This window comes from Anguilla anguilla, chromosome 16 (genome assembly GCF_013347855.1).
Source record: "Anguilla anguilla isolate fAngAng1 chromosome 16, fAngAng1.pri, whole genome shotgun sequence".
NCBI classification, from domain to species: Eukaryota; Metazoa; Chordata; class Actinopteri; order Anguilliformes; family Anguillidae; genus Anguilla; species Anguilla anguilla.
In genome coordinates this window covers 25,452,207-25,524,295 of record NC_049216.1, presented here as the reverse complement: position 1 = coordinate 25,524,295, position 72,089 = coordinate 25,452,207, and the positions used below count along the sequence as shown (strand labels likewise).

At 41.7% G+C, this 72,089-nt stretch overlaps 3 protein-coding genes across 6 annotated transcripts in view; 2 read left to right on the top strand and 1 right to left on the bottom strand.

Moving 5' to 3' along the window:
* The window catches only part of LOC118215667 (SH2 domain-containing adapter protein D-like), a 70,135-nt gene extending 49,033 nt beyond the window's left edge, over positions 1-21,102 (top strand). Inside the window, exons 4-8 of one of the 4 annotated variants that reach the window (XM_035396605.1) lie at positions 451-552; positions 7,145-7,291; positions 13,169-13,343; positions 13,568-13,687; positions 19,122-21,102. In XM_035396605.1, coding sequence (XP_035252496.1) covers positions 451-552; positions 7,145-7,291; positions 13,169-13,343; positions 13,568-13,687; positions 19,122-19,308 — 731 coding nt within the window. In that variant the 3' untranslated portion in view covers positions 19,309-21,102. The remainder of the gene's footprint in view (positions 1-450; positions 553-7,144; positions 7,292-13,168; positions 13,344-13,567; positions 13,688-19,121) is intronic. The other 3 variants (XM_035396607.1, XM_035396606.1, XM_035396608.1) reach the window with 3 other exon arrangements.
* A 9,091-nt stretch (positions 21,103-30,193) lies between these two features.
* On the top strand, positions 30,194-44,474 carry scamp5a (secretory carrier membrane protein 5a). Its single transcript, XM_035395675.1, has 7 exons — positions 30,194-30,420; positions 31,421-31,488; positions 32,092-32,211; positions 34,186-34,342; positions 38,570-38,671; positions 39,293-39,410; positions 39,952-44,474. The coding sequence occupies exons 2-7, from the start codon at positions 31,482-31,484 to the stop codon at positions 40,138-40,140; spliced, it is 693 nt and encodes a 230-aa protein (XP_035251566.1). The 5' UTR covers positions 30,194-30,420; positions 31,421-31,481; the 3' UTR covers positions 40,141-44,474.
* Positions 44,475-52,921: 8,447 nt separating this feature from the next.
* LOC118215191 (lysyl oxidase homolog 1-like) lies at positions 52,922-69,487 on the bottom strand. Its single transcript, XM_035395674.1, has 7 exons — positions 67,847-69,487; positions 64,182-64,290; positions 62,345-62,482; positions 56,720-56,876; positions 55,935-56,030; positions 55,697-55,812; positions 52,922-55,335 (listed from the first exon to the last, which is right to left on the bottom strand). Exons 1-7 carry the CDS (start codon positions 69,051-69,053, stop codon positions 55,329-55,331), a joined length of 1,830 nt encoding a protein of 609 aa, XP_035251565.1. The 5' UTR covers positions 69,054-69,487; the 3' UTR covers positions 52,922-55,328.
* Between the last annotated feature and the right edge of the window lie 2,602 nt (positions 69,488-72,089).

Here is a 72,089-nt window from a genome sequence, read left to right as displayed (position 1 = left end):
CTCTGTGTTTGTTTGTCTTCAGACATATTTGTGTTTTTCGTTTGCATTCCCGTATATTATGCGCTGTTCACCTGTTGAGTGGAGGCTTGTCTTGCCTTGCTGTCTGTGGGTGATTCCAGCTCAGAGAGAAGCCATTATGTGCCTTAAACTCTTGGGTTAAGGGAGGACTGCCCGTGTGTGTCTCTTTACAGTCGCTGTCTGGGGAAAAAAAAAAAAACAGTGTTTTTTCTGTGTTGGAGAGAGTGCCAGAGTGGCTAACACAGCTATAACTGAACAGGGCTTTTCTAAATGGAAAAGGTGATAAAAGAAGAAAATGGGGCAAAGTGAGGGAATACAAAATCAGGCCTTTCATCGATTTGCACATTTTGCCATTTAAATCCTTGAAAGGTTTTTTTTTTCTTTTTTCTTTCCTTTTCCCTGCTTTTCTTTCCTCTGTTTTTCCTTGAATAGCCCTGCTTTGTTATGACTGCATTAGCTACGAGGGCACTGTACCCGCCATTGGATCAGACTCCCAGAAGAGAAAGGAAGACAGCGTCACTAAACCCCCCAAAGGTACCGGAGCAAACAGGCCAAGGGAGGCCTGGGACGCCTGTCTGTCTGTCTGTCTGTCTGTCTGTCTGTCTGTGTGTCTGTGTGTCTGTCTGTCCGTCTGTCCATTTGTCTACATGTCTGTATGGCTGAGTTGGTCTGCCTTATGGCAGATCTTAATGTAATGAAACCAGAATACTACTGTGATGTGCAGTGCTTATTGCCATTTTGTGCTGTCTGTTTTTTCCCCTTTGATCAGTTACTATTTATCTTAAATGCATTAAGGGTCTTTTTCACTGGCACATGTATGATGCAAATTGATAGGCTTCTTGCTTATTGCTCCTAGTTGTTGTTTTTATTTACTATTTTTTAAATAAGCACAGGATTTTTAAACTGTGTCATCTGCAAAATGGTATATTTTATGCTTTATGAGAATGAATTTTGTTTCAAGTGGGACATGGGGATTACTGCTGTACATTTGATGATTCAGGGAAACGTCAGGTCTTAACCCTTTTAAATAAAGTAAGTCCAACAGATGCATGTCCAGCAAACTTCACTCTGATGCCCTGTCACATGTAATTGTGAATACAGTATTAAGGACAGATTTATTCAGAAAAAATGTGTCTACAAGGTGCATAAATAGTGAATATGGTAGTATGTATTTTAGAAAGTTAACTACACCATAATATTATTTTGCATTTAAGCATCCATTTGCTCCTAAATAAATTTAATCAATTAGTGAAATGCACTGTTGGACTTAACTTACAGCTAATGAACATGAACACCTGAATACTTCCCAGCATCTGCTCTGCCCTGTACTCTCACCTTTGGCCAGGATTACCAAGTATCTTCTGAAAGAAGCAAATCACATCCATTCAGGGGACCTGCATATTGCTTGTTGTCATTAGCCGCGTTTCCACCGCAGGAACTATACCCCGGAACTAGGAACCTTTTGAGGAACTCAGTGCGTTTCCACCGCAGGAACTAGGGTCTAAATGTAGTTCTGGGGGCTTTGTTTTACCCCCCAAAACGTTCCTGCTCGGGGGGTAGTACTTTCCGAAAGTACAGGAACCTTTTGGGTGGAGCTTGCAGCGCTGAACATTTCTGATTGGTCGAGTACTCGTAGCATTTGTGTTGTATTTATTTTCCGCCATTACCCGCCATGTTTGAAAATATGCAGCGGCAAACCAATTTATTTTCATAATAACTTCAAATCAAACTTGTATGTTATGCGGCGCAGTAGCCTACTTTTGGTTATAGCCTGTCAACGTCTTGGAATTATAACGTGTGCTCTTCTGTTCTTTTCTTGCTTTAGTATTCGTTTTATAAAATGCTAAGCATTCGTGCTGGGACAGCATATTACGTAGGCTACCAAAACATTCAAACGGATTAATTCGGTTGCTGAATATTTTCTTCCGGATTTTCTTTGTTAGCCCGTTGTAATTGACTCAAAACGTTTGATACAGTTATGTGAGGTATGCGGTAGTTCTGCATAATTAACATTGGTGATACAGTACAAGCAAACTGGAAATCACCTTCCGCACTTTTTATCCGGGTAAAATAACAGGTTAATTCTAGTAATCTTCCCTTTAGCTTTTTCAGACTGCCGTAATTTTACTCAATTTTACTGCCATTTTTCAATTCCACGAAAAGACCAGGAAGACTATGGACTCATTTATGGTGCATGGTTCGCATTTGGAGGGCACACTTCGTTGCTCGGCTAGCAGTAACTTCGAAGGAAAGCAAACGGTGGCTGTACCACTACTAATTTACATTTTCACGCAAGTCCGAGTTTTCGTTGTATTCTTGTCATTTTGCGATTAGCCTATATGGAATTGACGACGAGAAAGTAATAAAACAGCAAATTGTTTACAACGTGTGCATGTTTTCTGCTGTTAATGAATGTGTTTGAGAGGATATATGAAAATCAATAAATACAAAAGTAACCATATATAGTCATTGTTGGTAACCCGTTGTATATAAGTGGAATAAACCCCTCCGGGCTGTCCCGGTTATTAGAAAATAATGTAGGCTACTTCGGTGGTAGTATGGGGTTACAGAAGAAATCATATGACAGATGGACCAGCGACAAGGTCAGTGGGCTAATTTGCCTAATCTTCGCGGTACTTTAGACCCCGGTGGAAACGCAGACAACCATTGGCTGAAGGAACCTTTTAGTTCCTGGTAAAGTAGTTCCTGGGACTGAAAGTTCCGGGTAATTTTGGTGGAAACGCGGCTTGAAGGAACCTTTTAGTTCCTGGTAAAGTAGTTCCTGGGACTGAAAGTTCCGGGTAATTTTGGTGGAAACGCGGCTATTCATTCCAGGGTTTTTAGCTCAACAGATATTTGCTGTTATAGAGAATTAATTAATTCTTCTTGTATTGCAGTACTGTTTGTTTTTGATGCACTCCTGATACATGCTCCAACTGCAGCTAACCCCTCCCTGGAGCTCTGCTATTTTGAGTCTGTGATTGAGGAGATTGTGGACAAGGGCAAGGAATATCTGATGGGAATACTGTATCTGATAGTCATCTTATGAACAATGCCTCTATATGGATGTGGAGGAGGGGTGTGTGTGTGTGTGTGTGCGTTTCCACCATAAATAACTAATACATAGACATGGTCATGTGGGCAGTGGGAATCTGAGACGTTTTTCAGACAATGTTACTTAATCTTACCCCCCACCCCACCCCACCCCCAATCCGTTTGCTAACTGCTTGCTCCATTAACTTGGAGCAAGGCCAATGTAGTCCTTCCACTTAATGCAGACTGGATATGAGAACATACTTCTTAGCCTTCAGCGTCAGGCCTGGACATTATGCCTCACAGCCTTATGGGTTTTTAATGAATCCTCATGGGCTTAATGACCAGGATCACAACTCATAACTCCAGCAAATAGCTTTATGTGGTTAAATCGTCCTGTGATTATTTTACTGCAGTCAAATGCAGGGAATTGGCGGATTGGCACATGCTAAAAAGGTGAAGCGGGTGACGGGGCATTGTGATCGCTGTGCATCCTCAAGTTTCTGCACCCCCCCCCCCCTCCAGCCCACCCAGCCCCTGGGAAAAAAACCTGACCTGTTCCCCCACTGTCACTCTGAACTAGTATTTAATTTCCCCCCCGTGCACCCTGTGCTGATAAGCGCGGTGACAGGCTTCTGTCATGGCTTTTCTGTGAAGCTCCCTGTGCCTTTAAAGGCCCGCGCACGTCCTGCTTATCTCCACTCGGGCACATTGCCTTCTCCCGCTCCAGGGCTTTCCTCTCGTCTCCGTGAGGGATGGACTGACCACGGCTCTGTCCCCCACAGGCTGCTGTCTCTCTGCAGCTCTCTTTTTTTGAGCACTTGAACCATACAAAAAAAAATGGGTGCAATCCTCTTTCTTCCATCGGTTTCACTCTGTTGATCATTTATTTATGTTCAATTCACTTATCTACAAAAAGGACAAACCACTACTGTGAGTCTGTGTTTCTTTTGAAGAGATTTTGTTTTGTTTTTTCAGTGAAGAGCTTCACTGCGGTGTATATCATTGAATTGCATCAGGGCATCTCTGTACACAATCTAGGTAGGACGCGGTCTTTGTGCCCTTGAGCAAGGTTCATAACCCGCAGTGCTTCAGTATATATCCGGCATTATAAATGGATACCACGTAAAAAATGCAAAAAAACTGATCTGGGTAAGAGTGTCTGCTAAATGCCTGTAATGTAATGTAACTCTACCAGGCCACAGTTTATCCATCTATAGAAGCATCGTTTTGCATCAAAATGGCACAGGCTGTGTCACGTGACAAGGCCCCGCAGCTCTGTCGCCATGAGAGACAGGCTCCCTATCCCTGTCCCCCTCCTGAGAGTACAGCAGTCTCATCGAGTCTCACAGATGTGACATCAGGAGAGATGAGCCACGGGTGAAAAAAACACGGGCACCCATGCAGTTTGGAGAAATCAACGTTGAGGACTATTTTTAGAAGAAACTAAGTTTGCACATTGCTACTCCCATCGATTCGATTGAATTTGAGCTCATGCAAAACATTTCTTTACAGAATGATTTTAATGATGGCAAGTATAGTTTTTTTGAAAAGCCACATACTAGCTTGCATACTGACCTGACACGCTTAATGGTGAGTCATTTGTTGAAATCCGTAGAACCTTCGGATTTTTTGAAAAATTGCTTGGGTTTGTTACCTGCAGCACATTGCTAAGGATATTCCTGCACAGGTGAAACTGTTTTTTTTTTCCAGTGGTGCCAGTAGTCAGTGTGGAGAGACCAAGCGGACTGTGCATACTACAGAGGATAAGTTATTCTAGACCCTGGTAGAGAACAGCAGAAGAGACTGTGTCCTGAGGTGAAAACAAGGTTGTGCCATTTCCCCCTGGAGATGCACGTTTGGGGCATAATAATTATTTGTATATATTAGTACAAGTATAAAGAGAAATCTCCCTGCATAAATCTCCCCACTCCTCACATTACATTACTCCTAAGAAATAACTTCAGCTAGAATCTGTGCCAGCTGTAGTGAGCACATCTGGATACACAGTCAAAGCTGTGTGCACTTCAGTTCAATGTAGTATTTGTTTCTCCTGTTTGAGTTTCTTGAAGCACATTGGAACTTTCAGATATGGTCTTTGTGTGACTCCATTCTCTTCACTTCTACCAGAAGTTCAGTAAGAAATAGTATGCTACATTTGGTCTACCAAGTTTTGTATTCATTGGAAAACGTGTCGGTGGACTGTGTCATGGCCTTTGGAAGCACTCATCCATGCCGAAGCACAAGGTGAAGCTGAATTGCATTCAGAAATGCCCTTCTACTGACAGCAGATTTAAACAGGTTATTGGGGTAAGAAGAAAATGCAGTTGCTTTTAGGTATAAAGACAGCAACGTGGATCAGGTTTAGTCTGTCAAAGTCTATTGTGACAGTTCATGCTATTATTGTATGGTGTGTGTGAATGACTGGCTTGTGAGAATCTACTCTTTGTATTAGGATCCACAGTGCATATTAATATGCTGTGGAAGCTGTGAATTGTGTTTCTTAATCATGGCGCTGAAAGACCTTGGTGTTGCCCCCTCAGAAGCCCAACTAATTGCTGTAATTTAGCATTCAGTAGTCTGACCTCTCTGTGACCTTGTCTCACCATGCCATTGATTGTCATTGTGAGGAGTCTGAAAATGTCACCGTTCTCAGATGCTGACACCCTGACTGTCTCTTAAATGACTCGTCTTCCTTAATCTCTCTTTCTCTCTCTGTAGAATAAGCCGACATCTTTATTCATTAAAATAATCCGCAGCCTCTCCCAGAAAAATCTAGGACACATTTTATATTGTGTATTTCACCCACATCCACGATAAATATGCATTTGAGAAGCCTGCAATATCCAGATACACAGGCTGCTGTCATTGTTCAATCAGCGCTATTTCAATGATGCAGAAATGAAGATTAAGCTGTTCTCTGGGAAATCTGACAAGTTTATGATGCCAAAAATCACCGTTAAAAAATCTTCCTTTTTTGGTTAGCTTTGGTCCACTTCTGCATTTAATCTCACAGTTCATTGTGTGTTGCCACACCACAGGTTTGGCGCGGGTTTGTTTTTCCTGTCAGCCAGACTGAAGTGATGTTATCACCTGATGGTGTTTTACTGCCCTTTTCGATTAAAAGAGAGGGAAAAAACTGGGGGGAGAAATAGGAGCAGTCCTTGACATCCACCCACATTTCATTAAAACTGAGGACACTGCCTCTGACTCACATGATGGAAAATGTGTTATTAGAGTTGTAGAGCTTCCAGTAGTTTTATTAGTGGCCACAGCATACACAAGCTCAACAATATATTATCTCCCCTCCCCACCTCCATATTGAGTGTCTGCTACACAGAGTGCATCTGCTGTACATTCAAAATGTGCACCTGGAATCAGAAGTAGAACTCCCTTTCCGAACTTCAGTTCAGTGGCTGTGATGTCACATCGTGCTTGATTTACCCTGTTAATATCCCTACTTTGGGTCTGAGAGAAATGTTTAACCAGTTTGCTTGAATCCTGGTTCAACTGCAGTTCTGATGGATGAGAGGGAAGAGTGGGTGTACTGCATTTGTATTGAAATTTCTGCCCGCCTCATTTCAGTGGCGGATGTTGCTCATAGCATTGCATGTTGTGCATGATAATGTGACTGGGAATGCATATTTTCTTAAAAGGAGTCAACCTCAGTATAACTAGGTGTCTTGGAGTGCTTCAAGCTAATTGGCCGCTCTGCATCTGTACAATAAATTCACGGTTCAAATGCCATGGTTGCTGAATTCAAAAAAGTAGTAAAAATGTACCTTAATAATGAATCCCTTGGGCATTTACCCTTGTTAAATGAAGTCGAAAGAGCATGAAGGGTTGTTATTGAAGTAAGATTAACTCAACTTATTTTCTGTGCTGTGAAGTCTTCTCCTGCCCTCCTCTATGGTGACCTCTGCTGCTCACTGTAATGCGCCTCCCTGGGCTGGTATGTGCTGCACTGTCCTTCTTTTCATTCTGCTTTTCTAATGTTTCTCTCTATCTTTCTCTGTCTTTCTCTTTCCCTTTCCCTTTCTCTCTCTCTCTCTGTCTCCCTCCTCTGCTCTGTCAAACCCCACGCTCTTCACAGTAGAGATTAAAGTCATCAAGGACCTGCCCTGGCCTCCCCCGGTCGGGCAGCTCAACAGCAACAGACCATTAGTCGAGGGTGTGGAGGCTCCACCCCCACCGGTACAGCCCGCCCTCAGACAGGCTATCTGCGACCAGCATCATCACGGTGGGTGTGTCCCTGATGCCACGCTTTTCGGTCACTAAAGTCCATGGTGATCCACCCATGTAATTCATAAGTCCCTCCCTCATGCCCACCCTAACCTCATTTTCTCTCTCATCCTATACATTCCATTTCTCTATCATTTCCATTCAGTTCTTTCCATCTTGATCTTTTTCTGTAAATGTGTTATTTGTCTTTTTATTTCTGAAGAAAAACATGAAAAAACTGGAGTGGATTGAGCTGTTAAAAGTAGCTAAAGGTCAGCGCAGTAGCACTTCATCACAAAAAACAAGGAAACTAACACAACACTGCTGCTGTACTTGTGTTTTATATTAAAAAGAGAAGCCTAAAAGCAGACATAAATAAGATTATGAAGATTTATTTCACCAGATAAATTGAATTATACATGAAATGTAAGTAGCATTGTCCCATAACCGAAGGGTCTGGAGGTGGTGACTGTGAGCGTGTTGCCAAAGAGGCTTTTACGGGCACATGAAAATTACATTTGTCTGCACACCTGTGTTCTGAATGCATCGCTAATGGTGTTTTCAGCTAAGTTGTGTACAATTACACATCTGCTTTGTATGAAGCAGGAAATGGCTTGCTCTGATGCAGGCGAGCACAACAGGGCTGCTTATCTGTGTTGAAGGCTTAACAGCCTTCAACACAGATAATTGCAAGTGTAGTATACCCATATTCCCAGAGTTTATACATGCTCATTAATCCTATCAATCTCTTCTCTTTCCAAACACTAGACAGACAGAATCTAAATCATTGGTAGAGGAATAACCAATAATAATACGACCATCTGTACTTACTTTATTATCTCATTTCGAGCTTACTGGAGTAAAAAACTTTCATATGCTTCTAACATTATTATCTTCTAATGTGTCTTTAATAAAGGATTAACTGATTGTAATCTAATTTTACATAAAGGAATGGCTTTGATTTTATTTTTATTTTATTACAATGTATTATATTTGTCTTAAATGTAAAATGGCAGGAGAACCTAAGTCCAAATGTAATATAGAAGACTATGCTAAATAGAATCGGTTTACTTGAGTTTATGCGTTTCCACGCGCCACACGGTAGGTCCGATCTTTAAGGTGAGAACTCAGCACTGGTTTTTCTGTGGTCCTCAGCCCCTCCATCGTTCCATGTTTCTCATCCACAGCTGGCTGACACATTGAGCCAAAGCAATTGTATGATCAGAGACCGGAGTCCCTCTGTCCTCAGGTCTGTCTCACACAGTGGTTCACAACCATGCTCCTAGGGATCACTGTATATGCTGATTTTCACAATTACAATCGCAGAATTTTAACGAGCTGTTAATATTTCTTCATTAGGTGCTTTTCAAGTAGCTGAATTATTTAACTGATTGAATTAAAGACTGAGGTGAATCAATTGGAATATCAATAACTGGTTGAAGTGTGGATATCTACCATTATCTACCATTTGCAAGGTATTGAAGAATTCAAAGACAAAGCGAACGATAATGAGCCAAACCAGCATTGTGTTAAGATGTTTAAGGAAATAAAATGTGAAAGAACTTAAACATATGTTCAAATTAGGGGCCTCTTGATTCACCTCAGGCTTTAATTTGATTAATAATAATAATAATAATAATAATAATAATAATAATAATAATAATAATAATTTTTGACATTTGTTACCTCTTTATGTTATATTACTTGCAATATAGCACAATAAGCACAATGCGAACATGGGATTTTATTCTTCACGGCATGCACAGCTGTTTTTGACATAATGTGGCTTAAGAGGGTAAATAATCGATCAAAGTGTGAAAAGCACCTAATTAAGAAAAAGGAACAGCTTATTAAAATGTTTGGATTGCAACTGCGGTTGGAATGGAAACCAGCAGTCCCCATGAGGTTGAGATCCGCTGGTATAGCAGGAACACAACCTGAAGGGTAAGGTGTGAGATCTAAGCTGGGGAATGTGGGTCCTCTGCCTGGGAAATCCAGTGAAGATGGCTGGTGTAATGTCCAGCTTGTGCTTTTCCCTCTCACTGCATCCTCTCCCTCTTCAGCTTGTGCAGTATATACACTCAGGAACCAAATTGTCATCGCTGTGTGTTTGTCCAGCAGCCAGCAGGCTCTCAGCTCACTGCTGAAAATGCTGAGAATGTGATCTGTGAATCCTTCATTCCCCTACTAGTTGGTCAGATTTGGGGGAGTTGTTGGGGATTTTATTTAGGGTGAATCTCAACAGGAAATCTGATCTGCAATTGGTGTGTCATTATACTTTCCCAAGGCCATACTTATCTCGTTCCTACCAGAACTTTATTCCAACAAAAGCTGATGAGCACTGCACTTTGCTGTATCTGTGCAGATTGATAGGTCACTATAAACTATCTGTACAGCCTCCACAAACTCCCCTGAACCATATAGACATACACTGTAATCTCCGTACCTTTAATGCATTTTTTTATTTTAGAACTCGTAAAAGTGCCCCAGGCGGGATTGAGCATAGTGTGTGGGTCACTTTAAAACCTGTGCGTTTTCATTACTGTCTCTCAGTGGTGAAAATCTGTGTGTAGTTTCAGAGTGGAACTGTGCTTCTCTCATCCAGCATCATTAGCATATTTGAAAATGTTGTTCGGGGAAAAAGATTTCATCTGCATATAAATTGAATGACAGTCCTTTGTCTGGGCTGGATGAAGAGCTTGTGCCTTTGTTTTCTGATGTGAATTAATTATCTTCCAGTAGGGCAGTCTCTTCCTTCTGCTGATGTTATGAAAGGAATCCAGATCTGATCTCCATAAAAGTTGGTTTCTTCTGTGTCCTAGTAGCATTTTTACTTGAATATTCCTGATTTGTTTTCCTCAGTCTCATTACTGAGGAAAATGTATTGATGTTTAAATCTTTTTTGTTGTCGTTGTTTTTATTGTTATTTATTTACAGCACAGGCATCAATCAAGGCACCAAGTGTAATAATTTTTAACAAAACAGGGTCAGGCCTGCACACTTCATTCTCTATGCCCCTAGCTGCACTCATTAATCATTTCAAACTTCAAACTGGAGAAGGGGGTGGGGGGGGGGGATTGTAAGTTGCTAAGCTGCTCGGTGGAGCAGTGTGCAGATATGTTTGACCTGCCATTTGTAAATGATGTAAATGAGAATTAATTAACTGGCTTAATTAGTGAGTCAGTTTTTAATGCTTGAGTCACCTCTCTGTGTTACTGTGGGACTGAAGTGGCTTCTCTGCAATAGGCAGCTCCCCATCCCATCATGTCTCCTGTGGCAGATGAGGTTAGGCGGCATCATGACTGACATGCAGTAAGCACAGCCCACTCTGCACCTTTGGCCCCCTCCAGGCCCCCATCCGCGTGGATCACTTTCTGCTTATTACTTACAGAACCTGACTTAGGGGGAGGCGGGCAGATCTGAGGATAGAAGAGAGGCAGGTTTTTTTGGCCATCACTGTCTGGTTGAGAAGTGTTTGTGATGCAGGGATTCCAGTCACTCTCTGCTAGTACAGACATTCTTAACGTGTGGTTAAGGCATGACACTGTGTAATGAAGAGAGGTTAGCACTGTTGGGGCAGAAATGCTTCCGATGCACCCCCCACATAGTCAGTGTGGTTCTCCACTGCAGTGTTGGGAGAGGGGGTGTTCCGACCAGCTCTAAAGGCAGGTGACAGAAGAACAAATATCAAATTCTATTCAGCTATGAGTGGTAGCTCCATCCTGAGTAACTGATGGGAGAAATTTACCTGTATTTTCTAATGAATTCGCTTATCGGTAATTTGGTCAAGTAGCTTACTCTGGGTGAGTGGGCAGGGTTGAAGACGGAGGAGGAGAGTGATTGCAAACAGGACCACAGCAAAGCTAAAAAAAAAATCCTGCATAGTATGCCTTTAATGTGCCGGCATTGGTTATCTCAGGGAAATGTGAGTTTTTAAAAAAACGGCTGTGATTCTGTGTGACACATACCTGTAACTACCAGAGTAACCAGCAGAAAGGGGGAATAGAAAGCAAGACCGAAGACCACAGTGGAGTTCACAGCTTGGCCCTCTCTTTATTTTGTGATCTGTCACAAATGACAGGTGTGTGTGAATTCGCCTCCCCTCACTCAAGATGTTTCCATGGAAACTGACCCCTTAACTTACACACTCTTACTGTATGAACAGGAGCATGAACATGACTAGCAGAGGAAAAAGTGGCTTTCCTTGATCTGAACTCCCTTCAATAGCCACTCACTGTTTTTTGTGCTGGACTATCACAGTTTTTAATATTGTAAAATGTGCAATTATTTTCAATTGCCCATGACGCCTGGCATAGACCACAGTACCTTTTAACAGTTATGGTACTTTTTGGATCAGATCTGCACTTAAACAAGCTTTTTGTCATTGAGTTCTGAATTGGTTTGACAGTTCTCAGGAGGTGGTGGGGGAGCCCCTAGTGTTCAGTGTGGAAATAAGCTATATCTAAATTTGAGCCATGAACGCTGCTGCATGGAACATTTTTACTTTCTTTAGCAACTTTGACTGCACTGTTTTGTATGTTTATTGGTGATGCAGTGAAGCTCATGCTTTGTATCGGCCATCACGCTGACATCAGTCGATATACCTGCTGTTTTTTTTGACTGGGCGGAATCCTCTGAGAACTGTGTGAGGAAACCTGACGTCTCGCTGGCCATCAATAATCAGTAGAGCCATCCTCTGGCTCCAGATCTGGTCTAGACAGCAGAATTCTCCCCCAACATTGACACATTGTGATTCATGGGTCTCCTCATCTGCGATTGTTTTGTTGAGTCAGTGTAATTATAGCCGTCCAGCAAGATTCTCCATTAAAGTGTGGCAGAAAGCTTGGAGGAATGTGGTCTACCACTGTTTTACATTCTCTCCTTCCATCAGAGTGATATTTTGAAATGTTGGCCTTAAATCTTAAGCCTGGCAGGCTTGGGAAGAAACTGAGAGTGTTTGTGCTGTAGCAGAGTGACTCCCTGTTATGGCTGAATGGCAGTTTCACCCTGCGCACTAACTAAACGAAGCTGGCCAGCCATTTTGGAGGTCCCTTTCAGAGGTGGGGTCCACTTCCCACCCCCTGCCCTGACATGGCCTCGGGCGAGGAAGTTTCTGCCTTTGTGACTGCTGGGTCTGATCACACTTCCTGTGCCACTGCCTGACCTCACGTCAGTGGAGGAAAGAGGGGGGGAGGTGACTGCAACGCTCCATGGGGCCACACGCATGCCAAACCCTCCCCCACTGCTGCGGTCCCAGATGCTCATTCTGAAACGAGTACCTTCAGCACCCAAAACACCACGGCCCCAGGAAGAGACAGGAGGTCCTATTGCTTTAATGGCGTCTGTGGCTTTGTCTCCAGGGCCAGCTCCATGGTTATCTCATACTTATTTTTTTCTCACTGGAATTTGAGTACAGGCCACTGTGTAACAGCATACATTGCTTTATGGATTTATTGTATTTTTGCCCGTTGGTTGCCATTTCAAAGAGATCCAGTTTTTAAAAATGTTTCAGGAGCATACAAAGACTCTGTTCCTCTTCTAGCAAACCTTTTTTCCAAGTTTTCCAAGTACAAACGGAATGAAAATATATTGAGCGTGAGAAGGTATTGCACAGCGCTTTCCATAAAAGCCCAATGGTGTATAATATGTGAAACCTTCTCTTGTTCTACCTGTTAAAATTTTAATGCTCCTCACATACTAAACAAGGAAATGGCTACTGTAAAATCCACTTTATCCCTATTAATAAAGCTGTGGTAGACGGTGCTGTAAAGGTTTTGAGCGATGGTCCCCACTCACACGACAGCCACCATACTGCTTTAACTGCGGTGAGCTGAGAGGGAGTTCTCTGGCAGGACGTCTCCATGAACCCCTCCTGTTCCTCTGTCCTCCCCTATAGTTCAGTTTGACAACGTGGAGAAGCCCCAAATCTCGCCCACCAAGGAGAGCAAGGCACGTTTGTCCCAGAGGCACTCCAGCGGCTGCCTGGTGAACACCAAACTGGGCTCACTGGACCACTGTGCCCCTGCCCTAGGAGAGCGAATCGACCCCTCCATGCCCCTTGAGAGCCAGTTGTGAGTAAAGTCTGTCTCTTGTCACTCCGTCATGTTTTCTATTAGGTCTGATTGCTGAGGAAAGGGGTTCAGTACACTGCCGTCCCACACTGACAGGCTTCATTTAATATACACAAGCCAGACGTGAAGCGGGATAACATTTGACCTTGTGTGTGAATATAAAAATATTATGATTGCTCTTTTTTTTTTAGGGTTAAACGCTTTCCTCTCCCTGTTCTTCCCAGCTGGTACCATGGAGCAATCAGCCGGATCGACGCGGAGTCCCTGCTGAGACTGTGCAAAGAGGCCAGCTACCTGGTCAGGAACAGCGAGACCAGCAAGAACGACTTCTCCCTGTCGCTCAAGTAAGGCCGACTCAGCGTGACTCTCATTCCCACTGTGTGTGAGAAACGGCCCCTCTGCAAGCTGCCTCGCACGTCACATCGCGCTTTATCTCAGACAGACCGAGCACCACCTCTTTCACTCCCGTTTGCACAGCAAGCGTACAACACCCTCTCTGACGTGTTTCCTCTGGTATTTTCTTATGTAAGCAAACGGCATACAAGCATACTCTCAATGCCACTAACACAACTTGCGCAACACCGTCCTGTACACTACCTGCATGTACAATGTTAATGGAGAGTGGGGTCTACCATCTTACATCTTTTATTGTGTGCAGCTGACTCAGGCTCTCCAGTATCCAATCCTGTCTCTCGCTGCCCTGACCTCGGTGACCCCACTGTGCACCCCATCCATAACGCGGCTTTCTAATGCAATCGGAGCTGAGAACGTCATTCCTCCACACTCGCCCACACACAGTCATTTGATTTGTTTGGGCTTGCTGTGACATTGTGGGCAGGTCACCTGGCCATGACCCCACCGCGCTCTTACCTGACTGCAGTCATTTCCATTGCCTCAGAATAACTGGAGGGTGGAGGTTGATGCCTGTCACTCTCATGTCATTTGGGCACGACGCTGACAAAAAAAACAAACCCCGAAGATTCACCGTTTATCAAAATGATTTAAAAATAATTAGGAAGAATTTCAGGAGACTCATGTCAGTGTGGGGGTTTTGTCCACCATACTAAATGTCAAATAATCATTTAATGAAGTTCTATTCTTCAACTTAATATAATTTATATATGTTATCATCTGACAAAGTAATTGTAGAATAAAACCTTTAGTTAGAAGATTTCACAGACATTTTACGAGGTCGGGGCTTTGTTCTGGAGTCCCTGTCAGCTCAAGGTGTGCTGATGACCGCGGGCTGGGGAGAATGACGCTCTCCAGTGACTGACTGCCAGCTCCATTAACTTCAGCTGTCCGCTGCCCCCTCCGCCTGGCCTTGAGGTTGAGGCAATTACTGTTCAATGCTTGATTGGGCCGACAGGGGACCGCCGGTGCTGCAGTCGGGGGGGTGGGGGGTGGGGGGGCTGGGTCTGGGGCTGGGGCTGGGCTGGGCGGGCGGGCAGTGGGGGCAGTGGCAGCCTCCTTGCCGGTGGCACTTCAGTGATAAATGATGCTCCATAACCCTGTTAATGAAGCTATAGTAGTTCTGCAAGGCTTAGGTACTATAGAGGCTTTAAGTGCTGTTCCTCACTCACACTACTGTCTGCTTACTTCTTTAACATGGGTGACCTGAGGAGGGGTTATCTGGCTGGACGCTTCCACAAAACCTTGTAACGTCTGCCGTCCCCTATAGTGCAGTATGGTGGTGCGGCCAAGCCCAGAATGTTGCCCACCATGGAGGGCAAGGGCAGGCTTGAGGAGGCGGGACGGGCCTTTGGGCTGCTGTGAGGACTGGATGTCCTGCACTGGAAACAGTGACATGCTGTAACGTGTTGTGACCACTCATCTTTCTCCTTTTATTTTTCGCTTTATTTGGCTGCGTGGTCTTTGTTTGGTATCTGCACTCATTACAGAATTCATTGTCATTTGGTCTCCTCAGAGCTACATGGCTTATATTGTTGTGAGTGTAAGGCCATATATTCATGTTGGAGCTACCTCACCTCCTGCCTGTATCAGAACCACTTCAAGCATTCCAATGAGAAATCAGAAAAAGAACAGGAGGTAACTGTCAAAGAGTTGTGTGCATGTAGCTTCAAATCCTATGCAAGCAGTATATCTGTCTGAAAGGTGTAACAGAGCTTTCTCACTGATATGTCCCTTATGATGTCTAGTTTTCAATTTTATGTCTGAGGGAAGGTATTCCACGTTTGCACATGACTCTTGTCAGTTCCTGTCCTCCAGACAGCTGTGGAAATGCTACTCTGGGAATATGGGTTAGCAGGGTGTTTCAAAGACATGTCACTTAGCCCATCTCAGGGATGTTTTGCATGCGTCTGGAATCTGAGCATACGTTATGTTGTGCTGGTAGCTGGTGCTACACTGTTGGGTTTGGGGTTGGAAAGGAAAGCCACCAGGCCGAGATAACAAAGACAAACACGGGTTCTATGTGCATGAACCATGGGCACATGGGATGTATGTATGCATGCTGTTTTACTTCTGATCTTAATTGCTTATATCAGCCCATTGCTTGACCTCTGTAGCATGTTTAAAATTGTAATCACATCTAAATGTGTTTTGGGAAAGAGGTGTTTCGATATGATGGATTAATTAATCAAGTAAAAGATGCTTAGTAAAAGATGCTTGGGATAGAAACCCAAACTCACGCAGCTGGATTAGTTTTCCTCCTCACTATAAGGGCACCGACAGCACACTACCCACTTTACTCAGGCTTTTTGAGACACTGAGCTCACAGTGCCTCTGTACACGGAGGGTAATGGTCCAGTTCAGTGTGCTAATGTTAAACATTTTCTCCCCCCTTGGAAGTCTTTACACTGGGGACCCTGCACGTAGACGCTTCACGTCTCACGCCCGCTGAAAAATTCATGATGCCATTAAGCTGCGCTTTGGCGCTTTCCGTGGCTGACGAGGGTGCCGTTCGCAGTGTGCCCTGGGTCCGGTCCTCACCTTCCTGGAGCAGGAGAGTCTTTTCATGTCCTGTCCGAGGCGAGTGCCCTTTTTAGAGTTTTGACATGCCCCAGGCTTTCACGGCCCTGTTTAAACCGCCCGCGCCTTTGTAGTCTCGGGAGGGGCCCCGCAGGAGGCCGGGTGACAGGGCGAGCTAGGAAGAGCGATCGCGGATGAAAGACAACACACACCGGGTCAGGCTTTGAGGCCGGCTGATGTTTGACCACATGGGGAAGTTGAAAGGTTCAGAGTGAGTTTTTTTTTTTTTTGAGAATTTTTTTAAAAAGAGCAACCAGGGCTCTTAAATCGATAATTCGAGCCAATGTGTCAGAAGAGTAGATAGAATTTCCTTTTCCAGTACAAAAAGGCTTCTCTCTGGAAGCCTGCCTCGAGAAGCATTACAATTTTTTTTTATTTTATTTTATTTATTAATTTATTTTTTTGTCAGCCTCATTTACAGTATGAACCAGTACCCTGATAACAAAAATATAACTGATATTTCTTGCATTCCTGAGTTTATCTATATGCAGCATTACATTTTAAAACCCACTTGCTTTTTTTGAAAACTCATACAAACATTTGATATTTTGGAGAATGAGTTTATGGTCTATGATTAATATAATATGGATCTCAAGAAAAGACGTCATTTTGAATAGACTGCACTTCACGGATATGCAGAGCTGAATTATTTGTCAGGATATTTATACAAGGTCCCATCCCATCAAACAATACTTCCCTCAAAACGGGAAGTTAGTTCATTGTTTCATGTATTTTGTTAGGTTGTCTTTAATCTTTGTCATTGATTGGCTCAATAATTCTTATTGTGATTATTTATGGAGGAAACTCCATATTTTTGTAGTTCAGTTGTTAACCGGCCACCCTCGACTGCACATCCTTGTTAGTATGCAATCTGGGTAAGGGGTATCATGTCCGTATGGTGGATAACTAAGCCCAAAGGGGGAAAATGCTGAAATAAATCGTAAGGATAGCTCTTGACAGAAGGGTCTCCAATATAGCCACTGTTTCCTTGCCAGCTGTTCTGTTTCTATTGCGTCATAGCTTCTCAATTCACCCGAAACATGAGAAGCGTGAGGTTGAAAGATAAGTAATTTGGGAATTTAAAATGCATATATTGATGCCTGTGCCTTCTAAATGTAACCCTAGTAATCACTGAATATATATTGACCTCAAAATTGTAGCTAATTTTAAAAATTAAAAAAAGAAAAACTTATTCAAAATAATTCCCCCAGAAAACTGATTACATTATATATTTTATAATGGTTTGATTCCATCTGGAGGGTATTATTATTATTATTATTATTATTATTATTATTATTATAAGGGGACCAAGCACCAATATTATTATTATCATTTTAAAATAGAATTTTCTGGCCTCTTTATCCCTCTGTACCCTGAAGCCTGTTTCCTGATTCTTGGAGCAGGATCGAAAATGGTATGCTAGCTGCTAAGCTTAGATGGCAGGAGATTTCAATCAACAGTATGTTTGCGGATTTGATGCTGACCATACTTTCTGTTAGGACTTCTGTATCTTCCTGCTCCATGGTCAGTGTGCATGTTCCCAGGTCTCCTGTAGCCTCTGCTTGGGATTCTAGTTATTTTAATATCTAACTGGTCAGACCTCCAAGAGCACTGACCTCCATCCACTCCAGACAGTCACACCTCCAGCCACTTTAATCTACAACTACTCTGTGCTACAACTACTCTATGCTACAACTACTCTATTCTACAGCTACTCTATGCTACAGCTGCTCTATGCTACAGCTGCTCTGGGCTCCATTTGCTCTGAACCGCAGTACAGGCGGTGCTCACGTGAAGAACAGTGGAGAAAAGTTGTGGGGCAGCTTGAGGTCTCCTGGTCTCACGGATGTGATTTGGTGGCTGAGATGACCTGTACGGCAACTCTATGCGGTGGGGTTCGTCATTAGTCTTCTAACCATCCAAATGTGTTTCCCTGTTCTTTGTGGGTAACGGACTGTGAGTTTAAATGCAGGGCCGGGTTAGCGCTAATATAACATAGCGATGCTATTAAACAGCTGTGTGCTTGAGTGGAGTGGCCAAAATTGAGAGCACTGTCAATTTAAAGGAGAATAAATGAAAGCGACAATCATCTAGAGTAGACCATGCATGCTTTCACTGAAAGCAAAAAGCTTTTTGCTCATTTCGTTTTCTGCAGTGGACTTGCTTCTTGAGACACTCAGCTCCTTTTTGTGTATACACACATGGATAGCACAGGCATGGCATGAGAAGCAGTAAGAGTGTGATTAGTTCCCTTGGTTGGAGCTTAGCAGGCTTATCTTGCCTTTTTGATGTGCGGATAGAAGCCAAAATCTGCAGCGGACCGACCCCCACTGCAGATGGCTCCACGTTTTTGAAATTCTTAAAGAGCAAATGGTCTTCTTCACCAGCAAGCAGACATTTTAATCTGTCAGTGCTGGCTGTGCCAATACAGCATTTCTCTTGATAGACGTTATTACATGTATCCCCTTGAGGGTCTTTTACGGGGCATTGAAACGGACTCTATTTCACAATACTGGGCTGGTACGGCGGTGTCTTAAATATTTGCTGTTCTCAGAGATATTTGCTGGGCCGTTCTCCCAATGGTCGCAATTTGAACTGGAGTATGTGGTAGAATTTGCATATTTCTCATTTCGACAAGGCTATAGAGTCCAATCACACAGCCTGCCTCTCTCTCTCTCTCTCTCTCTCTCCCTCCCTCCCTCTCTCGCACTCTCGCTTGTTCTCCCACTCTCTCGCTCTCTCACTCTCTCACACGCACACTCTCTCTCTCTATCTTTGTGATTTCAGGAGCAGCCAAGGCTTCATGCACATGAAACTGTCCCGGACCAAAGACAACAAGTACGTCCTGGGCCAGAACGGCTGCCCCTTCGACAGCGTGCCCGAGATCATCCACTTCTACTCCAGCCGCAAGCTGCCAATCAAAGGGGCCGAGCACATGTCCCTGCTGTACCCCGTGGCTATCAGGACACTGTAGTGCAGCTGCGCGGCACGCCCGCAGAGCCCGCAGGACACGGAAAAGAGGGGTCACCCCAGGGGCATGAACGACTTCCCCTCTGGGCTCCACTCCACTTCCCCTCACCAGAGTCCTGGCCCTAACTGGTCAGAGGGAGTGGTGAGGAGCATATAGGTCAAAGGTCAGAGGGAAATGGGCGGGGGATGGTTACACTGCTGCGGCGGCTTCTCTCGTTAACCCTCCACCCTGGTCTCAGAGCGGAGTCTTTTTCTCCATCTCTCACCGCATTCCTAAGACCTCTCCACCGGAATGTATGTGAGGAGCCAAAGAGCTCAGCCAGTGCCAGCTCCCCACACCTCCTCTTCTTCAAGTTGGCCCTCTCATTATTTTGAAGCAAGGAAGTAGAACATTTTTTTAAAACGAGTTATATTGTGAAAGTTACTACTGTTTTTTTTCCCTTTACATTTTGTTCAATCAAATGTGATGCTTGTATTTTGTAGTACTTGTGTGTTTCTCTGCCACCATTTGTTGCTTACAGTGCAGTCTTTACACACTGACCATCTTTTCGGGGGAAGGAACCTTCCAGAAATCATGTAGCCTGTATCTGACTAAAGGGGTGGGGCAGGAGTGGCCAATGAGAATCCATGAGCATGTTTCAAGCCTATCCCCTTTTACATGTTTTGTTTCCCCCGTTCATCTTTCGTTAATGTAATTGCTCTTATTTCGGTTTGGTTGTGCACATGTGACAATAAATTATTAAAAAATAAGATAATAAAATAATAAACAATATGATGAAATGACCTGTGTGTCACTACTGTATATTTGTAACAGTTCCATTGATCAGAAGCAGTTGATATAAGAAGGAGCTGCAAGGGGAAGCATGGCCTCCGTCAGCAAGACACCGAGAGTCCTGTCTCACAGTAAAAGCATGTGCTTGTGTAAACATTCACTGTCATTTCTGGGCGACTTCCTTCAAACCCTGATTGTCAAAAAAAATTATCTTCTGTAGTGTATAAAAAAAACACATGCAGGGAAAAAAAATTATACTTCCGTATACTTTAGCTGTAATCACAAAAACTTTAATTTTGCTTCAAGTATGCCAAACATCAGTGATAAAGTATAGTTTTCATATGGGAACTCAGTAGTTTGTGCAGTGTCAAAGATCTTAATTTATGCCGGTCACTCGATTGGCCCGATGTACGTCCGAGCCTGCGTCCACACCGGGGGTTTTCATTCACCGCGTGTACAAAGCTGACGGTCTGGAGGGCAGCGCTGATGGAGCGCCATGCGTGTGTCTCCTCCATTGATCAGAGAAAGAAAGGGACCTCTGTAATGAGTGAAATTACCTTCAAAATCCTCACGCTGGGATGGCACTGAATGGGAAGAATGAAATATACAGTACCTGTGTTGTCTACCTCAGAAAATCAATTTCATTCGCCCATCTACAGATCAATAGGTACAATGGGATTGCAAATATTGATTTTTTTAAAAACCCCCTGCCCTCCCTTCCATCTCCTGTTTCCAGAAAATTGCATCTTTCATTTAAAAATACTTCTGCATTAAGATAAGTTAATCTGAAGAGGCTTCGTTTTCTTTCGCCTAAATTTCATGGACCCTTGTTAGTATGTCAAGTCTGTTGTATTGTGAATGTCAGTAATACATGTTTGGTCAATGCCTTAAAATGCATGGGTAAAATAAGTACTATATCTCATCTGATTCCCACTGGTATGCCTTCAAAGATTTTTCTGCAGTTGTCATTTATTATAGGGGAATTACTACTGATGTTTTTAATAAAGGTTACTGTGAGATATTGCAGTCAAGCTTGCAGGCAGTATGTTTGTGTGGCATAGCTTTAAAACTGCAGTATGACACTGTAGTTCTTTGCATTTGTGTTTGATATTTTATAAGCTTCTGTGGCCTGTTAATACACCTCGAGGTGTCCAATAACAATAGAATTGTTGAACTTCAAGTAATTATGTAAAGCCTCTGGATTAGAGCAAGTCTTATTCCCCGATGGGGCTATGTCAACAGATAAGATTGCCTCAATACAATTGTGGGTATTTGCATTTCTGAAATTTTTTTGGAGATATCTTATCTATGGAATTTTAAAGAGCTATAAGAATTTTGGATATTCAATACATTCCACCAGGCACTAAGTGGTGTTCTTCATTCTTTAAGGACAGCATACAGAATAAAGTAATTCCTCATGGTCATCCTTTTTCTCCCTCTTTTTTACTCTATCATTTCCATTGTGGTTTTTTGAGCCTACGCTGAAAGTGACAGATTCTTTCATTTGCCGTGTGCACAGGAGCGCTGTTATTCCTGATGTAACCACCGGAGGGCACTAATGCTAGCTTTGCGGACAGAAAAAATCGCTTTTGTGGTCCAAGAGATTTTCAGGCTTAAAAACAAGACTAGTTTGTAACCAAAATACCTAAAGAGATACTGTAGACTGAGATAATCTATAATTATACCTTGTCACTGACCTCTGCTTATATAGACTTGCATAATCTTCAATTATCCTTTGTTGCTTCTCATCCTAACCTTTAACTTTCATAAAATGTATGTGTATTACTACAAAGTATCAAGTACTTGCATGAACAATCATGTCCTGAATATCTAGACCTTTACCCTGCTGTCCAGACAATTGCAAACATTTAGGGTGGAAATATTTTACAAAACCCTGTCGGGAAAACTTGCCTATTTTGGAATGTAACGCTCATCACAATAAGAATCCTTTGGAAGACATATTGTTTGTGTTATTGTGTGGGTTGTGCATGGTGAGTGTGAAGTTTTTGTTATTTTATTAACCCCAGTTGATCTTAACAGATAACAACATTGACTGAAACCTTCCTCCTCTGGTTATGCTGCTACCTATTACAGTATGCATGTGCTGTGCTGTAGGGCTGTCTGATATGGTCAGGATGTGATACCAGATCACTGGCATCGCTACTACTCTGAATCTTGCTTTAGCGGTACGATCATCCGAAAAGCTCTGTTCCTCTTCACTGAAAAAGGCAGCCCTTCTCTTCCAGCTGCTCACCCTCCAGTGAAAGGATTCACCCACCATCTCTAATTTTGTTTTAGCTGTCACACTTTTCAAACCATTTGTAAGCAGCACATTTGTCACCATGCTCAAAGTGCACCGCTATGGTTTCATGGTGAGTCTGTTGTCCGTTGGCAGCAGAATGCGATGAAGAGAAGCAAGGGAGCAGCATACAGGCTAAACTCAATGTGACTTTGAGCATGGTTCTAATTTAGCAGTCTGCCGCATAATAACTAGGGTATCTGATCCTAAATGTATTGTGTCAAATGGTATACCTCAAGATGGCAGAAGTAGCAGAACATTGCAGCCCTATCTGTTTTGTGTGATACCTTCCATCTATCACTTTTCACTTAAAAACTCAGTCTAAAATCACTGCAGAAAAATACCTGACACCCACTGAACAGTGCATTGTAGGGTCAGAAAATGCAATATAGGGGCGACATAGCTCAGGAGGTAAGACCGATTGTCTGGCAGTCGGAGGGTTGCCGGTTCAAACCCCGCCCTGGGCGTGTCGAAGTGTCCTTGAGCAAGACACCTAACCCCTAACCCCTAACTGCTCTGGCGAATGAGAGGCATCAATTGTAAAGCGCTTTGGATAAAAGCGCTATATAAATGCAGTCCATTTACCAATATATAAATGTATATATGTATATAAATGTATTTATGGACCATTGTGCTCTGCATTATTATAGTTCTCTTCACATTTTTTTCTCTGTTCCTACCAACAACCTTTTTTTGTGTGCGAACTGCTGTGGCGTAGAGCCTGTGATGGGCGGGGCCAAAGTCTGGTGTGTGATGTAGCGACTGTCCTAGGGTAACCTCGGCGGTCAGGACCGCGGTGGCCCGGTGCCAACGGTTCGAGAGGCAAGACCTGCTTTCCCCCGCCAGACACTTGAGTCCTCAGGCTTCTCTGACTGGAGCCTGCAATCATCCCATTTACCACTCTCAGACCGTCGTCCTGTATCTGACCTCTGGGTGCTCGTGTCTTTCTTGAGGGCAAAAGCACGTACTGCTGTACATGAGTGGTTTGAGTGAGTGCACTCGCCTTCTCCCACGTGGCCAAATGTATATACCGAATGTATTGTTTGGGGGGATGGAGATCTCGATATGCAGTGGAAACTGGAAATAAAATGCAATTTAAGAGTGCAGATCCTCTGTTCTCTTCTCTCTGTGGTTGGATCTCATACTTGATTTTAAACCACTCAGGCTCTAGGTTTGAAAACTAATATTTTCTGGCATGTTAATTCAATTCATTGTGTGTTGGCATGTTATGCAACTGAACCGAGGCTAGCTATCATGTTCTTTATTTCTCTGGCCCCTCAGATTTTCTGTAAAAGGCTGTTGTTCGTTCGTACTGATCTCATTTTAGTTGGGATTTAAAAGCTATGCTCAGAAGCTAATTGCCGAGAATGGAACACTGGAAGCGGATTTCATTCAGAGCTGTCAAGAACCTCATATAATGCTCACATTTGTGCTATTAAGCTATGAAGCCTCGTTTCGTTCACAGGGATGTGTTAATCCGTGTTATAATGAGAAGCAGTGGCCATCAGTTTTTATTCCAGATGCTGCTAAAACACAGGAGTTGTGGATTGTGTGTCCTTCCAGAGCACTAGCTCCTCATGCTGTAATGCTTGCTGTGCTCTGAAATCGAACCCTGATCACCCCAGTGCATGGATAGCCATAGCGCCACCCAGCACAGCAGGGTTTCAATCGACAAAGTATAAAAATCACCTTGTCGAATGATAGCAATTCCTCTGGTCTGCTGGGGGCAAACTGTGCAAGATGGAGTCCTCCGCAACAATGGCTGTGCTGGCCAGCTGGGAGACTGCAGAGTTAAAGGAAGTGGCAGCTGGCTTCATGTATAAGGGAGCAGAGCTGTCCTGTGCCGAGCTGTTGCAGTGAGGCGCAAGGTTTGCCATGTCAATTGCAATGGTAAGTCTATCATTAAGCAATACTGAAATATTATTCTCAAACCTTGGATCCCTTTTCATTAAAAGTTGGACTGGCATACTCGTTCCCTGCAAGCTTTGGATATGTGGAGTCCTCACAGTCTACTCTGCTTTGTGATTGACAGAGGTATACAACCTAAGTTTCACTGCAATCTTCTAATACCGTGATCTGTGGAGTTACCATTGCCCTCAAACCCTCACTAGTCCCCGCCTTTGAGATGGTGCATGACTTTAATTAGTCAACAGGAAAGGACACTTTGTGCTAGCTGCAATCAGCTGGGCTTTGGTTGATGCCCCTGTGATTTGTTTAAAAACTGCACAGTTAATTATACAAATGGAAAGGCAGGCTGAGAGGTGGAAAACCGCGAGCCAATTAAAACGAGAACAATCCCCTTGCTCTGGTAATGTTATCCCTGCTCAACTGCAGCTCCAGCTGAGTGGCCTGCCTGTAATCAGGAGCCAGGAACAGGGGACTGTGATGGCTCAGCTTGAATTCTCTGATGTACTGCTTTAGTACGGACCCGTCTATTTCTGAATGAGAGCATAAATATTGGGATGCCGGGACAGGCCGTTCTTCCTAGCGGAGAGCTGTGCAGTGGCTTGCCGAGGTTGATAAAGGGGATGGTCACAGCCAGGAAGCCTGGGTGTTTCTGCATCAAACACAATCTCTTTCCCAGTGAGTGGAGTGAGGTCTCATTACTGACCGGTGTACAGTATCTCTCCACCTCAGCGGGTGAGTTGTTGGTCAGACAGGGAGGTATGGAAGCTTGGACAGCGGGGCCAGCTTGAATGCTATGGAAAGGTCATCTGTGCCACTTCATCCTTTGTGTTTTCGTTCTCCCTGGTCACAAAAATCAGAAGAGGATGAGGGCTCAGTTGTTTGTTTAGATTATTTTGTGGGGGAATGTAGATGTATGTTTTTGGTGAAGTGTTTGTGTGAAGTCTGCTTATGTCCCAGTTAAAACAAAGAAAAATCAATTGAATCGATTTTGAATCGGCATGAAGTATGTTTAACAAAGCCTTGAAGATTATGTGGATAGAATATCAATGAGTGAGACTAGGTGTCAACTTACACTGTCACCTTGAGTTTTGGCTTCCTAGGAGACAAAAAAACTCAAGCAGAGTATCCCACCAGAGCCAAGACTGTTTTATAGAGAAATTCAATTATTTCCCTCCTTGGCTGCTCTCGTTTTCTGTTCCGAGGAGATTGCAGGTTTCTAACCTCCCACACCCCCACCCCCTCCCACCCCTCCCCCTGCTGTCTGCTCCACAAAGGGTATTATTCACTGAGGGTTACCCCACACCCAAGGAAACGGATAACGGAATCCTCTGAGGACAAAAGACAAGTAAGAGGAGATGGGGGAGATGAAGGCATGGCCTGAAAGCCCTGTGCGGGTCTGCCGAAGGGGGAGAAATGGCTCCTGCCAATCACAGGTTGATTTCACATTCTCCTCAGTCACCTCCAGCTGAAAGCAATTTCAGGTAATGGACCTGGTGCTGGGAACCCGGGGATTCCTGCATTAAAATGCCAAAAAGAAGCAGGAGAGAAAAGGTCTCTTTTGAACACATAATTACAGATGTGACCAAGCATCACCCTTGTCTGATGCACCCATGGCATCAGTCTGATCAGCTGGGAGTTTGTACTGTTTAAGCAGCCTATTGTGACGTAAGGACGTGAACCTGCCGTAGATTTCCAATGATCACTCCCAGGGAATGGAGTGACAGTGGCGTTCCTGTGTTAGAATGCCTCTCATGAGCAAGAGGGTGGAGCTGGTGATAACAACAGCTGTTAAAGAGGTGGAGCAGGATGCAATGAAAATAAATTAATTTTTATTATTTTTATTCTCCCCTCCTCCTCCTCTTCTAATTTCACTCTCATCTCATCAGCTCTTCTGCTATTCTGACCCTATTCTGAGACAGTGTCCAGACTGACCTATGCAATTGAACCTGGAGAGAGAGCTGCAGCAGGACACGTAGGTCCAAAACATGCATGACCGGGGATTTTCAGAGGTAGATCATCCATCATTAGGAGCTGAGCTGAGTCTGCGGTGTAATTGCAACAGAAAATGTTGTGATTCTACAGAATCCTGCCTGAATGTATTAATTCCATAGAATCCTGTGTGAATGTTGTGATTCAGCAGAAACCGGTCTGAACGTTGTAATCCCACAAAATCCTCTTGGAATGTTATAATTCCACAGAATCCTCTTTGAATGTTGTGATTCCAAGAATCCTGTCTAACTGTTGTGATTTCACAGAATCCTATCTGAATGTTGTAATTCCACAGAATCCTCTTTGAATGTTGTGATTCCAAGAATCCTGTCTAACTGTTGTGATTTCACAGAATCCTATCTGAATGTTGTAATTCCACAGAATGGAACGATGTGATTCTACAGAATGATGCCCGAATGTTGTCATTCCTCAGAATACTGTTTGAAATGTTCTACACAAAATCATTGAAGCTACACTGATGAAGGCTGTGGGGGTCTTTTGTTGGGTCAGGGATGCATAGCAGGCAAAAGCATGATGGTGTGGAACACCCCACCTGTATCCTGCATCACCATGGCTGTGGAGTGCGAGAGGTGGACACTTTGTGATTGTAGCAGCTTCGTTCGTGTGATTCTCATATCTCTTCCTCTTCTCTACCTGTTTCAGCCACATCAGGTAAATTCTTACAGCATTGTATAATTCCATACTGAATTTGCACCAGATTCAATATTGTGCCATTGACTGAATTTACAGCAAAGCAGTCAGGCATTGCTACACCTACATAAAATGAATAACCAATATAAAGCAGGCAGTATTGCTTTTTTGTCATAATTGAAATAACATATCTAGTTTTGAAACAGGAAAAAACAATTTGTAAGATGTGAAAAGTATTGCTTTCTTAAACTTGTAGCGCACTGATGTATAATGGTAGTAGACAACTGAGTCAGTCCTTTAAAGTGTGCTCTTCTTTCAGCTCTTTTGTTTAAAAAAAACAAAACAAAAAACATTAGTATATAGACCTAAATAATTCAGAAACTGTAGAAAGACCCACACTCACAGTTTTTAGTGAAGATGAGACTAAGATTCAAATGTTTTGGCACATTTCCTAAAATGGTTTTGTGAAAACAGTACATTTTTAGGAATTAGTAATATATCAGGTGACTACAGTGGACACATATTCATTATGTCATGAACCATCAGTTGTCTGTTGCCAAACAATTGTGTTTTCTGGAAAATACACTTATCTACCTCCGAAAATTTGTCCAACAAATTTTTTTAAATCAATTTCAACATAGTTTCAGTGTATTTACCAATGTATACTCCTAACCGTATCATTAATCACAGGGCATAAGGCATGACATAAGAAGGGACACATTTCAACCATCAGGGAATCTAAAATTTATTTTTTCAGTATATGTCGCCACCTAGAGTATAATTATAGACATAGCATCAGAAGTTGGACATAAACCAAGAAAAGCCACTGTGAAATCTCGTTTTTCTGTTCTTCAGTGTTTATTAAGTCACGGGATATATTTTTTCTCCACATAACAGGAAAATAATAAAACATTCCCTTTGATTTTGAAGTTTGATTTGATGATGAGGCATGGTGGAAGCCTCAGTTAAGCAAGGTAGAAGACCGTAGGATACAGTCAATTTGTGCCCTGATCCCCTATATGCTGGCACCAACTGTCATGAGTTAGTGGGATAACGGGAGTATTCTCTATCAACTCTCATGTTGTTATTTCACTCACAAACCTGCTTCTTAAGCAAAAGCAAAAATAGGTTATCGCTTGACTGTTTTAATATATTGTATATACATTACAGTGAATGTCTGTGCGTGTGGTTATTTGTGATTAAGCAGGGAATACCCATGCCCATAAGCAACACTGTTGGTGCTCATATTATCAGTTTGTGTTACGTAGCGTAGTAGCCGCAACATTAAGCCGGGCACCCACCGCACGCGTATCGGCCGCGAGCGCACTACGCGCGTAACTGAAGCGTAGTTGAAGTACTGTTATTACAATGGCAGCGGGCGACGTCGTCTCCACCAGATGCGAACGCGTCGCGTACCGGCTGCGAAGCTCGCGCGACACAAGCGAACTGAAGCGTAGTTTTTCGCTTCAGTTCTATTTTTTCGGCTTGTCGCGCGTCACGATGGCCTGTTTATACACAGAAATATGCTCTAAAATGCTAGGTATACATGCTCTGATTTATATTTCATCCTTATATTACTGGGGGTGTGTCCCTAGTTACCTCCCAGATATTTTATAAGCACCAAAAAAAAAAATACAAGCCGTTTCGTTTTGTAAAAATAAATAAATAAATAAATAAATAACTGGAACCTGGGGAAAAGGCAAACTTAGTTTCGCTGTCTTATTTTGCGGAGGGGGTGGGGTAAATTTGAAAATACACCACAGAAAGACGGAGCCTATTGAATGACGTAGAAGTGAATGCACCGAGCAGCCGTTTGTTAGCTCGAGTTTTGGAAGGTAGTTTTTAACCAACCATTGCTCAGCCTATTTGACTTCTCCGATGTCTTCGTTCGCCGTGCTTTCAAAAAGGGCTTGTTAATAAAAATCAGATAATCCACAGATCTTTTAAAAAAATCAGATTATTTAGTGGTCTTGCCGATGAAAATGCACCTATTTTATAAATGAAGTTGTAAGCAAGCCTTTATTGCACTTGTACTTCAAAGCTTCCGGTGTTCATGGCGTTGTGGTGTTCATATCCCTTCAAGATTAAAACTGTTACTGACTTTTTCATGATTAGCTGATTTTACTAAATCTGATCCTATAAATGTTTTGACGTGAATGGCAAGACAACACGGGAATTCCCAATGGTTGATTACGGATTATTTATTATTATTATGATCATTACATATTCTTCATGAAATTGGCACGCTTGTTAACCAAGCAAATAAATTAATACAGTTTGAGATTGATTGTTATGCAGGCTACGTTGCGATTTAAGTTCATGGTACTTCTTGAAAGCGTTTACTTTCTCACGTATTTACGAGTTAACGAAATATTACCAAATTAACAAACTGAAAAAGGTCTCTCACCAAAGTATTCACTTAACCCATAATCAACAGTCGTGAACAAACGTGAAATACACGATGTAATCCCACTGCAGACTGCGAGAGCTACTCGCTTTTACGCAAGCCTTTGCGCGACACAAACGGAACCAGTGGAGACACCCTACGCGTCGCGCCGTGCTGCTTCGCCCTGCTGTTACGCGACGCTTACGCGACGCGTGCGGTGGGTGCCCGGCTTTATTGTAACAGCAGAGTAGACGCGACACAGTAGTATTGCGTTAGCAAAACATGCTGTTCTGAATATGAGATTTCAGTACCGCGGAGAGCAGCAAGGTAAAAGGGGGAAGATGCTAAGTGGAAAACGAGAGGGGAGAGATATCGCGAGTGTGGAGCGACTTTCCTGTTGGTCAGAAAAATCAATGACAACCATAGACAACCATATTTAACTAGATTGACCGCCACGCTTTCAGCGGACTTGTGAAGTACAGGAAGTGAGCTGTACTGCGCATATTGAGGGCAAAATATTGACGCGCCCGTTAAAGTCAATGGGGAATATCAAACTCTTAAAGACTAAATTAAACGTCCCTGGTCGCAAAAAAAAGTGTATTTTGTAATACAATATGCGCATTTCTTTAAATATGTTCCTAAGACGTCTGGACCAAAACAACCATTGTTTCAGAAACTGCTGCACATAATGAAATTCATAATCACAAAAAACGGACAGATTAGGTTTTCTTTGGTTGTTAAATCACCTTGGTTTTCTACATTTAATTCAATGGGCAGCAAACGCTTTTACTCTCAAGCATGCGCAGAAGAGGCTGTTTCCTGTTACTTCCTAGGCTTCACCGCCTGGCCTGTCCTACTCTCCGGCTCCTATGACCGCTCTATGATGACAGCACAGTTACGAAGATAGGATAGGAGGAGCTAGACGTCCCAGTGTTTTTCATACACCCACGTCCTCGGTGAAAAATTAAATAGCAGATAAGGAAGATATATCCGTTTCCTGCATTTGTTAGTTGGATCTTCATTGTTTATTGTATTTAATAGAAAATAATTCATAGAATGCAACCACAGGACATTGCATTGTAGTCAGTTGTATCATTGCCCTGAGAAGGAGGTAAGATGATTTTGTGCTATCCCATTGAAGCCTATCTGTGCAGTAATTCCAGGCCCCAGTGATTCAAGGAAATCTGGATTTATTTGGAATTGATTTGTATTTTATGTAAGAAGAAACGGGTGTTGTATGATCTGGCACGAAAACCCTTAGCGTGTAACGTTAGGCTTGTAATATTTGTCCTAAATTATCGTGTAGCTCGTGCACATTTATCTACAATTACCGGTCTCAAGCTCGGACTACAGTCGTTTCAGTACGGTCAAAGCGAACGCTATCCAAGGTATTGGTGTCGGTCCATTTGCTGAAACATCACACGACAGTCAGTTGAGCAGTTGTTCGCGTTGGAATGTATTGCTGTACTCGAGCGTTTTCAGTTTTAACGATTAGGATAATTTATACTGAGTCCATGTAGCTGATGAACTCGTAGATATAGGCTATGGGTGATACCATGGCCTTCGTCTTTTTTTTCTCCTTGAGCACCATATCATAGCCACTGAACAGGCTATGGTATATAATATATGCTATATATAGACACAATTGTTCTGCATAATCAGGTTAGAATTTAAAAAAATAAATAAATAAATAAAAAATCCTTAAAAACCTACGCTTGTCAATCATAGGAGGCCCTGTAGTATCTCGACAACGGACTTTCCGTTTGAGAATAGCTACATGAAATGCAACACTGTTACAAATAGTATACATTAACATCATTTCTATCAGGTGTGAAACATATTGGCAATAATACATTGAGCTCTTTTTGGAAGTCAGCTAGTTACCTTTATTGTAGTTTATCATGGACAATCTGAGTTATACCTACAGTATGTTTTGAGTGTGTATTTTGAAGTTGTGCATTGGAATTACAAACGTTTTGAATGCATTTTTTATTGTATTCATTGGTGTCATGAGTGGCACAAATAGTAAAAATGTTGTGCTGAAATTGAATGACTTATTAGCATTTCCTCGATATATGGGAAACTTTTTATTTTTAACTATTTATTTTTAGAATTCAGAAAGAGAAGAGAAAATTCACTTTAAATACATACGGTGGAAAAAATCTTGTCTTCATGGCAGGTAAGGATGTTTTCACAGTTTGATGTTTTCACAATAAATACATGTTTATGGCATATTACTTTTGACCTATTACTTATGGCCTTGCTTTTCTGTTCAGTGTTGCTTGAAATTAGTTTACATTCATGTTGTCATACATAGGATAAGTACATAAGAGTCAAGTGTATTGTGATGTATTACAGTAAATGTGTAACTTTTCTTATTGTTGAGTGTTAAATTCCTGAAATAGTCTTAAATTCAGCATTAGTCTTGGACATAGAGTTTTTTTTTAAAACCTTAAAATTTAATTCATGCCTCTCACTGAGAAAGTTGTGTTGTATGTATTTTCTCATTTTTAAGAAGTGCTAGCCTACTTGTTACTTACACAACATTTTATCTTTAATTCCAAGCTGAGATTAGAGATATATATTGGGAATTTGCCAAAATAAAATAAGCTCAATTTATGCTTTATTCAGTTAAAGGCTAGCCGTACACTGAATTATATCTCTGAGTGCATATATTGGCTAATATAAGAAAAAAAAATGCTCACGTGCAAGATAGATAGATACTGTAGATGTCTGCATGATAGAATGTGAGTGGAATGATTTTATTTGCTTTGGATTGCAGAAAACAATTTTCCTCCCCTGCCGCGGTTCATTCCCCTGAAGCCGTGTTTCTACCAGGACTTCAATGAGATCCCTGACCAGCACCGCACCATGTGCAAGAGGCTGTACCACCTGTGGATCTGTGAGTACAAACAGATCTGTGTGCGCTTAGATCATGATGAGACTGCGTTACCTTTCCTGCTTTTTTTCTGTCCAAAAGAGCTGCATCAAATGCGTTAGTGGTAGATATTTTTTCATGTATGCATTTATTATGCACATTTTTATTTCCCAATTAAGAGGGCCCAACTGCAACTGTTTGCTTTTCCAATCATTTCAGCATCCTCTGACAATCGGGGAGCGCAGGGACTAGATGCCCATCCTAATGCATGTAACTAGCTGCCACTTCTTTTCAGTGGGTAGTGTCAGTAGAGCTGTGCAGTCAGTGTGCCAGAGAACAGGCTCAGGTACCCTACTGACAAGAGGAGTCCCTACTGCATGATAAGGTTGGGGTATACCCTGCTAATGGACCACCCCCCTCCCCCATGGAGACTTCTGTGGTAAAAATCTGGTGTGATGCCATCCAAGTGTTCATCTGAAAACTTGGCTACGTATGGTTGAAAAGTGAACGTTTTCTAGCCGGCTAGGACATAGCCAGGCTATATCCAGTTAAACCTGAGCTAGTATATTGAGGTTAACCTAGTTTGTTAATGTCAAAACGATATTGAGGTTAACCTAGCGAGATTCTGGCTTTTGCTCGCTGATTCTTGTCTCCCTGGGAAATGCTAAAGCAAGTTACGCATCACCCCAAAGGACTCCACAGTTGGTCCTGGCATGGTCTGGATTTAGCACTGATGTGTGGGGTGCACCATTGCATATGGACCTTTTCCACCCGAGAGCCCTATACTGTTGTAGACTTGTGGTGGTATAGCTCCTCCTTATCTGCCCAAGGGGTTTACTGTTACAGTGTTTAAGATCCAAATAGCGTGACACCTGGGAAGGGAACGCGGTCATCAAACAAGATGAGCAACTTTCCCTATCCTGAGGCCTCTTCCCGCCAGCTGTCCTTCTGCTGTGATAACTAATGACTAACCTTTACTTCTTTCGCAGATCCTCCCCTTATAATGATAAAGATATGAAAGGTATTCTGTACCTCTGCTTGTTTAGCCTAATGAGGTTTGTCTGGTTTTACTCTGAATGCCACAGTGTGAAGTTGCTCTGGATCTGTTTCCCTGCATTTGGCTTTGGAGTGCTGACACGGGAGGTGCTGCTATTTTTGGTGTTTGTGCTTTTGTTTTGGGCTAACAAAGGCGCAAAGGCGCACTCCTTATTTCTTACTTTCTGGGACTAACTCACTTTTATAACTAGATTCACAGGACCCTTTTGAATATGCAAAAGCCAGCACATGAGCAAAGAGAACACATGATTTCATATGTCTGTTTTCCTTCATTCAGGTCCTTTATTACCAGAAACTGAAATAAACAGCTTATGCCAGGTAACCTGAGACATACTGCAGGACTGTAGTGCTTCAGGACTAGTATGACTAGATTGCAGTGTATCCTTTAACTTTCAGAATAAGAGCTTAAGACTAGGATGTGATGTGATTATAAAGGATGGGAAAAATGGCATGTCTGTTTTCCCACAATCCACACTGGCTCTAATATTTCCTTTCTAAAATGGAGAGCTTTTAGACACCTCTAATCTCACTGTCTGGTCCTGGTAACTTCAGTGCAATAGATCTAACTCCGAGTGCAAAATATCCTGTTATTTAGCTGAACCATTGAACACTGAGCAGTAAACATGAATACTTGCTTCCAAAAACATGAATAGTCAGTTAAAAAGTTGAAGAAATATTTGAGATATACATGTCATGCTAATCAGGCCAATAATGGGTTTAATATATTGTCTGGTTAAAGTGCTTGACACACAAGTCTAACAGAGTAGACAAAGGGTTCATGAACTCCCGGACCAGAGAGTGAAAGCAGTGCTCTCATTGTTTGCTGTTCTGTGAGTGATGTAGGTCACCATCTCTCTACTGGACAGATGGCTCAGTGTCACCCTGTGGCTGAATGTAAACTTCAGTGTACATGCAACAATGTCCTGTTTGTTATCCCTACAGTGAATAGTGCTACACTGGCTTTTAATCTGATTGGCTGCCTGGCATGGATGTGTGGTGGGGGCGGAGCCACTAACTTTGGCATGGCCATTCTTTGGCTCATTCTCTTCACACCCTGCTCCTATGTGTGCTGGTTCAGGCCCATCTACAAGGCCTTCAAGTAAGTGAACTAACAACAAGCTCTCTTGACTATTCCCAACATGGCTGATGGTCCTACACATTAGCCTAATGGGATCCAGTACTTTAGATGTATTTCCTAATGCAAGTAATTCTCCATCAAAACACTTGAATAAGTTACCTTTTTTATTTAAGTCCAAATATCTGCAAAAGAAAAAAAAAGTGTTTCTACAAAACTGGTCTTTGGACTTTTTGTTAGTAATGTGATTGTAGACTGACAGAAAAGCAATGAATTCACTTGGAAGTCATTAAAAATTGTATTCGGCTTGTTTGTGTTATAAAGTAAATTGCTCAATAGTGAGTATAGATCTTGAAACAGTTTTGAATGGCTGTGGGCAGTATGAGCAGAAATCGTTCCATTAGAGACTGTATTAAAATATCAAATTGGTGTATTAAAATTGTCACACGCCAGCATGACACCCCTGGGAGGGAGATGTGGCAGTGCTGGGAAACACCATTGGTTGCCGCATGGAGAGTGCACCCACACAAACAGAAATTAAATAAACGCAATCTTAACCCTTCCCCCTCACAGGTTCCAGGCAAAAACAACAAACTAAAATAACAAAGACTAAATAAATTTCAATTTTCACCTGGCCAGCTTCTCTCACTTTTCAGCAGGGGTTCACTTTTCCCCGTCTTATTAAAAGAAATAAAACTGAAATTAAACGCAGCTCAAATAAAGAAACTCGCTCTCAATGTAAGCTCCCAGCCTCAGCCCCAAACTGTGCAGAGCAGCACAGCTTTAAGCACCTGGGCTGATTAGCTAACGCAACCCAGGTGCGTGTGCTCTCTCCACCAGCCAGCTCAGCTGAGACCAATTCGCCTGTCCGGCGGACGGAATGCCACAAATACATTTTAACTTCAAGTGCTTTATCATCTGTTGCTTTTAATATAGAAAACAATCACCAAATCTTATGTATCTATGTATGTTATGCTATGAATCTTATGTATGTATCTAAAATAATAATGAACTAAAACATGAATACAAAAGGTGGCAGTGTAGTGTAATGGGTAAGGACCTGGTCTTGTAGCCTAAAGGTCACAGGTTCAATTCCCAGGTAGGACACAGCCGTTGTATCCTTGAGCAAGGTACTTAACCTGCATTGCTTCGGTATACATCCAGCTGTATAAATGGATGCAATGTAAATGCTATGTAAAAAAAAAATGAACAAAATATAAAAATATGGAAAAATATGTGGATAAGGGCATCTGCTAAATGGCTATAATGTAATGTAACAAGACACAAAATTACATTTGTGTCTCATATGAGAAACCTGTTTCTCCAAAGTGGCTGAAAGCTGTTCAGAATTTCTGTTCAGAACCTGTTCTGTTCAGAACCTAGAGGGAAGCTCTGAAGCGCAGTCCCATTTGTCTGTGATTGCTGTGTCCTGGGTGACACAGGATTTGTCAGCAAAATGAAAGCCAGGTGGTCTTGAAGTGTGGGGATTTTTCAGCAGTGGCTGTTTCAATGTTTCAAATGTTAATAAAACCTCTGTAGCAGTCACCTATCCCACGACACTCACTAGTTTTCTTTAGTGCATGTTTTAGGTTTTGTTTCGATTATTTCGATTACTTTCTTTCGGTTTTTTAATCTTGATATCATAACTCAGTCAATTTGAGATTCAGTTGACTCAGCACTATGTGGATCAGCTGTTAATCAGTGTCTTGGAGACTGGCAGTTAATTGGGCATTGAGAGCAGCTGTGGTGCATTTTCTCTTGTCCAATGAGAGTGTGATGACACCCGTCCTGTTGGTATTTAAAAAAGGCAGGAAATGGCATGTTTGGGTTGATTTATGATTCTACTCTCTTTTACTATGCATCTCATGTTAACAGCTTTAGCGGTAAACTCTGCTTGTCTTTAAGAAGTTTCTACTTCAGATGTACTTTGTTTTGGTTGTCAGGCCTATAGAGGATAGGTGGTAAGAGTGTGGTGAAGCTTAGCTATTTTCATGGTGTTCTATTAAAAAAAAAAAAACACACCTATGCTGGGTCAGCTGCGCTAGGGTGATTAGCAGAGCTAGCTTTGGCTAATCATTGAAAGAAAATATTTGTTTCCGAAATGATTGTCTAGCCCTACAGGATTTGTTTTATTTTATTAAATTTAAGTTCTTAAAAACCCTACTCCCATCTGCACAATTTCTGTTTATTTGGTGCTTTGTAGAAAATATTGTAAATTGTAGTGGGAAAGGGAGGAAAAACTCCCTAGTTTTCTTTAGCGGCATATATTTATTGGTATCGAAAAGGTATAGTATTTGTTTATTGACCCCGCTGAATATTCAAGTTAAGTGCTGCTGGGATTCTAAGCTGGTCATAGCTGGTCAGCTGCTGGGATTCTAAGATGGTCATAGCTGGTCAGCTGCTGATCTTAGCTGGTCAGCTGCTGATCTTGGCTGGTCTCTGTGTGGTTAAAGCTGATTAAGCTGGTAAAGTAAGTTTGTGACTAAACTGGTGGACTAGCTGACTATAGGCTGGTGAACAGCTGATTAAGATGGTCATCCAGCTAAAATTAGCTAGAAGTGTCGAGCACAGCTTAGCTAGTTTAGGCTGGTTTAAGCTGGGATTTTCAGCTAGGAAGGCATTTGTTCATCGAGGCTTTTGTTTAATGCAATTTTATTATAAGGTTTTGTGTATTTCATGTGGTTGGAACCAGTATTCCAACTCCTTCCTGATCAGCTGGAGTTTGGCGACAATGGTACTGCCAGACCTTTCCTTTAAAACCAAATGCAGGCCGTCTGACACAAATGTGATGCAACCCTTATATTTATAAACCATGTTCTAATGAGTATACTAGTATAAGAAATGGTTTATTATACACACAGTATACATGCTGGAGCAAAATTGTTGCTTCACATTTTGTGTAATTTTCAAATTTTAATGTCCTTAGTATTTAAAGACACACATTCAAACAATATCATGAATTTTATTAATAATTATAGTGTGACATGCGCAAAATAAAAATTATGATGCCGTGAGAAAACAGGGTGAATGTGTGCACTCACTCAACAGCACACTTCCGTGTCAATCTCATGATCAAACGGAACCATGAAAGAAGCCACGTGCAGCTGTCCACCCCCAGCCCCTGCAGTTTACGGCCAGGGACGTAAAGTTGATGGACGCAGACACATTGACAGCACAGGTGGCAGGAGCAGCACCGAAAGCGGCAATAAAATGAATACAATTGAAAGATAATTAGTAAAGCAGACTTAATGGGTACACAGGTGGCGAGGCACAGGACAATATACAAGCTGGCATTTGTATCAGAGTATGCCAGGCTGGACTCTCAGGGCACAGAGGGGGACGGGTCAGATCAGATGAATCTAACGAACTGACTGATGATTTGGTTGAGGGCACACCTGGGGAACCGGGTGAGATGTCCTGCTTTTGCCACATTGTTTTCCTTCTGTGTAATGAGATCACACCAGCATGCAAAAATGATGTCATACTTCAAAATGAACACAAAGCCTGTTTGACATGTAGAACCACAGACAGACAATGATTGTTCCAATTGTGAGACCAGGCGTTCCACATGATTGTGACCTCAAATCACCTGGAAATAAAATTTTGCCTATTTGGCTGAAAGCCTTTGCTAAGCCACTGTGGATTCACTTTCCTTTTTCATATATATATTTTTTTTTTTGGGTGAAATTAGTCCATGCCAGTCAAACAGATCCATAATGACACTTGCAGCTGTTACCCCTAAATAAAAAAAGAAAAACATGACAAATTGTCATTTTGTGGATGAATGTAATTGTTTCTGAAGCCTCTTGTGTTTCTGTCAGCTGTTTTGTGTGATTGAATCTACTCTAATTGTGATGCATGGGTTGTTTTCAAAGGGGTCTTCATATGCACTGCTTCCTCCTAGGTGTATTGAAAAGAGATTTTTATCTCAGTCAGCCTCTCCTAGTGAAATGAAAAATCCTTCCAGCAAAGCATAGGTTATGGCCCCCCCTAAGCATATGGGATCATATTGTCCCAACATTTCCTATGAAGTCAAATGCTATATTTCAATTGGGTGTGTGTGTGTCATCAAACCTTAGAATTCATTATTATTATTATTATTATTATTATTGTTGTTATTATTATTATTATTATTATTTTGGCTTTAAGCTTACATTATTTTTACTATAATGGTTCTGCAAGTGTTTGAACCCTCAATATCTATTATGTTTATGCATCCTCTCACTTAGTTTGTTTAACCTCTCTTCACAGAACTGACAGCTCCTTCAACTTCATGGCCTTCTTCTTTGTCTTTATGGCACAAGTGGTGATCAGTATTATCCAGACAGTGGGGATCCCAGGCTGGGGAGTGTGGTAAGGGTTCCAGGCCCATTGCATTACAGTAGGTAGCAGCTGCTCTTAGCCAGTACAGTGAAAGAGGACATATGCACACCCCAGAGTTATGTGGGTGAAATCATTCCTAGGCCAGAGTGTAAGTGCAGCATCCTTGTCATCACATTGTTCCAGTTCATCTCAACAGTGTGTCACGCTCCACAGGTGACCAGTTGTCATCAGTGAAATCTATGGGTGTTCTCAAATTGGCCCCATTATTAGTTAGTGGCCTGTAGAGTGAAATGGATGCAGCCATGCCAGCAACTGCAGTGCTTATTCTGTGGGTAAGGGCGGCACAGTGGCGTTTAGAGATGCCTAAAAAAAGGCTGGTTACATTATAAAGTGGTATTTAGTACATTATCAAACAGTATAGCATTCATAGTCTGGATGGAAATAAGTAATTGCTTAAATCTCCCTCTTAGCTGCAGGGCAGGAGGTTGGTGACGATGATGATAATGATGATAATGATGATGATAATGATGAAAATGATCCTGATGATTATAGTAATGGTGGAGATGATGGTGATCTTAGGGTGCAGTGTGTCCTTTTTGTGTGTTTCTGGTCTAAACCCTGTCCTTGTGTCGCCTGCTCTCTCTGTCACAGTGGCTGGCTGGCAACCATCACCTTCTTCAGCACCAACATCGGCTCGGCTGTGGTCATGCTGATCCCCACCATTATGTTCACTGCAGTGGCCGTCCTCTCTTTCGTCGCCCTCACCAGGGTAGGACGTCCCGTCAGCCCACAACATTCACCTGGACAGAGGCCTTACGGATGCCCCGCTACAGAACACTGTTAACACCCTAAAAAGCTTTCCCTTCCAATGAGTTGTTAACTGAGGCCCTGGCCCTCTCTGATCACTGAAGAGTCTGTGAAACTTTTCACAAGCGTAGAGGGTACTACTTAAATCACCTCGAGAAACTGGCTCTCTACATCTGATGCAGCTGGGTTGATTATCCTTTTCCAGGCTTCTCACTGTGAATGAGAATACGTTTCTCACTTCTTAGCTGCCATGCATGGTTAAGTAAAAGTACGATTAAGCAACTGCATTCATATTTAAATAATCTGATAACCCTTTAAGTGTATCAGTGGTTCTTTTTCTCTTGGTTTAATTCAATTTGTTTCTATTCAAAACGGCTTTATTGGCATGACAACAAAGTGGATTGTGTGGCAGAGCACTAAATCTCTCTGCTTGCTTCATCAGCTCCTTATCCTCCCTAGGTTCTAAACTTGCAGTTTTCCTTTCTGTCCGTGTCTCGCTCCAGGTCCATAACCTGTACCGGGGCAGTGGAGGCAGCATGAGCAAAGCCCAGCAAGAGTGGACCTCAGGGGCCTGGAAGAACCCGCATGTCCAGCAGGCCGCCCAGCAGGCAGCCGTGGGGGCGGCCCAGGGGGCCGTCAATCAGAACGAGTACTCCTCCACGCCCAACTACAACTACGACAACCAGATGTAGGGCGCGAGGAGGGAGGAGGGAGGGGGGAGAGGAGGTAGAGGTGAGCATGTCAAAGCGCGAGCTGGCACTCCGCGCCAGTCGGCTGAAAGGCCAGAGATGAACATCCTGTCATTTCCCACGGTCTGCTTAATGAAAAGAAGTGTTTTTTTTTTTTTTTGGATGCAGTATTTTTATCTGCTTGCCAGACTCCAAATAAATAAAGGTGTCCCAGTTTTCCTTGCATGTTCCCCTTAGCATTTCCATTTTTTGGCCATTTTATATGTCTGACAGGTACTAGTTATAAACAGGGCTGTTCTGAAGCATCGTAGCACTCCTGTTCCCCTGTCCTCGGGCTGTCCGTAGCCACTCTTCCCAAACAGTTTCACTGGAAAGGGACAGCTTTCTACCCCATGTGTCTGTATCAGCTGTGTCTTGCATCAAATGCACACAGTTCAAACACTCCTAGCCTGCGCCAATTCAGACAGTTCCTCCATCTTTATGTCCCCTAACATTGTACATTTACCAAATCAGACACTAGGTGGCAGCAATATATCAATTTTCCCAAGAAACATTCCACGAACAGGTGAAGTATCTGATACTACAGGATATTTTAAATGAATACGTAAGGAAAACAGTCTGCTTATGCACAGACTTTGAATCTCTGTTCTCTTCCAGCTGCATCAATTTTCTGTAGTTCAATTAATCATTTATTTGTCGTCTTAGGCCTTAGGCTGTGGTTTACCAGTGCCTGCTCGCGATTTGTCATGTCTTGGCAAATATTCTAGTGTTTCGCAAGTTTCAATTTTTTTTATTTGATCATTTATTTTACAGAAAAATCCTCTCTGGGTTTAAATGTACACTAGTGACTGTGAACGTAGAACTCTGAGCTGCCATACTTGAGTGTTAATGTGCAACAAGTATTTGTTTTTTTGATTTGTTTAATTTTTAAAGTGGTAAGAATCAGAACTTTCTTTTTGTAATCCTGTAGCAGTATCATAAAACATGTATAATCCAAAAAATATATAGTTAGATCATGATATGGTGTTCACTATTTAAAACAAAACAAAACAAACAAAAAAATTGAGTGTGCAACTTTAATCCAGCCTTTCAGAGGGATTTTCTATTTGCTATTATTTACTTTAAAGTATGTTTGTGTTTTTAATTCTCAGGAAAAGCAGAACTTTGGACTATGAATCTTTTCCTGGTTTTAGGGCTTTTAGTTCATTTCTGTACTATTAGATGCTGAACTGAGTCTGTGAGTGTTGCTGTTTTAAGGACATTGGTTGTGTTTGGCTCATTTAGCTTCGCTAGAGCTTGAGTGTCACTAGCAGAGGCATGGCTGTGCTCTCACGAAACAACACTGCATTCATTTAAAGTGATGTAATACATGCAGGTTAGTGCAGTAGGAAGTGGCTGTGTTCACTCCGAGCTCAGATTTTATGTAGCCAGTGATTAGATGTGTGTAGACGACTGAAATAAGAATTGCCACAGCACAGTAACACGTGTCTAGCTTCTTATCTCACCCAACGTATTAAACCATCCCTCTGGATTTGCAATGTCTCCTGTAACAGGAGCAGGACGAAAGCTGTCCTTACAATCCGCATTAGGTGAGGCTCCAGCCTGTGACCGAAGCACAACTATGTCAGGTGTGGGGAACCAAAACGAAACTGGCCCCTCTGCTGGTGACACGGGATGGCCGGGGTAATGCACGCTACTGCGGTGCTGGGGCTTTGCTCTGCTCTGTCCCGCACGGTTTAGTACGTGTTACAGCACACAGAACAGTTCCTTTTAAGCCATCTTTTCACCAGTCCTGAAATACCAATCCTGTGCGTTCAGCTCCTTCAACCAACTCTATAAAAAAAAAAAACCTAAAAAATAGTGTCTGTGATAGTTGGATGTTGTGGATGACAAGTGTAATATAAATGTTGCTGTATATGTGAGTGATTAACACAGAATGTTAATTATGATAAAAGTGAATTGGCCCTAAAGTTCCTTGCTACAGTCAACACTGCGCAGTTCATGTGTGATTCAGGACCGGTATTGCGTGCTACGGAATTTCTTGTGGTCTCTTTAACAATCACTGAGGTCTAGCCCTGTGCGAATAATCAGTTTTACTTTGAGGCAATCTGTCTCCCGGTGTAATTGAGCTCAGCACTGCATTTGAGAACAATGCTTTTTATTACAAACGGTGAACTGCTTATTCCTGTTCCTGATTACAGACACTTGAGGGGCAAGAGGGACATAAATAATAATTCAGCAGAAATAGAGACGCGTCTTTATAATCTCACAGGCGGGGGTCCAAACAGGAGGCTTTCAACAGAGCTGGCGGTCATTTTTCTGATAAATTAAATTGTATAGTTCAAGTGTGTATGTTGTCCAAGAGTCCTATTATAGGCATGTAACATAGTGCCAGTAATTTCAGTAACTTGTGAATTGACTGACCTGTAGGTGCAGTGGTGTTCATGTGCTTTTTTTTTCTAAATGAAAGTGTTCAGTACATAAAATTGTTTTTCATTATTATTTATTTTTTTAATTTGTGTTTTTTTTTATACCCATGTAGAAGTAAGAGTGTATGAAGCAGTGTTGTTCTGTGTCTTGTTCTGTGGCTGTTGGCAATGGGGACTGGGCAGCAGGGGGCGCTCAGGTGCACATACTGTCCAGTTTTGCACTAGAGCTGCACTGTCACTGACTTTGCTATTGAAGCACATAGGCATATACATGTTACTCTGTCATCCAGCACCCTGTTTCTCCATGGCATCAGACAGGCGCAAAGAGACTTGGGAGAAAAACACCAGGTAACCCAAAGAGAAAACTACAGCTTCACTTCATGGTTAAACCTGATTTGTCATATAGAGGCATATGGGTGAGCGGATATTAAGATGGTAGAATCTGCTCAGATGGAAGACAGCTTGCTGAACAATATCAGTGTGGCCTCATGTATTCATAAGGATAGTCAGCTAAAACTTGTCATGGTAAGTTTATCTATCTATTGTGCCCTCATGGTGGTAGGTACCAGTCAGACGAGGTTCCTTTTGTTCTTACTGTGGCTCAGAACGTAACCTCAGCATATAAACAACATTTGTGAACAAGTGTTTTGTTCTAACGTTAGAAAACCAACAAAGCAGCGCGGGCTCTCCAGTCCCTACCTGGTAGAACATACATAGGAATCCAGAACATTCTATTAAGACACCAGCCCTTCTAGATTACCATCAGTGCCCTCCCCGTCTTTGCCAAAGCTTCTAGTTCTGATCTGCCCATATTTATATGCATAAATGCACACGGCAATTTACATAGATTATTAAACAAAGTAAATGACTACGTATAGTTTCAGAACTAAAATATTACAATAAAGTCTCTGTGTTATGGTTAAAATACGTGAAAATCAGATATTAGCGTAAGCCTGTGGATTGAATGGTGATTAATGTCGTGTGTGCAGCATGTGTGTGTGGTCAGGCACGGTTGTGATTACTGTGCTTGGTCGCAAGGGGGCATTGCTACAGACTACTAGGAGGCAAGAAAAACACTGTGTTCATCTAACACCATGGTAACTAACCCAGTTCCTAGAGATCTACCATTCTGTAGCTTTTCACTCTAACCCTAACAAAAAGCACACCTCGTTTAACAGCTAGAGATCTTGTTGAGCTGCTCATTAGTAGTCTGGTGTGCCAGATTAGGGTTGAAATAAAAACCTGCACGATGATCAGTCTCTAGGTACAAGGCTGGTTACCACTGATCTAACAGGTGTCAAATTCCAGTTTGGGGGAGCCACAATGTCTGCTGGATTTCAGGGTGTTATTGGCACCAGTGATTCATTAAGTTATTGATTGGCTAAATAATCCACACACCTTGTTCTCAAGGCCTTAATTGGCAGTTCATTGAAAGGAAACCATGTAAACCTGCAGACACTGCAGCCCCTGAGGAATTGAGTTTGGCAACCCAGATCTAAGTAGTATTTTAGGTGTTTAGAGTGGCTGTTGTGTTGCCATATTCAAAAGCCTTTACACTTGTGGGAAAAAGATGGAGGCCTTTGAGGAAAAAAATGTGAAGTTCCCCTATGTAAATTTAATAAATGATAATGTAATAGATGATTATGCTTCTTAGTCATGTAGTTCCAATTGTTGATATTAACTATATAATTACCTAAGCAGTGGTAGATGGCTCTCCCATCGATTCAAATTCCTTGGTGTAAACTTGTGCTGATCATGTGACTTTGTCCTCTTGGGAGATTATTTTGGTCTTAACATCATGCTGAAAAACAATTTTGGGAAATACTTTTTTTTTTGTTCATTTTATTTTTAAGCATTTCTATTTATTTATTTTTTTCCTGATGAATATTAAAGAGATCCTGATGGAAATTGTGTTTTCTATTCTTGTTTTCTTAAATGTACTTTGTTTACCAAAATAATTGGTGGATACAAGGTTTAATATTAATTTTACTGATTTACATTTAACTGTTCTTTGTTTGTGGATGTTTCTATTTGTGTTTTAAATTGAAATATATGGAGTTGTTTATTTAAGACTGCCATCAGCATGCAACACCACGTCAATGATGAACCTAACATTTGAATCTTTTCGTCTCATCTTAAATATAAACACTGAGTGTGGATTTGTCCTGTTTAATGACCAAATTCTTTAGGTCAGGGCTTCCCAACCATGTTCCTGGATATCTACCATCCTTGTAGGTTTTCACTCACACCCTTATAACAGCACACCTCATTCAACAGCTAGAGATCTGGTTGAGCTGCTAATTAGTAGAGTCAGTTGTGCCAAATTAAATTTGAAATGAAAACCTGCAGGATGGTGGATCTCCAGGGACAAGGATGAGCACCCCTGCTTTAGATCTACACACCTTTGGTGAGTACTGTAAGTACTGATTAATAGCCTACCTGAAAATAGAGGCTGTGATTGGTAATTCCTCTCTAATTAATTTGTACACCTCTGATGGTGCTATGGAGTTGGGTATATAAGGCTGACCCTAGCATATGATGCTGTTTCACTGACAGTGATATTATGCTGAAATAATTGAATATTTTAGCCTTGTCCTAGTTAAAAAGTTGAGTGCAGATCTCTTCTGAATTTAGCTAGTAAATTAGTTGGATCTATACAACTCTGTTTATAATGTAAATGGCTAAATTAATAGTGCAATCAATTTCTATTCGAAATATATTTATAACCTTTTGGACTTGGTCAACAAGATAAGCACTTGTCCATAGCCTAGTTGAAAATGGAGGCTCTGATTGTTTTTTTTTTAAATTGGCTTATATACTTGTGGTAAGGCTGTAGTCCGGTATACAAGGCTGTCATCAGCATGTGTCACTGTTTCAAAGATGAAGGCAATATGTAGGAACATTAAACATAATTTAGCCACATGATAACTAAAATGGATAGATACTGAATTATTTAGATCTATACACCTCAGTTCTTAAGCCAAAGGGTTGAATTTCTGTTTAAATGTATATCACTTTGGATTTGCTGCGACGTGTTAAGTACTCATTGATAGCCTACCTGAAATTATTCTATAATTCTTAGTTCTCTAATTAGTTTGTACACCTGTGATGCTGTTTATGGCAAGTTTATGACTGCCAGCAGTATACAACATCTTTCACTGATGAACGCTTTATTGTGACAAGTTCAAATCTTTTAGCGTCTGAGTGCCTTTCTTTAATGTGTATTTGTGGGCTTTGTCCCATTTGTGTGTTTGCGCTTTCTGATTGTCTGATGGCTATTATTAGTAAGGGGCAGCAGTGACATTACACTGTTGTTCATTTGCATTTGTATAGTTTTCAATTAAGGAATATAACAGAATGACAAAAATATAATTCAAAATATATTTAATGGACTCAGCATAACAGATATAATTATTTACTAAGGCAGGGATAGACAGCCCTGTTACTGGAATACAGCACATGCTTCTGGTTTTCTCCATTTGATCCCTATAACCACAGCTCATAAGTGGACTAATCATTAGGCTTAATGAACGCAGGCAACCATAGGCTGGACGTATCCAGTGTTTCTCTCTTTTTGCTCAATATCCAGGCTCTTACCAATTGATTTAACCAGGAGGGCACAACTTGAGTCCTGGAAGTCTAGTCTGCAGACTGGTTTTTCTTCCAACCAATTACCTTTGTTTTAGTTTTCTAACAATTCTACAGTATAAACTACAGTGGTCTCAATCCTGCAGTTGAGCACAGTAAAATCTTTAGGATACACTTACAGTCTGTGGGCGTAGCAGGTGCTTATACAAATGTCAGATCAAGACTGATTGACGATCGAGCTAATTAAATAGTTTACGCAGTCTTGAAATGGATCGGCCTTTGTTGTGCAAACCTGGATTAAACTCTTGCGGATGGAACGAAACCAGAAAACTCACTGACACTTCAGGGTTGCCTAACCCTGTACTAAGCCATACACTAGGGATCAGTTAAATATTGAGTAGAAATAAAAAGCAGCTGTACTACTGGTTTCAAGGGCCTGATTTCAGTATCCCTGGACTACACAATATTATTTTTTACCTGTAGGTGGCAGTATTGTTTTGGTTGGAAATTAAAATTATGGCTGAGCAATTTCTCTCACTTTGAAAGTATGCACTGCAAACCCTTTTTATTCTAGATTTCCCCAGATGCCCAAACTTAAGGATCTCTGCCGATCTGCACATCAAATGAACAGGAGAACGTTCAGACAAATTATCAACAATATTGTGGGTGTGCCTTCTGTTTGCTTTTCTAGTTCATAAATAGAAAAATAATAAAGAAAAAATGAAGATAATTCTTCAGAACAATTTTACTGTTGACATCCTCAGAGATGGTGCCTCATTCTATATCAAATTTAAAGCACTTTAAATTGATTTATCTATGCTCTTCCCTTTGCCAGCTGTGTGCTTTCCTAACTGGAATGTGATAGAATCACTGAGAACTTTCATGGATGAAATTAAGCTGTAATATAAGCTCACACTGTAAGCGTGAACATTACTGTGAACATTAAAAAAAAACAAGCAAACAATTTTCACATTCTTTGCATATTCAGAATTTAGCTTTAAAGTTTGATGAACGGAAAAAAAAAATCTCATGTTTGCCAATTTATGCAGCAATTAAAATATTCTTTTTTCTCCCATTTACTAACATGAGTGGACTTTTAAGCACGCACAGTTGCCTAGCAACCAAGCACCACAGCCTAGTTAATGCTAGCTAAGTGTGCATTAGGAAAGTGGTGATGTGACGATTTGACTGAACACATGTTAATAAACACAAAGATAAATGTTTAGAATAAGAACAAGCTCACTATCTAATAGTAAAGGATTGAACATATATTTAGCTCTTTATCTAATGATCTCATAATGTTTTGTATTGAAGCTACTCACCTCAAACACCAGCAATGCACCTGGGTGATGCACGGCAGCCATTATTCACCAATCTCATCAAATTCAGCTCAAATTAAAATCATCACATTCTGTAGAACCTCAGGGATACAAACCTCTGCCTTATGGACTGACCAGCTCTCCTGTACAACTTTATATCTATATACTTGAAATTGTCAAATCAGATCACACACAAAATTAAGTGCTGTGAAACCCCTTCCTAATTTCCTCTATTATTGCATATTTGTCACAATAAATGGTTTCACATTTCTAGACTAAATTTAATATTAGGAAAAGGGAAAGAGTTACAAAGCCATTTTTTAGGCTTTGGGACTTCACTAAACTATTATCTCCAAAGTGAGAACACTTGGAACAGTGGTGAATCTTCCAAAGAGTGTCCTGCCTGACAGCAGATGAAATTTCTATACTTTTTAGTCTGTGCTGAAGAGTTAGAATTAAAGCATAACTCCAATGTTATGGGTTTCTATAAACGTTGAGACAATATTAAAAGGTAAAATACATTCCAATGAGATTGAGTTGTTGGGTAGATTTAAATACTTTTGGTTGTGTACCAGAGCAGCTTAGACTGTGCTTATTTGTTGCGTTGTTTGTTTTATAACGGTATACCAAACCATAGTGGAGAGTAATTGGCTTCACAATGAAGTAACTCTGAACTAGTTCAGGGACCAAAAACAATCGTTGCAGTGTCCAAGTTCCACATTTAATGCAAACCACATGCGGAAGAAAATCTTTCTCAAAATTCTGTTCCTCCAGTCTAACATTTTCATGAAGGCTCTTTCACTCCTTGCAAGTTGCATTGCCGACAAACAAAATGGAGCATTCTAGTTTTTGGCTTGGTGTAATGTGATCCTCATTTACCATTGAGTTCATCTTGGCAGCATTGGAAATTTAAAGGGTGGTATGAGGGTGTGGTCAGGAGAGAACAACTCCCTGAATGTTACATATACAACCTAAAGTCAACAGCCATTTCTCAAACATGTTGGCTTCAACTTTTGACCCAACTGTTCCCCCTCCTCGCCCCCGCCCACCCCTTCCTCCTCGTCATTTCTGTGCTATGGCAGCAGTTGCCATGGCAAACAAAAAATAATTTCTACAGTAAACAAGGCTTGTCACCATAGGCAGTCAGACTTGCACAAGATGAGTGTTGTGCAGAAGGACATGCTTGACACAGGGGCCACTCTTTTTAATATTAAGCTTAGCTGAACAGAGGCATGCATAGAGCACTGCTGTACAGAGGCTTGTGGCTATAAATGGGCTATTAAAACCCATGGGCTATTAAAACCCACAGAGACCTGTCTGGGCTGTTTTCTGACTCCCCTTCTTGGTCTCTCTGTAGTGAGGTTGTGGGTAATTGACTAGACGTAAACTTGGATCTCTGACCCAATGTCACTCAGATTAACTGTGGGGTTTCTGTGCTGGTGCAACTGCTTTAGTGGGGGGTGGTTTCAGATTTATCCTGGTGTTAAGGGTCTCCTCACTTGCTCTTGCTGTTTTTGTACCCCTTTTTATTCATTCTTGCTATTCCTTGAACATTATTCTTCACCCTGACCAGATCCATGACCTCAATCAGAGGATTGCAGGTTCAAATCCCAGACAAACCACCATTGTTACACTCCTGAACACACTCCTGAACTTTGAGCTTAATTGCTTCAGTAAATTTTCAGCTGTGCAAATTGAGATATGGAAAATTTTATGCAGGGTAACTTGCATAGCTGAAGGCAGCAACTAATCAGCTAAATAAGTAATGCAAATTAATGTAACGTCCTAAAACAGTGTTGCCCCAGTGTCTGATTAATCAGCACTCAGTGTTATTTAATAGTCAAAATATGACCATCTATTAACTCTGTTCTGTCTTATTTAATGTATTGGACTATAGACTTTTATCTCATAGATATGCCTCTCTTGACAATACCTGACAATAAGTCTCATGTGTTAGAATGTCTTACACTCTGCCAGAAAGAATTCCTGGTTTCTCCAAATTGATAACACTTGGAACACAGTTTTACACAAGAAGATATTTTGTAGAAGAAGATCCTATTAAGATTGCTCTTAATAGATATGCTTAGAGGTCAATTGACTAAATGTGCTTAGGAGGACTTTGCAGCTACATTTTTGAAGTTAACTACTTATTACATACAGATAGCTATGGTCCTGAATGCTTCACAGCAGTGTCAGTATTCTGCTTTAATATAAAATCTCTTAGAACAAATAGGCAAAGCATCATTTTGGACCTCCGGGGCGAGTGTGACATAGCAGTAAGCTGGCCGGGATTCAGCCGGATGCCTGTATCCAGTTACAGCAAGGATGCCGGGGTCACAAGAGGATGACATCACGCGGAAACAATAGGTGGGAATCATCCTGTTAGCTCTGGAGGAAATGGGAACAGCAAATCTGTCAAAAACTGAAGTAAACAAATGGCCCTGTCAGGGAACACAAACATTTCTGTGAAGAGGCCACGTGATCCTTTCTGCTGACTTCATCGCAATTCCCAACTGAACTGACATCTGCCAACAGGCCGTAGAACAAGTGAGCTGGATTAACGGGGGGGAGGGTGGTTTGTTATCTTCCTTTGGAAAAAACACAGGCATTTGTTCCAGTTGTCTGGGGCTATAAACATGAATATCCTGCCTCCGGTTTTCGCGTTTCAAAGAAGAGCCTTAATGAGAATTTATCACCCTGCATAGAAGCTCAGCGAATGCCTTGGGATGTAAAGGAAAGGGCTGTTTGCATACTTCTTAAAATGAATGCGCGCTGAAAGCAGCAGAGTGAGGTCCTCAGAGGAGCGCCTCTTTATGGCAGACTAACCAAAACCAGGCAGATGTTCCAGAGGAAGCCAGAGCTGTTTTAACTGCCAGGTGGTTTATTCAAGCATGTGATGAGTCCACACAGTGTGGTCTGCAATCCTGCCTCTTCTCACACACATTGCTTCTGATACATCAGAATAGTGCAGATGTGAGGCATGTTGACTCGGATATATACACCACGCTGCACCCCAGCATACTTCATGTGCAGGATGGGCCAGGAAAACGAATGAGCTGGAGACTGCAGCTCTGTGTAGAACAGTGTGTTGTATGTTCTCTAATTTGTGTACGCCTCTACATTTTACTTACACTGCTATGTACAGTTTCACTTTATTTATTTCTCACTCTCTGTCTCCTGCTCTATCTTTGTCTGGCACTGTCTGGCACTGTCTTTCTAGCAGGCATATAGAGCTTTTCACACTGTAGGTTTTTTTTTCTTTCTTGATGACTGTGGCAGGTCTTTATTCATTCTCCATTCATTTAATTAACTTGCCAGGCAGCACAGATGAACTCCTACCTTGATTTGGTGTCACAGTATCTCAGTGCTGCAGACATTGGTGTTGCTCTTCAGCAGAAATGAGGTACTTTTCTGCAACTTGTCACTGTCCAGGCATGTAATACATACGATATAACAGCTCCTTCCTTTACAAAAATCCTCTGCATGTACAACTAATAACATATACCGTAAGTGAACTTATTCTGGAAGATTTCTTTAGCATTTTCAGGTTGAAACCTGAAGTTTTGTCTTGCATATATTAGTTGCTTTGACTAATAAGATTGGACACCCCTGATCTAGATACATAGATAGATACTGGGTGTTATAAATAAGGACAAACAGTCCAAAGTCCTCATGTTCTTGTGTCTGTCAGCATGATTGGAAGCAACAGGAATAGTTTTGCGTAGATATTTTTAGAATGTGATATTGCATTTGGTGCAAAGTCGTTCATCGAAACGACTCTGAATGTTTACACTCGGCACACTCCATTTCTTTTTCTGGTCCTCTTTTAACCCTGGCCCCTTGAATGTTTCATCTCGAGAATCAGCAAATCTCTGCTGATTCATTGCTGCCATACCTAGCAAGGGGTAAAACGGTAACTGGATCCAAAACACTGGTACATTTCTAAAAATGTAATCACAGAGTAAGTTCTGGAGAGCTCTGTCAGTTTTTTTCTCGCAAAATGTAAGTTGGCAGATTTATCTGCAACCCGCTTGTGAACCTGATATCAGACTTTTACAACACTGGCACTATGGTCATCCAAAAAACTCTTGAAACATCAAAAGGGAAACATGCTGTGTGTCTATACAAAATGCATGACGCTTGAAGCTTGTTTCTCTCTTTATTCGAGGAAAGTTGCTGTAATTTTGTAGAAAAAGGGACTGCAACTCAAATGTTATGGGTAAACACTTCAGAGTCTCTGATTAAAACAGGAATGCTCAGTATTTGGGTCACACAGAAGTGATGACTGAAATATATTTATTAGTTTTCAGCATAACCACATTGCATGTGCCAAATTAGTTTTGTATCTCCTTGAGCCTAAGGGTTCCCTGAATTTGGCCCTTCCGTAATTTATGGTGACACAAGTCTGATAAATGTTCTACGGCATGTTTAATGGGGTGTCTATGTGTCAGTATATATAATACAGTGTGAACTTGAGGTCAGGTTTCGGTAAAAAGACAGTTGTTTCTATAAAAATCTTAGATCCCGCACAGTACTGACAGCAGTTTTCCCCATAAGTCAAAACATTCTCTCTTTCCTGCTGTTTTCAGAAGTTTCAAAGATCCATCAGTCCATTTGCCATCCATTGGTTTGTCTGTTCATTTGCCTCGGCTGGTTTTCTGTCTATCCAGCTGCACATCCCAAAATCTATATATCATGTGATCCAAACACAAAGCCCATTTGAATCGATTTTCTGATGACTCTTATTCTATAATTACTGCATAATCAGGAACACTGGCACATGGCCCAGAATTAGTTGAGCTTTGCCCTGGCATTGGGGAGTGTGGTGGAAGTGGGATGGAGGGATTAGCCATGTTTGACTTCATGACTCCGTGTTCCATAAAGTGCTTCCATTAAGAGCAGTGCTACCTACTGCCTGTTGGTTCTCACCCCAACAGATTCCAAGGTTTCTGGATAATTGAGCATGGCAAGATGGTAGTTCATGGGCAGGAATGATTTAATGATGTCACTTGTTGCCGGACTTCGGTAAGCATCTCCGCTTATCGATAGAGCACCTACACTTTGAGCAATCTAAAGCCAGCTTTCAAATATGAACATACACTACATTTCCAAAAGTATGTGGACTTTCATTTGTGGTTTCGGCTATTTCAGCCACACCGATTGCTAACGGGCACATAAAATCAAGCTTACTGGCACGTAATCTCCATTGACAAACACTGGCAGTAGAATGGGTCATACTGAGGAGCTTAATGACTTTCGATGTGGCACTGTCGTAGGATGCCACCTTTCCAACAAGTCAGTTCATTATATTTCTGCCCTGCTTGAACTGCGGCTTATACTAAAAATGATACACCATGACCAAAAAAAAACAAAACACAATAAAACTACACATCAGCACTACACTACACTGCACATTGCATCCTTCTTGAAAACAGCACTTTGACATGCTTTTAAATGTAATTATGTTATTTTTATTTGAAAATATGCCACTTTCGACACGTATTCAAGACATAAAGGTATTTAAAAGACATACACACAAATTATACATTTTAACAGCTGTGTTTGGTTGATCACACCTGATATTATCAATGAGAGTAGACAAACACTGGTGCTGCAACAGCATCCTCCAATCTTACTGTCCTTTTGTTGTGGTAGGTCTGCAACCTGGAGAATCACCCGACAGTAAAGAAACCATGTTTAAGGATGGCACAGTCAATGTAAAATACTAAATTAGTTAGTGTGTAATATGGTATATAAACTGGATACAATACACAAGGTCTTGTCTGCATTAATTCACCATAGAAGTCATTTACCTTTTGCGTTCAACAGACCTCAAATGTCATTTGAGCAGTTCAGCAAGTTCAGCAGAAACAGTGTCTGGATATGAATCCAAAACAAAGTGTGTAGTTGGATGCACCAAACACTAACCCATACGAGGCTCACTTTAGCTACGTTTACACCGCATGTCTTGATGCCCAGTTCTGCCTGTTGACAACTATTTTTTAAAGGGACCATCTATGCTCACATGGTTTACACTAGAAACAACCCCCATGCGCTCACAAAGGTTTGGTTACCGATTCAAAAGTAAACAACCACGCCACCACGACCATATTGCCATCTACCGTGGACACAAAATGAGAAAAAAATAATAATTCAATCTTGTTGCTTTTCAAAGCCTCTTACGTCCACAAGGAACATTATCCCCTGTATTTTGGTCTATACTGACTCTTTCGCCCCTCACACTTAAAAGGACGTAACCTTGATTTCCGCCAGTGGACTGAGCCTTCGTCCTGCTTCTTTTGACATTTAGCATTACCTGTGGAGAGCGGTTGTGCATATGATACGCATCATTCAAAAGTATGAGAATATCGCATTTTGGATGAAGTGCAAATCGAAATGAAGCGGGAAATTCCGATCTACGCGTTTAGATGACCGTCGCGTTGGCAGATCCGATCGGATTTATTTCCACATGAATGTGGCCCAAAATGGATCTGAAAATATCCGCTTCCATGTGCTTTTTTCCTGTTTACTGATTCATAGTACATATCCGATCTGTGCCACATGTGAGCAAAACATCAGAATTGGGTCACTTTTACCAGGTGGTGTAAACGTAACCCTATAAATGTGTTGTGCACCCAACCAAAAGCTTTGCTAGGGTTTACTTTAAACTGGAACAATAGCTAATTTTTTAGAGGTAGGTAGATACAGTATTCTGGAGTTTTGTAAATTTACGAGCCAGGCTTACACGAGACTAACTGACATTTTCATGATTTGTGGCAGTAGTTTCACAATAACCATCTGCTGCACATATAATTGTGTAACATATTATTCATTGGATCTGTGATAGAAGACATATGGTATTTTACAAATACAGCAACAATTCAGACAGTACAATAGACCTTTTTTCATTACGAAAAGAAGAAACCTAACAAAGACAAAACAAATGCATTTTTTAAATAAACTTATGCATCATTGGGGAAATTATGTACATTATTGCATTATTAAGATCACCAACCTGACATCTGTCCAGTGTTGATATCTTAAAAACTTAGAATACAATTCAGCTTAAATGCATTGTAATTGTGTTTATGTCAAACTGTATGGTATGGTAAATTGTGTAGGCACTCATATAACCTTGACTGCTCAGTAATTTGGTTATAGGTCAAATGAGAGAAAGATGCAGGGATTCCTCTTACAGTAGTACAAGGCTAAAGGACTTGGTAGCCTTTTTACATTTTTACATCATGTTAGTAATTGCCTAGAGGTCCTCCTTTTAAGCAGGCATAAAGAGGCAAATTAGACAACTGCACGAAAACAACAGCAAAAAAAAAAGTATCTATGATGGTCCATTGCAGTCATTGGTCATCAGTGTCCTGCATTCCAAGAATGTCGATGAATACCAGTGGAATACTTCCAGAGTTTATGTGCTGGACTGTAGGTGAACCTTTACTCATGCGGGACCTGAAATTGCAGCACCGCTCCCTGTCACACCTTATTTAATGCCGAACAGGGCAACGCCAGAGCAGAAGGTCACCGAGCCCAGTTATGCTCCTCTTTCAAAATCTCCAGGATATTTGCTGGGGACTTCCCCTCATCCACTCTAAGGAACAGAGGAAAAAAAAAAAAGTGGTGGGGAGAGGGAGGGGGGTGGGGGGGATGTCACAGACTCTTGGATCTCTGATGATCTGCAATAAGTCTCGGCTTGTGCTTGTGTAATTATTCCATATTGTCACCAGTGCTGGTGGAATGCTGGCTCTCAGTGGGGTCATGAATTGGTAACAAAAGAAAAGAAAAGAAGAATTCCATTTACATTCCCCTGGACACCCATTGATAGGTACCAGCTCCAGGAGTCTCATCAGGACCTTTAGAATGGACACAGAAAACACAACATAAAACTGCATGCCAAAATCATCAGTTCATCCCTACTAGTCATACCCCTAAACCATTTACTTCCTAATAATGCAACATTTCTTACTTCCCCCCGGCACCTATTACGGCATCTAACTTAATGTTGCAAGACTATGTATTGACTACTATCCGATGAGAACCGGATGACTTTGAATCAGTATGGCTTATTGCCTAAACCTTTACGTTAGCACTAATGTAAGAGTGCCTGTTAGGCTAGATGCCTAAAGGTAATGTAAATTTAATAGTAATAATAATAATAAGCACTCCTTTGTCTAAAAGACAGTCACAGCAGGCAGGTCAATGTTCTGTACTCACTGGGTGATCTTGCAGTTTGTGGTCGTGGCAAAGCGACCTGTGTAATGTACATTACACCTGACCACATTGTTGGTGAAGTCTGACTCCAGCACAGTGTACTTGGGGTTCACTTTGAGCTGAAACACAAATTAGGACTTGATTCTTCCGTATGCTCTTCTTGAAATACTGTACAGCTCTCACTCAGTTACCTTTCACATCAAATCATTAAAGGATCAGTTAACAATCAACAGGGCATCACCTTAAGTATGTAGTTTCCTGGCTGAACATCTGTGATGTCAATCCACTGGCAATCAATATCAGCATTGTATGTATCATAGCAACCTGGACTCAGGCCCTGAAAATACATGTTGACATTAACATCTATTTACATACACATGTTAATTAAAAAAACATAAATAAAATGCAGGTGTTTTAAAAAGAAATCATTTGCTTGTGTAAATAAACTGATCAATAAAGAAAACAAGGCATAAATACAGTACAACCTGAGTTATGGATTGGCTAGGAAATTAGAAATATGTTCACTGGCACACAAAGGTGAGATTCATATTTACCACTGATAAAAAAAACTTGAAATACAAGTAGAATTAGCCAAATGGGTGCTAAATGCAATTCAGGGGAATGAACACTTTTAATATGAAGAAGGATCAGGACAAAATCAAACCGGTAAAATAAAACGTGTCGCTCGGAATGCTGATGTGTAGTAAAAACTAATGTTATACTGTGATCCTATTTACTGTTGGTTTTATGAGCTATGAATTTGGAGTAGTCTGTATAAAAATGAGGCTATTGATTGCAATCAATAAATGGTTAATATTCTTTAAAACGGTGTTGGTTTAGGATATTGGTTGGTTTAGGATAGCTCAGAGGAGCATCTGTACTTGTCATAATATGACAGACATGATTTCTGATAACAGTCACAAATTATTCAGGATTTTGTTTAGAGATGAAAAACATCAAGGATGGATATTTCCAGAAATTAACCTCGATCTCTCAGCGAGCTGTTATCGTAGGCGCGTGCTGTACCTGAGTGTGCGATGTGCAGGCATAGCGCTTGAGGTGCCCAAAGTCACAGGTGGTATCCTCCAGGCAGAAGCTGGCCTTGTGTCCCTCCGCCACCTTCCGCCCTGTACTGATTTCCAAGAGGTCATAACTGCTAAATTCATCCATGCTGTGGTAGTGTCTGGAGGAGAGGGAGAGGGGGTTAAAGGCAGAGAAAGGCAGATGACCGGACATTCCCCTTAAGAATTTTCTTAATGTCCTCAGACATCAAAGCACCCCCACACCATCACACAACCACCACCATGTCTGACTGTCTGTATGATGTTCTTCTTTTTCATGGAACTATATCTCCCACTAAATTGTGTTTTGCTGAAAAACAAAGATTTTCAAGCTAACTATACCGCTGTAAAATGAAACCGAGTAAAGACTACTGCTTAAATATATACTTTCAGCACCCGTATGTCTCAAAAGCTCTACTTCTCATAACTTATTTCCAGCATCAGTGCAGTTTAATGGAACATGTTAAGTTCCAGTGGAGAGTACATTTTAATTAATAGCAACAATAATGTAATGATGAATCAAGACATTAGCACTCTAATGAGGTAAGAGGGCATAATTAATGTCTCGTGAAATTTGCATGGGCTTAATCACTACTGCGAGACCAGTGTTTGTGTCTGTGCGTGTGCGTGCGTATCTGTGAATACAATTTTTGCTATTTTGGAATGCTTTGTTGCTTTTCACTATTTCTCCAGAATACTATGAGAGCGCACAATCTCAGGTTTATAAATGAATACCCTCAGTGATCATTTACAACAGCAACTGAGAGATTGAGACCAAGTGCCTGAGAATGTCAGGGGGAAAGCAATTGTCATTGCATCCAAGCGCATAATACTTTATTGTGCATGACAAACTTTATGCACTGTTTGCTGTTTGCAGATATTTCAGGTGATTTTTTTTATTATTGGTCAATTTACAAAACCATGTTTTATAAAAATGAGAGTGAAGTGCATTCAATTCTCCAGTAAAATATCTTTTTTTACTATTGTGATAGAAATGTCACTTTAAAATCATAGCAACACAGTAACTATAATGGTAAATGGACTGCATTTATATAGCGCTTTTATCCAAAGCGCTTTACAATTGATGCCTCTCATTTGCCAGAGCAGTTAGGAGTTAGGTGTCTTGCTCAAGGACACGACACGCCCAGGGCGGGGTTTGAACTGGCAACCCTCCGACTGCCAGACAATCGGTCTTACCTCCTGAGCTATAATAAACTATAATAAAAATTATAGTTAAAAAAAATTAAAAAATTTAAATTAATAAATAAATAACACCTTAGTCAATCCCCCTGAGTTTGTCTTCAGTTTTGACTACAGGGCTAATGGTCTTGAATTTGAGCCAAGCTGCATTTCCCATAGCAGATGTCAGATGATCTGTGAACAAAGCTTTTAACGCATAAAAAGCAATGAACTAAAGTGAATTACTGAGCCATTCATCCTGCTGGCCGTCTTCATTGAGTCATAATTATCAAAATAAATCTCTCTTGATTTTTATTGAAAGCCATCAGTGACATTAAAGGTCTAATTTGCAGGAAGGCTCACGCAATGAATGTGGCATTTGGGCTCACTAAGTGTTCCCGAAAACTATTTTTGTAGTTTTTTTTTTTCAGGAAATGTAATGCAGGTGAAGTAAGCGTTGGAGTGCGTTGAGTCAGAAAAACCCTTCTGTGCGAATAATGTCTGCTTTCAGCCTCATTTTAATGGGCGGACTTTGATGGTGCATTAACTGAGGAAGCTAGTGGATAGCAGTATGAAACTATATAAAGGTACTTTTTCATAGAAGGAACCTCAGAAAGTTATTATTTGAAACAATATTAATTGCAGATGGCCACACACACAGCGTATGCTGTGCTAAATGGGCCTTGTTTCCTCACAGATTTGTACCTATCCAGCGGGACCTTGCTCGCATGTTCCTTTTCCCCAGGTTGACTTTATGGTGTAAGGTAGAACAGCATATTCACTCTTCTACCAGTGGGGTGATGAAAAGTACACCAGTCATCTGTGTGACAAATTTCTGCTCTGGACAGGGTGGAAGGCATGGGCAAAGTCACCACAATACCTGATGAAGATGCACTTATGAGGGAAAGAAATGTTTCTTTAGAAGACATTTTAGATGCAAGATGAGCGATTCTTAGTTCGTTTTTGATGAAGGGGACACTGAGAGCAAAACACAAGTGGCACTGCAGGTCTAGAAGAACCCTGGTGTCTCACCTCTGCATCTCTCTCATTAGACTATAATTGTAGGCTAGAAGGGGACTGACTGGATTAAAGAAGAAAATAATGTCTTGTAACTCTGATCTAAAAAAGCCCAATCCATCTGTTTTAATTTTCATTAGTAATTTCCCCTACTATAAAAGATCAAATCCAGGTGACTCCACACTTATGCTGGACTGTATGCAATAAGAAAAAATGAAAGCCCTGACCAGGGGTAGTTTGGCAGAAGCTTGACATTTGCACACTATAAACTGCCACCAAGGCAACAGGAAGCCCGGGAAACTCCCATGCAGCACCTGCACAAACAACAGCTATGGCCTTTGACTGCAAGGGTGAAAGGTCATTGAAGCAATTAACTACTACTTAATCATTCTTGCCCTTTTATGGAAATATCTCCACTACTACTAAAGAAAAACACATTTTCAATGTACAAACATGGCAAGGTACAAAGCACGGTCTATAAGTCATTAATTCAAACTTGAAAAATCTAGGCTTGCTATTAGAAGTATCGATATCAAAATTAACCAAGTTACAAGAAACAATAATGGCTGTATTCCAAAGCAATGCTACCCAATGTTTTCTAAATTATTTCAAGTAACTTGGCCCTGTGTTTACAAGCATACAGTACATTATTGAGGCAAACATATGTCTGAATTGGTTTGAAAGATTCAGATAAATATCTGATTGGCCTCAATATGTCTGTTTTTTTATTTGTATTTAGTTATCTCTCTGTCACCCACCCCCCATACATATGTATGCATGTATGTATGTGCAGTATAAATTTTACAATCAGTATGTATTTTAAGTTGCAAATATACAAGAACTTGTACATTTTGTAGCTACAGTAACCTAGTTAAAAAGTAGTTAACAGTACAGTCACAGTGGTGAATTTGACCATCCTAATTAAGATAATTGATATACCTGCCATTAAGTCATTATCTTTTGCTGTGTCCATATGACTGCGATAACGTTACATACCAGACCGAATCACAATGCAGATTTTGGTGATTCATTTTGGATCCATCTGTACTAATGTTATATACTCGGTCTGTCAATCCGTTAGCAAAGTAGCTAAAATGACTAAAACAAAATTGTCTAAAATCTGGATGTATTTTATTTGGCTTTCAGAAATATGCATTTCCCACAAAGATTATGCAGTTGCAAAAGCAATAGTTAAAATATTTTAGGCAATTATTAGCTAGCAAGCAAGCCCATGTAATGAGTTAAAACCTTGTCCGAAGGGATGATATGAACCCATGCCTGTCACTCGTCCAAATGTCCCATGGGCAAGTGAGCTAACCAGGGAGCTACTTGTAAAGTAGCCACCAGGGGTGCAAATGTTCTTTTTTTAACGTGTGGACTTCTATATATGTCCATTTTGTGTGTTTATCCAATGTATTTATTGGCTTGTGTAGCTAAATGTCAAATGGGCCTGGAGCATGTGTGATGATGTAATCGGCAGGAAGAAGAAGAAGAGGAAATGCAAAATCCCCAAAATTTGGTACAGGTAGAGAAATTAAATGTTTTTAAGGGCTAAGACTCTGTGGTCATTGTGGTTATTTCAGTGGGAAACCCTGAAAAGTTACAAACTCTCAGTGCTGTACAGGTATGGGGCATGTCACCCTGTCAAGGCATAACTTGACGCAATGGTATACCTGTCATCCCAATTTAAAAATAATTTAATAGAGCAGAACCTTAATGTGCAAGAAATCTGCCCTAGTCTACCAAGAGTTTGTGGAATATCAATATACTGAAACAACATGGCCAACGTACAAGCTACGTAATAGAGGGGAAAGCAGGACACTGCCTCATTTATACTGTGGAACTCCATTATGAAGCATCTGGTGGAACATGCCGAAGAGTGATGTGGGACAATCGAGGTATTGTGAAGATCTGGATCATGCACTGGGAGTTTGTGTTAGCTTTTATTTTTTTATGTGAAAGGTCATCTCTACGCTGGGGCTCTAATGCATGTGGATCCCACTATGCCACTCCCAGGTGAGAGAAAAGGTACTGTACTCCACTGACCCTTGAGAGTGCCATCAAATACGGCCTGGAGCTCCTGGGTGAGCCAGGGATGAGAGAGGAAGTGTGTTCAGTTCCTGTGCTGCATTTCCCTACGTTGTGGGGTCCCCTGAGAGTGAGTGAAGGGACGCTCACTGACGTCAACCTGTGCTTTTTTGCGCTGCCCGTTCACGGTCAACTGGGTGACATTCTCGCTGTGATTACGACAGCATACGCATGCTTCGCACAGAGTCTAAGTGCCAGATGTTCATATGCTGGGCTCAGTGACAGCATGCGGGATGCAAGCGCATCTGGGCAGTGGACACACAAATGAATTAATGTAATTAATTCAATAAAACATTAAAATGAAAGGGGAAAAAAATGCCGACTGACACCATGGACCTCGATAGAAAATTTACTCGCAGCTTAATGCAGCTAGACATGGGGCTCACATTCTTTTACGCTGTAAATACACTAGATAACCAATCACCAGCCAATAAGAATACATTTGAGAATGATCTGTACTTAACTGTAAACAGTTCCTGGGGAACAACATTTTGTTTAACCTTCAAAATAAGTTTAGAAAAGACTACTTAATATTAGAGATGTATTTAATATGGTGATTTTACTGCATAATGGTAATGATTCTGCCATTGTTTTTAATCAGACTGGTAAAAATGGTGTTGTACACTTCTTAAGTGATAAGATACAATGAATTTCTCCTTTGTTATTGTCATTTCTAGGTAGAAAAGAGTTTCGCTGGGTCTTTCGAGAAAAAAGAGGTAAAAAAAACCCCACAATTCTTTGACACCTCCACTATTGTACAACTTCCTTCAGAACCACACTGTGCAATACTCACTGATGACACAATTAGAACTACCCTGTGCTGTACTCACTCGTGATACAATCAGAATTACACTGTGCAGTACTCACTGATGATACAATTAGAACCACACTGTTCGGTACTCGTGATACAATCACAACCACACTGGGCAGCACTCATTTGATGATACAATTAGAGCCACACTGCAATACTCACTGATGATACCATCAGAACCACACTGTGAAATACTCACTGATGATAAAATTAGAACCACACTGTGAAATACTCACTGATGGTACCATTAGAACCACACTGTGAAATACTCACTGATGATAAAATTAGAACCACACTGTGAAATACTCACTGATGATAAAATTAGAACCACACTGTGAAATACTCACTGATGGTACCATTAGAACCACACTGTGAAATACTCACTGATGGTACCATTAGAACCACACTGTGCAATACTCACTGATGATAAAATTAGAACCACACTGTGAAATACTCACTGATGATAAAATTAGAACCACACTGTGAAATACTCACTGATGGCAGCTGTGCCATTCCCAGGTATGACGAGGGCGGTTTGGCAGGAAGTCGGCTGTTCCTTGGTTTTTAACCCTTTGTGGGAAACGCAGAAGGACCCTCACGTCGTAATCTGTTGCCTCAGATCCATAGGCAGAGCTGTGTGGAGACAAGGTAAATTGTCAAAATGGCAGCAACTCCAGAATCAAGCTTTTTTTCCAAAATGGTATGGAAAGGGCACAGCAGTGAGTTGCTGTGAATCAGTGAAATATATTAAGATTACTTGGGTATTTCTTTCACATAATTAGTCATAGGAAATAGTTATTGTTCTATTGAACTCCATTTCTTTAAGTCATTTTTTTGAGATGCATTGAATGTGCGTGTCTGTGAATTAATTTATTCAATATTTGTCAATTTGTTATATTTACATTATAATTATGTTTCTTATTAGCATGGTACAGTGTGAACTTTAAGGATGTGTGAACTGGTAAATGGTAAATGGACTGCATTTATATAGCGCTTTTATCCAAAGCGCTTTACAATTGATGCCTCTCATTCGCCAGAGCAGTTAGGGGTTAGGTGTCTTGCTCAAGGACACTTCGACATGCCCAGGGCGGGGTTTGAACCGGCAACCCTCCGACTGCCAGACAATCGGTCTTACCTCCTGAGCTATGTCGCCCGGTACTGAGAGAGTAATAGATTTCCCAAATATGCTGAAATTATTGGATAACTAATTATGGATTCTGTTGGTTATTTCACATTTCAGAAGTCATGGAAATGCAGGAAATGGACTTCCATATTGTAAAAATTGTAAAAGACCCACAGCCCCCTCCATCAAACAAACCCCCCTTCCAACCATGCACACCACTTGATCCACATTTCTAGAAAGAACCCTATATAATCATTATAATGATACAAATAACCTAACATAAGTATATAATGAAAATTCAAAAACAAATGTCATTCAATTAACTGGGTAAACAATAGATCTTAGCAATTTTAGAAATGCATACCATATGAATATTTGTCTATGTGTTCTGCCACAGTTTAAATAGACCATTGAAAACAGTTAGACCCATTCAAACTTTCTTTAGTTTTAGGCGCCTGTTTGCTTGGCAGTCTGTAAACATCACCAATATCTGCTCAAATGCACCATACGGCCAGATAAAGGAAACATTCACTTGCGACTTATGACAAAAACAGCAGGATGCAAGCACTCTTCAGAATGACACCTAGTGACTGTGACTGTGTGCAATTCATCTCTCAACAGTTGTTGACTTTGCAGATAGCAGTGAATCACATCAAGCCATCTGTCTGCAATTACTGTGATATACTGCCAGGATATGAGAGGTCTGTGAGGAATTACTTTGTTGGAGATATTAGGGTGTACACAAGAGCCATCAGGGCAGCTGACTGTAAAATTGCTCTGGGAGGGCCCGGTATCACCACTTTACTGAAAGGATGGACAGAGGTTTCTGCTGAGACTACACTGGGAACAATGTGGAGAAGCAACGGTACTAACAGAACACTCTGAACTATTTCTCCACAGGCACAGCACATAAAGAGCAAGCACCGTTCCCTCAAGGTAACCAGGATGTACTCTGGACCTGCTAAGATATACTTTAAATGCAATTTGATCATCGATTTAGTAACATTTAAGTGGTTAATATGCAAAAATTGACTGATATTTTCTCAAATCCAGTACATAACTAACATTTTTAAATTCAGGGTTTTGCTCTGCCTTTAACAAATGTGCCAAACTGATCATCTGCATGAGGGAGGGTAGAAAAACATTCGGGAGTCAAAACACATACATAGCAAATTAAAGCCATCCTTTGTAAATAAGTAGGAACCTCACCTGGCCAAACATTTCTCTTCAGCTGCACAGCGAAGGGAGTAGAGATGGGCCCGCTGGACATAAGTAGAGGCCTGGACATAGTTTGGGTCGGGAACCAGATCAGGCAAGCCTAGGGAAACATAAAAGAGCTCAGATTAAATCAATATATTTTCTTTCCACTGAAGTTGTCCTTACTGTACCTTACTGTCTTACTTGATTTTGTAATAATGCATTTCTAATATAGAAAATGGCTACATATGACAAAGTATCTGATTGATCAAGAGCTTTTAAATTCATTTACAGTTTATTTAAAAATATTTGGCATCTCAGAATTATTTTTTTATTTTTGAGCTGCAGGGGTTACAATAAGTATGCCTCAGAGTTATCAATGTTCTCAATCTGGACTCCCTCATTTTGGCAAATTCCAGATTATCATCAACATGACCTTGGAGTCATAGTCCTGTAAGAGACTTTTTACTCTCATGGGCTTGGACTGGGTGGGGAGGGGTGGGTGTGTATGTGTTTGTAGGTGGGTGGGGAGGGATGGGTGTGTATGTGTTTGTAGGTGGGTGGAGGGTGGGGGGGGGGGGGGGAGTGAATGGAATAAGGTTTGCGTTTCTTGCTCCTTTTGGATAATTAAACTGGCTGTTTCCTAGCATCAAAAGGATAGTCTTGCTAAGGACCTAACTGCAGAAAACACCTAATTGGTATTCGCTTAACACACATTAGCTAGCATGCTACAGCTAAAATATCTGATAATTTAGAAAACTCAAGAGCTGGATTGTTCAGAGTGAGAGTGAGAGTGAGAGAGTGAGAGAGTGAGTGAGAGTGAGTGAGTGTGAGAGAGAGTGAGCGAGTGTGAGTGAGTGAGTGAGCGAGAGAGAGAGAGAGAGAGAGAGAGAGAGAGAATGACCTCACTTGCCTGCTGTTTTAAAACTGGGCATTCAACCAGCACTGTTAGAAAAACACGAAAACAAATAAAAAAGCAAATCTATTTTGCCAGAGTTAATGCCAAAGGAAGTCATACCTACAATTTTAAAGGGGACAAAATGTTTAAACATTTTAAATTATACACAATTATCTCTTTCAACCAAAACAAGAGATGTAAAACAAGTTGTGAAGTTAAGGGTTATGAAAGCCATTACTTTATCTTAATGCGATCTGTCTGATTATGCATGTCATATTCAATAAAACAATGCTTTGTTTAGTCTGTACAAAACTGCAAACTGCCTTCTTCAAATAATATTTGTAAGATACTTTGTGTAGACAACAGTGCACAAGAGAATAATTCCATTTGCTTTGCTGAACTGAAAAAGGTTTATGAATATTGATGAGAACCTACTGAGCCTCGATCCTCAACTAATGCATTGCTTCTCCTCATTGCAATGGTAAGGCTTTATCAGGTGAGGTCTTTGAAAATAACATCAGCTTCACTCCTTTACTTAAAATGTGTCAGTGCTGTTTAATTTTGAGTATCACTCAGACTGTGCTTGAAATCAGTATACCACCAGGCATAGTTGCATTTCTGTTAGCAGAGAGAAAATCGAGCATGACCTCCATTCCCTTCAAAGTCATGGACTAGCCCTGCCACCTCTGGTTCCCTCAAAGTCACTGTAATTTGGTCGTCCACCAGTTTCTAGTAACGGTTGCACCTTTCACTGAGCTGTGCGCACATCCTGTTTTCCACCTCGCCTCTTGGCAGACGTACAGTCCAGAGGAAGCTTCCCGGGGACTGATCTGAAAAACACTGAGGAATGGTGCCGTTCCTGGATACAGGAGCATTCCAGTTCCTTCACTCTTCACCACCAAATGTCATTGTGTGCCCTCTGTCCTCTGCCCTCTGCCAGCTGCAGCTTCCTGCCTCTTGCAGTAGGAAAAGACTGGTCTCAACAAAGCTGTTATTTCACAAAAAAATAGCTTCTCGGGTCCTGCATTGTATATGAGGTTATTTAATGTAATTCATATATAAAATAATATGCTTAGTCATGAATCTATTTTTTAGGTACAGTACTATGAATTTGATTTTGTAAGATCATGTCAGGGTAAGTGATCTTACATCAGATCTACAAACCAGCCTGTGCAATATGGTATGCTGCAACATGGGATAGGAATGACTCACAGAAATGTGTTTGTCCACTTTATAAAGAGGAGAGAGTACATAAAAGAAGCCGATATGTAGCCGGGTAGATAACTATTTGCGATGTGCCTGGAATCTTAAGTTGCAAATTCCATGACCTCAGGCTATGTGTTCCCACTGCAGCTGGAACCCTTGGAAACGCCCACATGATGACAGTTGCGTCACCTCTTTATGTCTTGAATTCCTTTGATATGAATAAGTGTTTTGCACAGAGCCGACTTAGAGACAAATAAAATGGGTGTTCCTCCCTCCACCTGCCCCCTTCACCGCCCCCGCCACCCACCCAAAACCTCCAATTCCACTCCATCCAACCTCTAACTAAGAGTTTAATAACAGAGCTGATCAGTGGAATGTGAGGTGGGGGGGAGGGGGGAGAAAATATGAAAAATGTGTTTCACATTAAGAAATGTTTGGAAATCTGTGCTCTTGGCAGGAGATCAGAATAGAAGGATCTCATTGATCTGTTTTTCTTATTTCTTTTTTATATTACCCCCGGTAGAGAATTTTTTCCTATCCTGAGCTGTGGGACCACATATGTTACGGGAACTTTCCACTACTATGCTCTGCATATTGCACACTGTGTGAAAGCCCACCAACCCCCCCCCCCCCCCCCCCCCCCCCCCACCTCCCAGCTCCCCATTTCCCTGTTTCCCAGTCTTTCACCTTGTTCCAACATCATAATGTGTTCATTCAGCCTCTGCAGTGAGGTCACTATGATTACCGTTTTCCACATGGAAACCAGGCTGATCCGGACCATAGTCGTAAATGCAACATACTCTACATTATATACAGTAGATGTGACTAGAACTGCAGCATTAACTACACGAATATGGTGAAACAAATACCAGTGTTTATATAAAACAGTTGGCACTTGATTAACGGACTTTCTTTTCAGTATGTCTGCATTTAGACACAGGTGAACAAATGAAACAAGTATCCAGAAACAATGTCATCTTCCAGCTGCAAAAACAAATCGTTTGAAGTAATGAAGTTTATGCTCCCCTGGGTCAGTTAGTGGCTGCCAGAGAACTTTTAGATCTTTTTTTTCTCTCTCTCTGCATCTTATTTCCTCTGACTTTCAGCAAATGTTAGGAAGTGGCTCGCCACGTGGGTCCAGCTCACATTGCCTGCCTCTGCTGACCTCAGTGGTTCCAGGTGCATTCCACTCAACGCTGCTCAGCACGTTTACTTCTACAGTTTGCCTAGACAGCACAGGAGAGGCGCTGCCGTTGAAGTTTGCTGCGAGACTAAGTAAAAACCTCTGGCTGCCCGAATTTTATAAACACCACAAATGAAATCATATTTGAAATTCCATTCGCAAACACAAGAATAACATTTCGAGAAAAGGGATGTTGACACAAGAGCTAAACCTAAAAGTCACTTATGTGAAGAAAAAAAAAGATACATGAAAACAGCTGGTATACATAAGCTGGTATCAGTTTTCTGATTCATTGTGTGTGTGAGCGTGTGTGTGTGTCTGCGTGTGTGTGCGTGTGTGTGTGCGTGCGTGCATATGTGTGCGGGACTGGGTGGATGGCCCATATCTCACCTCGTTGCTCCGGCCGGTACACACTCCCAACACTGACGTACTGATTGTCTGTTGCTGTGTTGGGTGCCTGGGGGCTTCTGCCAGACTGAACGGGCACGAAGGGGGGCTGTGGCTGAGGCTGCGGCTGCACTCTTCTGAAGGGGGGAAACTGTTCGTACTGGGGGCTCCGCACTGGCGTCTGCGCTGCCGGTCCCACCCTGTCCACAGGAGGGGCGGCGGGATTGGCGGCAGCAGCTGTGTTGGTGTCTGGAAGAGGCCCTGAGGTGTCTTCGTTGTACAGGCTGTGTGTGTACCTGCGGTCCAGGCTGTCAGAAAACGGGGGCTGGGCAGGCTGGGCAGGCTGGGCAGGCTGCGCAGGCTGCGCAGGCAGTGCAGGTTGAACAGGCTGGTAAGGCTGGCCATACGGTTGGTAGTAACGGTAACTGTCATCACCATAGTCCGATGGTGACTGTGGTATCACTGGCCCTAATCCTCCACCAGCATAACCCCCTCCATTGTATCCACCTCCTGTGTAACCGCCACCCCCATACCCCCCACCAGTGTAACCTCCTCCTCCTCCTCCTGCATACCCTCCACCTGTGCCCCCTGAATATCCTGTCCCCCTCTGGAAGGGAGGCTCGTACCCCAGGCCAGGTCCAGGCCCTTCTCCAATGCTGGGATCAAAGGGTAAAGGATAGGATGGCTGTTGTGGATAGGGGTACTGTGCATAGGATGGCCCGCTGAAAGGAGGTTGGGGGAAAGACGATGATGATGACGATGATGAGGATGATGACGATGAACCAGTAGACGGCCTGTAACGGGTGCCAGAGGACGGCAGGCGGCTGCTGGCATCTCCTGTGCCCAGCACACCTTGGCGCCAGTTGTCTGGGACCTGCCCAAATCCAAAGGGGTGTCTGGTCTGACCTCGCACCGTTTCAGAGCTGCTCCTGGGGGGCGCCTGCCGGCGCACGTTGCCGCCCTGGGGCCTGCGTTCTGCACGAGGAGGCGTGTCCGCCAGCAGCACCCGGTGACTCCTGTCCCGATCCTGGCCTCTAGCGGGGACATACTCAGCCCCGCTGTTCAACAGGCTGAACACCCGCCCATTATTCTCCCACTGGATCATCTGTCTCCAGGGGTTAGCGTTAGCATCCTGCCCCTGCGCCTCCACATGTGTCCAGCTGGCAGCCAGCAGCACCCACGCTGACCACGCCACAACAGAGCGCAGCATGGTCACGTTGAAAACCGGGCCTCACACAAATCGGTTAGCACCAAGAGCCGGATTTCACAGAAGCACTTACGATTTTGTGGACTGTTCTATCCTAGGAGAAAGATATCCTCCTCATAAATCTCCTTTGGCCGGTACAGTGTGCGTGCGCAGAGCCAGTTCTGTCCATTCGCAGAGTTATGGCCAGGAGGCGTGCAGGCTCAGTGCTCCCAGATGTAGTTCCCTGGCAGGTGTGCCCACGCTGTCGGTGCCAGTGCTGAGGGAAATTCCTGCGTCTGCCTGTCTGCCTTGATGTAGCGCTTGTGGCTGGAGCATTGCTCTCAGACCTCTGGGTAGGTGTGCCTGCTCAACTTGAGTGTGAGCGTCTATCTGCCCATCTGATTGCTTACAACAGGCTGTAGAAAAGAAAGTTTTTATTTTTTTTTGTTGAGCAAATCCACATGGCCCTAGTGCTAGAGCTGTTTCCTGGATGGTAACAGGCATGCCTCTATAAGCTTTCCAGAGTCAACACCCCCATCTGCAAAAGTGCTCAGATTTCTAACACTCCAGAGTTTCCTGTAATTCCATTCTTCAGCCAAACATGGAGCTTTGTGGGGGCCGTGGGCTTTCTTTTAATGGTCAAGGTTCAACAGAGTAATTCTTTCAATCGTGTAACATTTCAAAATTGAACTGCAGAAAATGGTTGTGGAAAAAAAAGAAAGAAAAAAAACAAATAAATGTAGAGACAGGAAAAGCAGATATTTTAACATTGTGGGGATTTTTCAAATGGCATAAGATTTTCTGAACTATGTTGTGGGGGAGGGAGAAAGAGAAAGAGAGAGCACATTTTCATTAAGTTCCATGGAAGCATGACTGCACAGTTCCTTTGGACCCCCACCCTCCCTCCCCATCTATTCACTGCTTCCTGATCCTATACTCCAGAAACAACTACAGAGGTGGCCTTATCCCTTGACAACCCATGTTTTTAGAGCAAAAAACAACCCCCTGCTTTGTGTGTTACTCGCATCTAGTTGATTGTAGCTGGCTGCCTTGACTGGTGGTTTAGCAACTGAGCTGAGGTCATTTTTGGAACCACAGTGTTGCCACAGAAACCCCAAAACTCCCCCTACCCCCACACCGCCACCACTACCAATCTGTTCCAAATTTCAAAGAAGGATGAACCAATGCTGCATTAGATATGAGGATTACATCATATTTTATCATCTCTACGAGAAAACTGTTTCCAATTAAGCTTAAGAGTTTATGCTTAGGAGCTATTGTAGCAATTCTAGCTCTATTTTGGTGATTTAAAAGCTGAAATTAGGCACATTTGTTGTGTCATGTTTGTGTTTTCCCACATCTGTGCTTCCCAGCTATACGTATCTGTCACTATATATTTCTGTGTATTTTTATATATATATATATATATATATATATATATGAATAAAAAACCATGGTAGATGTGAAAGCAATCATTTTAACTACATTGAATTTGATTCATTAGACTAGACTCACTAGATTACAGTACTGTCAGTCCAGTAACACAGAACTAACTTATTCTATGGAAAGAATATAATTGTTCTGTTTATGGTAGAGCAAGCCCTGTGATGAGTACCGGTAAACCTACAGTGAGGTGTCAGTCACTGTTTGAACCAATCAAACAGCAAATTATTTACTCATGTCAGTCAAGCATATAATGACTGCTTCCATTGCGGGTTTCACAAGACCTCATGAAGACACCTCTCCCATCACTCCCTTGGCTGTTTAAGCCAGTAAATTCAAATGTCGAAATGACTGCAATTCATTTCCAGGAACTACTTTGGAAGAATGAGAAAAGAATTATGGGAAAAGAATGTTGAAGAGTAAATTTTACACACTGACGTCTCAGGGGATTTAGCTGTCTGAGTGACTCCAGAAGAGAGCGTGGATATAAATTTGATGGGTCATATAGGGGCATTTTGGGAGTCCGTATCTCTTTTGGCTAAAATCATATCCAGGTGCCTCTTGGCTGTGATTCTTGGCAGCTACGAGGGGCAGTCCCATCTGGGACAAACAACCATTGATCGAGTTGGGAAAGAGAAAACAGTCCCTATTTTATTCTTGTGAAATAATACACTCGCAAAAACCACTGCCGATGTCATTTGCTCCCTCACATATTCCATTTCATACACTCCAATATTGCAAGTCTCTCTGTATAAAAGTATAAGCAAAATGAATGTACAGTAATGTAAAGCAATACTTGATTTATATTGGAAGTGTCCAAATCCCCATATGCACATCTTTTCAGTGCTGTGTGCTCACTGACTTACCTTTGTTGAATAGCAAGGTCACGGCTGACACAAACTAAGATTTTTATAGTCCTTGTTTGCACTGCTAGAAGATAATGGTATGTTATCTTCATGGATGGAGGATAAATAATAGAGCCTTGTCCTTGCTGTGAAGAGCTACCGAGATTATTTGTCTCTCTCTGGTATTAATCTGTCTAAATTAACTGTTAGAAGTTACTGGATGCTGTGATTTAAATGTATTACTGTACATAGATTTCCATCTGGCTGCTGAGAAACAATGAATGACAATGTAACACTCATTTCCCATCATGTATTATTGGCCAATTTTTATGTTTATGTGGGGCGATGGTGATTGTAGGGTGTACAAATTGGTCTTGTGCAGTCAATATAGAGTTGAGCGAGAAAAGTACAGTATTGTAGTTGTATATATATATATAATCCTACATAGATATAAGATATGAATCTTGTTTTATTGTATCTGATGTTCAAGCTCTCTTGACCTTTAATGACAGTAAAGGTAAGCTCAAGAATGGTGAAATTTATTAGGAGTCGATAAAACACGTGGTGAAAGATAACAGCATGGTGTCTAAGCAGAGGGCTGAGATTTACTCTGGCCTGCCTCGCGTGAAGCCAGGAGCATTTGTCTGCATTCTAAAGGTTCGCTCTCCTTGGACGTCCTTCCTTTTTAAAATAGTCGATTGCCTTTTCATTGAAGATTCACCGCAGCCGTGGAGTCTGGTCCTGTCTGTGATATTCAGAGTCTTACAGTCCG

Bases quoted from the DNA above. Each gene is read 5' to 3' on its own strand.
- scamp5a (XM_035395675.1), top strand. The intron at 32,212-34,185 runs GTGAGTACAAAC...TTATCCCTACAG, and splicing joins GCTGTACCACCTGTGGATCT to TGAATAGTGCTACACTGGCT. The intron at 38,672-39,292 runs GTAAGGGTTCCA...TCTCTGTCACAG, and splicing joins ATCCCAGGCTGGGGAGTGTG to TGGCTGGCTGGCAACCATCA.
- LOC118215191 (XM_035395674.1), bottom strand. From the start codon at position 69,053: ATGCTGCGCTCTGTTGTGGCGTGGTCAGCGTGGGTGCTGCTGGCTGCC. The intron at 64,291-67,846 runs GTGAGATATGGG...ATGTTTCCCTAG, and splicing joins GTACCGGCCGGAGCAACGAG to GCTTGCCTGATCTGGTTCCC. The intron at 55,813-55,934 runs GTGATGCCCTGT...TTTGTGTTTCAG, and splicing joins CAGGAAACTACATACTTAAG to CTCAAAGTGAACCCCAAGTA.